Here is a 72,089-nt window from a genome sequence, read left to right as displayed (position 1 = left end):
GAGCGCTCGGTTTTTGCAAGCATGATTACAGGCTTCAGAGGGAGCTACAGATTTCGTTATTTTTCCTAAACAGCCTATTTAATATTCTACTTCCAGAATCCCATGACAGTTCAAGCTAATATGACTAAAAAAAAGTTGCCGACCGCAGCTTTAATAAATGATTATAAGAATATTGGTGCCACAGGAAGGGTTGGCATTTTCAACATTTAGAAAGCCATGTCCAAAACTTAACTGCAAAAAAAGCACCAAAAATTAGGTCAAATGGCACAATATCTTACTATATCTATATAAGTACAATCCCACCTGTTTATTTAAAGGGATACAAGGTAGTTTAGCGGCAGAATAGCGATCTCTACTGGTCAACCTGAAATTCTACACTGTCGTAAAAATGCCCACCTGTACACACCCACTAACTAAACATCGTGGCGAATGCTGCCGTTGTGTTATTTAGTCAGTGCAGTTAGGTCATCTGATTCACAAGTGTAGACTGCCCACGTAAGATACTATAATCAGAGATTTTCTGAAGAGAGAACTCAAGATAATATGCTATAATCCTGTTGCTGGAGGAAGTGGCCGGGGACAGGGACGTCTGGGTTTCTCTGCTCAGGCTGCTGCCCCCGCGACCCGATCCCCGGACAAGCGGAAGATAATGGATGGATGGATGGATGGATGGATGGACTGTTGCTGATCTTGAATGGGATTCTTCCCTCATCATGGTGTATTCGTGGAGTGATTCCTTTGTATTAGCAGACACTTACAAAAGTTACATCTTAGACAGATGCGCGCAGGCACTACCAACATACACGCCGCAATAAACGCAGACTAGCTCTACACTATTCCGATTACAATCATAATCCGAACAAATGAATCCATTTTCATGTGTAGATAACAATTCTTGTTCGGATCAAAACGCTATTCTTATTCTAATCAGGTCAGTCCGTGTATTTCTGAAGCTAGGCTACGTCTCGAACTCAGGAGGAATTAGAGCACCATCATCACCTGTCTCTTTACGATCTAAAACGCAGATCACTATGGTAGATGAACAAGATCACGCTTGGAGAAATTTCACAAAGATGGGAAGTGCCGACATCGAACGTTTGATATTCAGTCTGTGAAAGGCAGAATAGGAAACGCTTGGTGTTGGCTCTTCAACGCAAGCGAACACATAGCTACAGCTACAGCTAGCATACAGTACCTAGCTAAGTGCCGTAAACACAAACGACTCTTCTCACGCATCACGACACTTCAGAAGCGGGTCGCTCCTGCCGAAGTTACATATGGGATTTTCAGCATACAGACCCCTGTTGGGAGCGAGACAGGCTTCATTCGCTTACCATTGACTTGTTTAACCTTTGGTAAACTCCTGAAGGCTATAATTTTAGGTGAAAATGCTACCTAGTGCCCCTTTAATGTCAGGATTTAGAGGAAGTTATTCAAAATGGCATAATGGTTTCGTTGTAATGTTGTGCAGAATAAATGATCATTTCAAAATCACAGATTATTTTAATCAATGTTATCCAAAACCAAGTGTTTCATTCTGCATGCAAATGAGTATACACATGTCTATGTTCTGAATTGGTGCTGCCACTTGGTTACCCCTCAGTTTATCATTCTGCATCCTTCTTCACTCATTACATTGATGATGCAGTATGAAAAGCTCTCAAGAAAGCTTGCAGACAATAGGAAGCACCTGTGATTTAATTTGAGATGCAGACAACACAGAGTCATCCCCATCAGTGTACAGCTTAGCTCCAATATCAGAGCAGAACAGATACTGTAGAAGGCCCAAAACCAGCTTCTTAACGAAATAAGGCAAGTCCATTTCACCACACTACAAAAAGCCAGCTTTCAAAAACAAGAAAAAAAGTATACAAATGAGGTGTATTTTGTTTAAAAATATAGGTCTAATAATATACATAAAAATATATAAACATCTGATACAGTGCCATATTCTTGTGAGACCTCAACAAACTGTAACCCAAAGCAAACGATAATGGAACCGGGGCATCAACTTATTTATGTACTACTCAGTGATGAATCTTTTCCAGTCAGCAATAGCTTTTTTATATGAGGATGTCATATCTCTGTCATGTATGGTGTTCGTTAGGACCTCTGTCTGGAGGACAGAGAGGAGTGTGGCAATGCATTTTGGGTAGGTGAGGTGAAAAGTGTAGTAGCATGCCATTCTGTACATCACGCTGTCAGCGATGTCGTCTTTTGGAAAGATGAGCACAGGCATTGTGCCAATGGCCAGGATTCAGTTGGTCTCTGGCACACAATGACGACAGGGCTGAGCAGTGGTCATGCCTGGAAGATGGTGTTGGGGTCTTCTGCAGACTGAAACACAGTGTCTTGCCGGGTTCTGTGGGCTGTCAGTAGTTTCAGGCCCTCCTGATGAAATGAATTTACTATCAATGGGCCTCATGCAACAACCATTCGTACGAACAGATTTGTTCTTAAAGGGATAGTTCGCCTCTTTTGACATGAAGCTGTATGACATCCCATACTAGCAATATGGTGCATGAACATTTTCTTACCCCCTGCTGCGTCCTATGAGCCGATTTCCAGCCTCGTTTTGGCGTTGACGAAGGTAGGCACAAAAATAAAGTGTTTTGCTTCTCAAAATAATATGCGTTCAAAAGAGTAATACATTTTCTTCACAAAATCGTTCTCCAGGAAAAAGTCAGATTTCACAATCGCTTGGCACTATTTTCTCTCCCTTCGAATCACTGCGTGCTGCCGCCTGCCGCGCCTGTTTCGGTGTTTACTGCTCGGAAGCAGGGGACTGCTCCCTCTGCTCTTTGGTCTGCACGATCTACACCTTGATACCTGTCGGTGTAGTTACTAGTGGTGCAACGGATCATCATTGATCCGTGATCCGTTCGGATCAATTATTTCGGTTCGGCACACACATGATCCGCGGATTGATTTATGAAAAAAAAAAATTGTGCGCATGTTCAGTCCTCACACCGCCGTTACCATTCCTGCTAGTTCCAGGGACAGAGCTACTTTCCACGCTCTGGGTAAAAGTCTGCAACAGTTCCGTCTTCAATAAGCAAACAGTCCTATGGCTCGTTTGTGATTTATTGTCCTCAGCGTACAACATGTAGAACAGTGGGCATGGAAAATAAAAGAATTCGGTGACTACAGTAACGATAACTGCTGCCTCTGTCTGTTTCCATATACTCGCGCTGCCACACAAACCTGTCGCCTAGGTTACCACACAGACATAACACGTAGCTGACATAGCGATAGCTAACATAAAGAAAACCAGGCCACGCATTTCCAGCGACATCACCCCGGTGTTTCACTGACAGGAGTGAAACCGAAAGCGGGTGAACAACCGCGGCATGTAGGCAGCCCCTTCCTTCACAATCCGACCGGGCTAAAGAGATCACAAACGCTATCGGTGTGTTTTTATGTTGCACTTTAAGTTGTTTTTCTTTGATTATGTTGAAAAGAAGATGTTAATTGTGCACTTTAAGTTGATTTTAAATATTTCAATTTAATAATTTAAAAGTGTTAATAAACAAAAAGACAAAACATGTTTATTTGTCTTGTCTATTTATTTTTTTTTTGCTGATCCGAAAAATGATCCGATCCGTGACTGATCCGAGGAACGATCCGAACCGTGAGTTTTTTGATCCGTTGCACCCCTAGTAGTTACTAACTGTTAATTGCCCCCATGTAACAGGTCAGCAAGTAAACCAGTTTGTTAGCATTAGCATGCAAACAATTGTTAGCCAACTTCAAAATTAGTTTAACTCACGAAGACAAGCAAAAGCAAGTTAACATTACCTTTCAATACCGTGACTGTTGTGGGATCCATACACGAAAAATCTCTTCCATCTCCATCCATGGCGTCGTGAGTTTCGGGACTTGCAAAGGCCAGACAGCACGGAGGTCAGTTAAAGCTAGTTTAGGCGGCAACCAAATTGACCGATAACTGACCGCTTGTGGCGTGTTCCGGTGACATACATGTTGTAAATATTATACAAATGGAGAATATGACTAACTGACAGTCAGAATTTTCAAAGATTTATCACTGCAACCGGGCACTCCTATAGAGGCCATTATGAATATTAATAAAAAAGAATCTTTATTTATAAAACTCCCCCTATTTTTGTAGATAATGTGGTGAAGTACATCAGCGATATAGTTTCACTTTTTCATCATTGTTTTCAGAGACGGCAGAAGAAACTCTACTTGTGCATACCTTTTGAATAAAACTTTGTTAATTTGAAATGATTTGGCGGTGCGTTATCTGCATCGTTTTCATCACTTTTTGCTGAAGCTCTATATTGAGCCACATGAATCGAATGAACAGCCGCAGTCCTGATTTCAGGTTGCTGTCTGGTATTGACGGATGTACTGAGGAATATTGAGTGTAGGCTATTACTCATTCTATCATCATGTAAAGAGAAGACACTCCAAACATCTTCTTCAAAGCACCAGTCCAGGAAATGGCAACCATGCAAATGAACGGCCACAAGAAAGAAGCCAAGAACCGCTGCAAGAACCGGTGAGTAACTGGTACCATTATCCCCATTTTTTTTCATCCATGACGTCCTGTTAGCTTTAGCAAAGATACTCTTTGGCTTTAGGACCCTGTTACTGACTTTAATAATAACGTGTTGCTTTTTGGGTGAAACTAACATTGACAAAGGGATGATTTTACGATCAGAAGTTTGTCCGTTGTGTTTTATTTTTAAATTTACCGGATGGCCTGCGCACTTAACTTCCTGTGTTGGGCGATCTAATCCAGAGCCTGATAAAAAGATCTAATCCTTAGAGATAGACATTTAAATGTCTATGATCTAATAGACGTGGAGCCTTACCACTCTCCATTTAGCCCCGTCGTATCGATATATATTAATATTAGAAATTCTCTGGTCGGACGCACAGAGCATTTTCAAAATAAAACAACTGAAAAGCTTCCGATCATATCATGGCTTTGTCGACATTAGTTTCACTTGATCCACAAACTACCATCAGTCAGGGGGTCCTAACAGGACGTCATGAATGGAGAAAAATTAATTATAAGTATGTTTGACTTCTATGAAAGTATGCTGCTTGGTTTGTGTGAAAATATTTCATTATAATATATTATATTTAAATTATTTTATATCAAATATAAAAATTTATTAAATACAGCTGTGAAATTAAGTAAAATGTCTGGTCATTTTTTGGTTTTGTGTGACACAGCACAATTTTCAACCTGAATAACTTTCACAGGATTGCAGCATCCCCACCTGCAACCAAGAAAGAGCTGCCACTGTACAACCAGTGTTCGAATTACACTTTTGGGGGGTACTGAAAAAATTGATCTATTATTAAAATCAGGTGTTGTAAATGTCTTGTTACTTAGTATTTTTCAGTGTGTACAATGAATAACCAAATAAAATGCGTTTTGGAACACCCCTTCAATGGACTGTACCACCAGCGGGCGTTTCGCATGTTCGCAGGCAGCTCGCGCAGAGTCCAAAACATCGGCAGCACTGAGATGCAGGGTTTGGATGCCCGTTAAAATGATGTTTGAGATGCGAGCGCGTGGAATTAAGCTGTCAAGGTGGAGGTTTCCCGTGATTTGTTAAATGAAACTAACAAATCAGACTAATATTATTTCAACTTTAAAGCACTGAACTTACAAACACTCAAGACAGTGTTTCTACACTTTCTCCCATGAGAAAAAAAGATAGCCTACATCAGAATTCCATCGAGTCAACATGCACAAGTAGTCCCAGTTCAAAGACAGAGGCGGACTGCTCTAATCCAGAATACACCAACCAACATACTTGATGTCAGAAAATAAAGTACAAGGCTTATCATGTGTTTAAAGCACAATTGGAATAATATCATTTAACTAAGTTAGAAGAAGGCAAATGGATAGTGTGACTCCACCAAGCAAGAAGCAAGGATAGCTGTGTCTAGCAAGGAGGCAAAAAGGATAGCATGCCCACAAAGAGGTAGGAAAAATGGGATTCCTTACCATATGTCCGCCGTGACAAATATAGGATTAATCATAATTTTGACTCTGTTTGAAGCCATTTCATGTAGCAGCTAGCAGTATACCATGACTACTAGCACCACGGGGCTGTCTGATAGCACTTTTCAATCTCAAGAAAAGCGCACACTGTTTACAGCAGACATTACAAGCTATGTTGAATTTGGCAGTTGTAGTCTGATAATTTACAGCTTGATTCTGTATGCGTCATTGGGTTCACTTTGCTGATTGACATTTCTTGCTTGCGTCTCATGGGCACTACATAATGGCTAGTTGCTAGTTTGCTAGTGGGCTTTTGGTAAGCCATACAGCTGTTTGAAGTTGGGTCGTTGCTAGGTTTAATATTTATGTATTATTCTGCATGTGTTGGTTCTGCTGCTGTGCTTGTTGCTAACTGGAAAGTTAGCAACGTCCTGCTGCAGCAACGTGTGTGAGACAAACTTTGGCTAGGTGGTTGAACTTGACAGTGCTGCGTGCAGATTTGAGCTGAATTCACCTGCGCAGCGCGGATTTTGCAGGGTTGCCAGATGATTTCCAAACATGCTCAAACCCCGCCTGGAGGCACTAAATCTAAACTAAACCAGTCTAAACTGAATTCTATTTATTTCTATGGCCATAGAGCCATATACAGATACAGAAAAACTCGCCCAATACCCATTTTTACCCGCAGACGGTCATCCAAAACAGCCCAATCTGGCAACACGGATTTTACGGAAACGAGTGCTTTGATGTGATCTTCCCGCGAACGTGGTCACTTGATTCATATTAGGCTCTAGCAGGGAATTTGCAAATGATAACATATTGTTGTGTTTGCATATGATATTATCATGATATATATTTTTTTGGGGGGGGGGTCATCAATTGATCCGCAAAAAGTCCGACCCCCCCGAAGCCCGGTGGATAATTCGAACACTGTGTACAACGTAAGTTACTCTCCTGGGGCCTCATGTACAAAGGGTGCGTACGCACAAAATAGTGGCGTACGCACTTTTTCACGTCAACGATCAGATGTATCAAGAGCGAAATGACCGTGGAAATGTGCGGTGCCTCACGCCAACTTCAGGGCTGGTGTACGCACGTTTCTACAGCTGCTGATTCTTTGGCAACACCTAAGGTGATGTTGGGAAACTGTTATTAGAAATAAATGTGAAAACAATCAGTCCTCAGGCAGTGATGTGCACATCTGAGACACATGAACAATTAGTAATGATAAATAATTAACACACCCATGTGTCTGCAGTTACACGAGTGGATATAAAAGCAGCTCAAAGTGGTGCAATGCATACCATTAAAAACAATTGCTGCTTTAAAAGTATTAGAAGACTTTGCAAATGGTGCAATTCGAAGAGAGCGTGTGTTCAGAGACAGAGAGGATTTGCTGGCACATGATGGCGACTGACTCATTAGCCGTTTTGAGGGAAATCCTCCTAGAACTGTGCGCAGAGCTGCGGCCGGTGTTGGAGCGCAACACAGCGAGGAGCCATGCGCTGCCTGTGCTCACAGGTGATGTGCACACTGGGGTTCCTATAGCAACCGGGGAATTCCAGAGGGAGCTGGCCAACCGATTGGGACTGTGCCAGTTTACCCTGAGCCGAGCCATGCCAGCCGTGTGGGACAGAATTATCCGCATCTCAGCCACGTATATCAAATTCCCACAATGCAGTTGAACAGGCCAACATTAAAGCTCAATTTGAAGCGACAGCCGGTTTTGTAATGGGAGCTATCGACTGCACACACATTGCTATAAAAGCGCCATCACATGATGAATTTGTATGTTAACCGGAAACATTTTCATTCGATCGATGTACAGATCATATGTGATGCGTAAATGCAATTAACCAACATTGTGGCGAGGTGCCCTGGTTCAACGCACGATTCATACATTCTGAGTAACAGCATCGCTGGGAACAGACTTACAAGGTGGGACTGTGCGTGATGGCTGGCTTCTTGGTGAGTAACTTTATTGTGTAATTGTCCTAATATTATTCCCCGTGACGCGCATTGAGTATGTGCGCCCCCAGTTTCTATCCCGTCTTCACAGCATCATAGTTGGTGGTTAAAGTTAGTTTCTTGCTTCTTGCTGATGGAATAAAACAGCAAATGTTAATAATGTTAATAACCCCGTGCGTAAAGTGTGAAATGTCTGAATCAGCCTCACCTTTTCCCCGGCGCACTTCTTCACATTACTGTATGAACACGTTGTTGTGAGTTACACAAAAACATCGGTATTTAGCTTGGGGGTAATCAGAGTCACCCACATGAGCTCCCACCACCCCAGAGAGAGCAGTGTCACCCATAGTTGCCCCGACTCTTTGTTCAAACAGTCGGTCACCCCCCCCCACCCGCCTGTTTTGGCCACACTGCAGCGGTGGGCAGCCAGTCTCCGCTTCACCTCCACCTTAATGTTGGACCACTTCTTCTTCACCTCTGCTTGTGAGGCTTCTCAGACCCCACAGCATTAACAGCCTCAGGCTCTCCCACCCACTCCTCTTAGTTTGCTGCTTATGCCGGAGGACAGCGTGCCAAAGAACACATTTTTGCGGGCCTCCACTTCAGAAAGTAGCACCGACATCTCGCTTTCCGTGAAGTTCTTCTTTTTTTCCCGTCTTATTCATTCTTTTTTCTTTATTTTCTGATCGTACAGAGAGGGGAATTGCAGGTGCAGGGCTCATTTAAATATGATTTGCACATTTAAGTAGGGGCGTGTACAGGGAGGAGTCGGGTAGTGATGTTACCTCCAACACCGAAGCTCCAAAGCACGCTTCAAACTGGACAGGGTAGTTATAGTGAAGCAGTGGGCCGGAGCTTGCTTCATGTGACGTCACTGATGACGTTTGAACCACTTCACTGCTTCATTCAGACCGAGTCAGCTGACTGCTTCCAGGTTGATGGGCGGTTCTTTGAACATTTGCCTCAATTCAGTGTATTCAAGATGGCCGAAGCCCCGGTTCATGTCCCGGTTCTACACGTATTATACGTAACGAACAGCTCTCTTTTTTTGATATTCGGAGTTTTGGATTATTCTCTCATGGAGCAACCATCGAGGAAGCGTTCTAAACTGTTTCCTCTAGGATTTTTAAATCAACATTATTAAATTGTGACATAACGTCAGAGTTATTTCTAGGTTTTAGACACAGATTAGTTTTCTTGTTTGTCTGTGTTGCTTGAATGTTTTGTCTAATTGTTTTGATTTTTTGGCTAAAAAAGTTGGCAAATTCGTTGCATTTCTCAGTGGAGAGGAGGTCTGGGTTTGACTGTTTAGAAGGATTTGTGAGTTTTTCAACCATAGCAAACAGAGTTGGAGAATTGTTGACATTCTTATTAATCATTTCAGATAAATGCAGCTGTCTGGCCTTGCACAGCTCATTGTTATAACTACGCAGGCTTTCTTTGTACAGCTCATAGTGAATCTGAAGCTTTGTTTTCTTCCATTTACGTTCAGCTTTCCTGCATTCTCTTTTCAGGTTTTTGACCGTAGTGGTGTTTCTCCATGGGGTTTTCTGTTTGATCAAGGTGCTCTTGATTCTTATCGGTGCAACAGCTTCCATTACATTCAAAATTTTTAAGTTGAAATGATCCAGCAGTCCTTCAACAGACTCTGCGCTCATTGTTGGTAACATAGCTATGGCCTCCCTAAACTGAGCACTTGTTTTCTCATTACTGAGAAGCTGGTTGTTTGAACATTCTGAGTGATCAATAAATCAAATAAAATACAAAAATGGTCAGACAAGGCCAAATCAATAACCACAACAGAAGAAATATCAACACCTTTAGAAATGAGCAGGTCCAGAATGTGACCTCGAAGGTGGGTTGGTTCTGTTACATGTTGCCACAAACCAAACATGTCCAGCACAGAAGAAAATTATTTGGCATTACCATCCGTCATAGGGTGACCAGATGAGGTTGGCTGAAATTTGGGACGGGGCGCGCGTGCGCGCATGGGCTGACTTACATGTACAGTAATAAAATGCTTTGTCGTCGGTGTTCTAGTGTAGATTGGGTATAATTGCAATAAAAGACACACACTCCGGTAATATCATGGCAAGTTCCAGTGTATTGGTATAACGTACACTGTCCAAAATTCCGGGGTTCATAAAATTAACATGAAAGTTAAAATTAACTTTAACTTTTAACATGACGAACTGAACGTACAAAACATCAAAACGCATTATAACATCAGATTCTCCTCGGTGGGAAACGCCAAACTCCTTCCTGCACACTTTACAGAACGCCTTAAATTCATCCGTCAATGCATTTGTAAGCCATGAATATTTGCCCTCCCATTCCTTCCTGTACCTGCATTGTCGCTTTTCTTTTTTTGCTTGGTGGTGTGGCTCTTCGTCTGCCATTTCGCTAGCTATTGTGTGTCAGTGAAAGGGAATTTTCGCGCCGGTCATTGTTCGCGCTTACTGTTGCAATGGAATGGAATTAGAATGTCCTAAAGATAACAAAATAGATACATTGTAGCCGGGGCAGCACGCAGCCACTTAACATTTGGGGCTGCACAAGCAAGCAGCCTCTAGGTGGCACAGACGGCAGTAGCATTAGTTTGAGATGTGTACTTTACCTGGGGTTAAAAAGTAATTATTTGGCATAAATTTAATTTTCGGGACAAGTACAGCCAGATTCGGGATTCGGGACAAAAGCTTAGAATTCGGGACTGTCCCGAATTTTTCGGGACATCTGGTCACCCTAATCCGTCATATTATCTATGTGAATGTTAAAATCCCCGGTCAAGATAAAATAGTTAAAATCAGTCGAAATATCAGACAATAATTCAGAAAATTCATCAATAAAACTTGCAGAGTATCCTGGAGATCTGTAAATTATTAAGAACAGGATTTTAGGAACACCCTTTAAAATAAAACTGAGATATTCAAAAGAAGTGAATTCACCAAATGAGATCTCTTTACACTGGAATGCATCTTTAAATAAGGCAGCTTTCCCCCCACCTTTCCTCCCATTTCGGCATTTATCCATAAAACTAAAGTTTGGGGGGGCTGTTTGATTAAGAACAGTAGCACTTGTGCTCTCTGTTAACCATTTTTTGACAGGTTTTTCAGTCCTTGCCTTGCTACTTTGGGATGGATAGTCATCCAATAGAGATCCAGAGTCCTTCGATAGTGAAGCAAATCTGTTCTGCAGTTTCACACTCGTTTGTTTTGGAAGTTTGTTGTTAACCTTCCCATTCACGGATGTCCAGTCCTGTTTCCTCCCATGCACAGGGGTAGAAGAGCTCCTCTGTCTCGTGGGAAGTGAAGGCCAGTCGGTTTCACATATTTCAGCTCGCTGTGCCCTGTCTGTGATACGTCCTCCCACTTCCAGGAGACACGATTTACTTTTTGGTTTTGCACCGAGACGGTTCCAGGGAGGATTATTATTCGATGATTTATTATAGTGCACAGAGTCTACTTTCTTGGTCGTGTTATCTGTGCTCCTTAGCTGTGTGTTAGCTTGTTCATCTCCACTATTCTGAATCAATGGCAAGATTTCATTTCCACACAGTCCATTTACCTCCACATTTACTTATAAGCAATGGATTTTTGTCTCCAGTACTGCAATCTTCTGCAGGAGGCTGTAGTAGTCATCTGTGGAGAAGGGAGGCATCTTGCTGCTAGTTAGCGTAACGGTTAGCACCTTTCCAAGCTATTTAGCTTTAGCTGAGTGCTAGGTGCCCAGACACTGTAGATCAGGCTTCAGCTGTGTGTAGGCCACGCACACGGAGCGCTGAAGATAATTAACTCTAAAAAAATGTTGTTGTTTCTGTTAAAAAAAACTTTGATCCCAGAGATTTATAAGTGTCCAGAAGCTATCGCAGGTAGGCTCACATGGAAAAAAAGGGGAAAAATCTCGATAAAATAAGAAAAGCAAGCAGAGAGCAGGTAGAGTAAGCGTCCGCAGGACGAAGCAGGAAGCAGGAAGTCTCCCTTGCATGTCGGAATGGTGGGATGTCAGAATGGTGGTTGCCACCCGTGCATATCATCTACAATCAGCAGGATTGGTAAAAAGATTCAATGGAACCATTAAATCCAAACTGAGAAAAACCATGGAAGAGACAGCGAAAAAATTAATTTACTGTCTACCATTAGTACAGATAAATATGCACATAGTACCAACAAGCACAGGTCTCACGCCATTTGAGATGATGTAAGGAAAACCTTACGCCATTCAACAACTGAGACCACTCACCGGGAGTTACGAAGCAGCTGAAGAAACTGTCTGATTACATTACAAAGATGTTAACTGACAAAAGTGTCCAATCTGCTAACTCAATTCCAACACAGGAACTCGAGTCGCCCACATCTACAGTGGATCCTGGAGACTGGGTCTGGGTCTTCAAAGTTATCAAACAGAATACCTGGTCCAGTCCATGGTGGGAAGGTTCATGTCAAGTTCTTTTCACCACCCCAACCACCGTGAAAATCACTGAGAGGACCTCCTGGATCCATCTGTCACACTGCAAGAAGGCGTATCAACTAATTCCAGCATTGGACTTCCCTGTCCTACCTGGGGACAGGTTTTCCTTTCCACTGATCTGAATTATTACACAAACCCACATAATAAAAAAAGACAAAGATGGAGGAACAACTACATGCCTGTCCACTGATAATTGCAATCCAATGTCTATGACAATCCAAAACCCACAAATGCGAAAAGACTCCGGGACATGCACCTGTAGTGTCTGACACTTAGCAGAGGTTCAGAAGGGCATTAGGTTCAGTGTGTCCAGACAGGAGATGAATAATGGTCAAACATAAACATTTGGAGAAAAACACTTTCCTCAGTTAAGCATGTCCAGGACAGGCAAACCAGGGATATATATACATATATCTTACATCCTGACTATTCGGACTGTGGATGCACAGCATCTACAGAATTACCAAATATGGGAAGGTTTTACCCTACATAAGGGGAGAAGTACCCCCAGTGAGACAGAGATTGCACGGACCTTGGGGCTTTGAGGATCTCTCCAGATTTGATGCATCATTCTGTAATTCTGATACGGACCTGGTGGCCAATAAATTACTTCTATGTTCCACCATCCCTTATAGAGATGTACAGGTACGCTTACCCATCTTTGGGACTCTGTCCAAGAAGTACTATTATAAATACATCTGTAGTCAATACTACCAATGTTATGACTGATAACCAATCCATCTTACCTCCACCATCATCTAAGGCCACAGTAACCTACCTGAACAGTTCTGACCTCCAAACTGTAGTAGCCATTGAAACTGGTTTTGCTGATAAGACCAAAATACGATTGTTGAGCTTGTGCCACAGCTCGGCCAAGTTTGGGCATAATTCTATTCCCACTGGATCTATATGCTGATCCCACTGGCTATAAGTGTGTCTTACAATTGTTCACATCTGTCACACCACGGTGAAGTTTTGTTTCGTTCCCACTTTTTGTCTCGTGACTTCCTGTTTTATTTTGAAAAGTAACTCTCCTCCCGTTTCAAGTCACTTGCCCTTCTCTCTTGTGTCACTGGTCTGATTGTCTTTCCCCAATTCCTAATTGTTTCCACCTGTCTATGTCTCCCTTTGTCCTGTGCCAGAGTGTTTGGTCCTGTCGATCACCCCAGCCATATTCCAAGACCTTGACCAAGCTAAAGTTATTGCTGCATTGTTTGTTTATTTGCCTTTTGCCTCCTCGTGAGTAACCCTTTGTTTGCCTCCTCGTGAGTAACGTTTGCCTCCTCGTGAGTGAGGTGATCTCGCCCATCAGTGAGTGAACTTTTGTTTACCTCCTTCAGGAGAGATTTTGATTTTGTTTTTTTGCTTAGAAATTTGTTTTGTTTTACTCTTAGTGAGTTTTTGTTTTCCTTCCTTTGGAGTGATTTTGATATTTCATTAAAGTCGGCATCTGCCATTAATCCATCTCTGCTTCTGCGTCCTGTTTCGAGTCCCGGCATGACAACATCCTCTAGACCTCCTAAAAATTGTAACACTGTTCACTACCTGTTCCCCCCTGACGGCTGTCGTTAATCCACTCTACTTCACTCCTTATGCTGGTAATTGCACATGTGTACAGCACGGTGGCAATGTTCCAAACGTGGGACTGTCGTGGTGTGATGTCACTATCATTCCTGGGGATGACGCACATCTCACTCAGGATGCGTGGGTTACCAATCACACTGTTGGCCGCACTGACATTTAGTTGTTCTGTGGAGGAAAGATACTGAACCCTTTCCTACCTGCTAATTGCAGGGGAATATGTGCTCTAGTTCAGTTAATTATGCCTTTCTATGTGTTACCACTTAAAGGGGAACTCCGGGGCATTTGAAGCGCAATCCCATTGCTAGAGGTTGTCAAATACTGATAGTAGGACACAGACCGGTGCAAATCGGCGCTCCCTGTGCGGCGATTGCGCTGTTTGCGCAGCCTGTCATGTTAGCCAAATACGTGGTGGCCAAGGGGCAAGAGCTAAACCTTCCACGTAAAACAACAACGTGCACACTGCAGAAACGTCACATCACTTTATAAACCACCCGACAATAAAGTCACAAGCCTTACCATCAAAACCATATGCATGGTTCTCACATTATTGGCATGGGGACGTTACAAAACAACTTTATAAACAGCATGTAACTTACCGGTTGTTGGTATGCTCGCGCATGTGAAAGCCCAAAAGAGTCAATGGACGATACTCCCATATACAAAACAATTATCTCCTCTTGAAAAACTGCGTTCAAGTGTTTAAAACATTACAACAATACATGCCCAGTAATATTGTTGTAATGTTTTAAATACTTGAACGCAGTTTTTCTAGAGAAGATAATTGCTTTGTATATGGGAGTATCGTCCATCGACTCTTTTGGGCTTTCACATGCGCGTGCGTACCAACAACCGGTGAGTTACATGCTGTTTATAAAGTTGTTTTGTAACGTCCCCATGCCAGTAATGTGAGAACCATGCATATGGTTTTGATGGTAAGGCTTGTGACTTTATTGTCAGGTGGTTTATAAAGTGGTGTGACGTTTCTGCAGTGTGCAAGTTGTTGTTTTACGTGGAAGGTTTAGCACTTGCCCCTTGGCCACCACGTATTTGGCTAGCATGACGGGCTGCGCAAACAGCGCAATCGCCGCACAGGAAGCGCCGATTTGCACCGGTCTGTGTCCTACTGTCAGTATTTGACAACCTCTAGCAATGGGATTGCGCTTCAAATGCCCCGGAGTTCCCCTTTAATGATTGTTCACAAGCTTCCAGTGCTCTACCCGGTTCAATTGATCATCGCGTGTACATAGACTCCATTGGAGTACCAGGAGGAGTCCCTGATGAATTCAAAGCCCACAATCAAGTAACAGCTGGGTTTGAATCATTTCTGTTCTGGTAGGCAACAATCAATAAAAATTTTGATTGGATAAACTACATCTATTACAACCAATAACGTTTTGTCAATTACACTCGTGATGGCATGCATGAACTGGCTGAACAACTGGACAAAACCAGTTTAATGACCTGGCATTGGTGTTTGTAGAATGATCAGAGATATGTGTTGTACTTTCATTCCAAATAACAGCTCCAGATGGAAGCGTTACACGGGCCATCCAAGGGCTGACTGCTCTCTCCCAGAAACTGGCTGTAAACTCTGGTGTGGACGATCCTTTCACCAGAAACCTGGTCATGAGCTGGTGTTTCTCCCGGGGAAGGGCTGCCTGTTCCGAGACCTGGCCATCACCATGGATGACTCCGTGGTGACATCAACCCGGACCGCGAGGAATCTGGGTGTGACCCTGGACGACCAACTGTCGTTCTCGCCAAACATCGCATCAGTGACCCGTTCCTGCCGATTCCTCCTCTACAACATCCGGAGGATTCGCCCCTTCCTCACCGACAAGGCAGCACAGGTGCTCATCCAGGCTCTTGTCATCTCCCGCCTGGACTACTGCAACTCGCTCCTTGCTGGCGCCCCGGCTTCTGCCATCAGACCTCTGGAGCTGGTTCAGAAAGCTGCTGCTCGTCTGGTGTTCAACCTCCCCAAGTTCTCCCACACCACTCCCCTTCTCCGCTCTGTACACTGGCTCCCTGTAGCTGCTCGCATCCAGTTTAAGACTCTGGTGCTGGCCTACAGGGCAGTGAAAGGAACAGCTCCTTCATACCTCCAGGCTGTGGTCAAGCCCTACACCCCCGCCCGACCACTTCGCTCTGCGGCCTCCAGGCGCCTGGCTGCCCCGTCACTCAGGGGTCCCTGCGCACGATCGACACGGTCACGGCTTTTCTCTGTTCTGGCACCCCGATGGTGGAACGTTCTCCCGACTGATATCAGGACAGCTGAGTCGCTGCCCATCTTTCGCCGTAGGCTGAAAACCCACCTCTTCAGGAAACACTACCCTGATCCGCCCTCTTAGGCCATCGCCTGCTCTGTCCTAGTTCCTTACGCACTTATTGTTTCCTCCACCACTGGCACCCTCTATATTTTCATTACCCCCTACCCGAACCAGGGTTTGAATCCCATTCCTGCTTTTCTTACCTCTTTTATTTCTTCCCCTACCCGAACCAGGGTTTGCATCCCCACCCCGCTGTGACTGGTGTGCAGTTGGTGAGAGGCTGAGGTAGATTATGGTGGTTGTGGTGTGAGGGGTAGTGTTGGCTGACATTAGGGGGGTGACTCTGGGACGCCAGTGGTCATTGTCTAGCCTCCTGGAGGTGTCGTGGGCCCAACTAGATGAAACACTGATGGAAGGAGGTTCCCACCTGATGACCCCAATGATATGTTGGTCAGCACTGCTCACTGATCTATATGAGAGGGAGTGTAGGGAATTATTCACTGAGTCTGGTCCTTTATTTTGTTTTATTTTTTATTTTCTTTAGCACAAGTTTCTTGTGTTTATATTGAATCCTAAATTGTCTTTGTTTTCTAAATTGTCTTCCCATCTGTCTAGGTACCTGACTTATCGCACTTACTCTAGCACTAGTTTTGCTCTTAGCTGTTTGGTTTTGGAAGGAAATGCACTTATGATTTCTTGTGACCTGAAGTTCTTTTGCCTACCGATGTTGAACGCACTTATTCTAAGTCCTTTGGTTAAAAGCGTCTGCAAAATGACCATAATGTAATGTAATGTAATGTAATGTAATGTCATGGTTACCAAAAAATCATTGTTTGGTAGATGGAGCGGACTAATCTCTTCTGTGTTAAGGCGGATTTACAGTTGACACGTCGCTCACGGCGCAGCCGACCCGTGACGTCAAAATGACGTTTCAGGCCTGGCGCTTGCCTTGAAAAGACGGCGGAGCGCGTTGTCATGCACCAGTCGCTTTTTGTAACTTGGCTGCGCCGAGAACGACAAACCGGCTGGACCAATGTGAGACCAGGCTCAGTCAGGAGGTGCGTTTGTACAGCACCTGTACAAAACTGCAGTGAAACAGCACAGGGACCACCTAAACTCCCAAAACTGGTGCACAGAGATTGGCAGAACTTTGGGGAAAGAGGGAGAGTTCTGTAAGAATGTGTGGAAGAAGCTACGGGACAGATACGTGAAGGCAATGAAGAGGGCAGAGACTCCAAGTGGTGATACCGGGGGCTTCAGACCTTCACTTCTACTGACTGAATTGTCTTGGCTCACGAACTTCGTGAAACACAGAGACATACTAAGCATTTCATCTTCCAGATACTGCAGCAGTATCATTGATGACAGTGTTCCTCCTCTTGACAGTGGCATTGTTTTCTTCTCGACTTTCGTGGTTGTAGAATAGCGGTAACCTTAACGTAGCAGCGCCACCTCTGTGACGGAGAAAATTGCAACTACTGGCGCCACTATATATAGCCGGCACGAAATTGTGACGTCATCAACACCGCTTGCGCTAGCAGACGCAGCAACCATGCTAGAGCCTTTAGTCTCTCTTGCAGTGGCCATGGCTTTGATCTCAGTGCGTGGCTGCTGCTGCATCTCTTGCTTCCGAGGCCTGGGTCAGACTGACTGAAACAGCTATGACTAAAACAATGATGTATCAACAGATCCTAACTACTGCAGATGCCTACTATGATAACTATGATGATACAGAAATCTAAAGCATGTGCCCTGTGAACATTAATGAACGTAGTCTGAGAAAATCTAACGAAGTGTAGTGTGTGTAACCCACCAAGAAGGTAAGTGCACACTGGAGCATTTTAATCTAGATTCGCTGGGAGGGGTAATTAATTGAATTGGACAGCACCACGAGTAACCAGGACACAAAAGTTAGCTTATAGCAAAATTATTGTATTAACTTAAGTTTACAACATTCACAACAACAGACCGGTCTTTTACTCAATTGAGTGTTTTTTGAATCTGGTGCACCAAAAATAAAATAAAATATTATCCTTAAAAATAAGAGTTTATTCAGTTCAATCTTCTCCTGAAATCCTTTCCACAGTCCTACCACGCTGATAGCAGGGCAGATGAATAACTCATAGGCTTCCTCAAATCCAGGTGCTCAACACGGGTGGTTCGCCATCCCCCTCGTCAGGGAGAGAATCAAATCCAGTCCAGGATCCAGAATCCAGTATCCAAAAATCTAGCCGAGAAAATAAAAGCATAAACAATGAACAGATGTCATCAATGTCTCTCCAACTCTTGCTTGCTGAACTGTTTTTTCTTCTTTCTACGTAAAGTTTAATTAACGATTCGCTCTGCTCCTCTGCACATGTTATGCTGTGTCTCTCTAACCTGAGCAAAAAGGTGGGACTTGATTCATTTTACACCAATAGGAATGAATCATTCCTCCTGAACCAATAAACGTATTTGTTATGAAGTTTCTGCTTACTGAGTGAAAAATAGACATCTGCTTTAAAAGATGGAGCGGCCGAGGCTCAGTGGTTAGAGTGGGTCGTCAGCGCAGACTGTTCAGCCAGCTGGAGGGGTGTCAGTCCACCTCCTTGCCACGGCTGAGGTGCCCTTGAGCAAAGCACCCTTACCCCCATGCTCCCCGGGCGCTGTTATTGGCTGCCCACCGCTCCAGTGAATGGCATCCGTCTCCATGAGTGTGTGACCGTGTGCATGTGTGTTCAACAGGTGCCAACCTGGATGGGTCAAATGCAGAGGTGTAATTTCGTCTTAACATTTGTGTGTACATGACAATAAAGTAATCAAAATTTAAAAATATGACTTAAATATGAAATAGCGAATATGGAAACTAAAGACAAGAAAACACCTAAAAAAGGAAATCATTTGTGTTTTAGTAACACCTAATTTCCCAATGGGTTACTGGTGTACTCTGATTCACTTGTATGTAATATATTAAACGATCTTATAAGAGAATTCTTTACTTTTTTCATACTTTTAATATTTCTTTTTTTATTTTGAAGTTTCTAGGAAGCATGAAGTATAAACCAAACAGAATAATTCTATTCACAATAGAATCATTTTTATCCTTTATGCTCACGTAATCATAATCATTTCTACTTCTGTGTAACTGCTAATGTTGCCACTATTGTACGTATGCATGCGAATAACAGCTGCACTCGGGGGTCGCCACTGTCTGCTCTCAGAAGGGAACGTCCCACAGCCTTGGTGGTATCAGCGGCACTGTCTGCTCTAAGAAGGGAACGTCCCACAGCCTTGGTGGTATCAGCGGCACTGTCTGCTCTAAGAAGAGGATACTCCACAGCCTTGGCATAATCATGACTCGTATAAACATAATGCAAGCCTATGTCTGTTTACTCTATAAAAGCTTGTTTAGAACCCTATATCTTTGAACATTTGCATCACAGCCTGTGTATGTATATGTATATGTACCCTTGTTGCAACATGATTCAATCCTATGCTTTTGAAATTTTTAGACAGTATTCCTGAGTATTCTTGTCAATTTTCCTAACAGAAATGTAAAAATACACAGGGCACACTGCTTTGTACCGGAGGGTTTCATTTATTGTTGAGAAAGATTCTAACTAGTTGACAGGGTGTTATTTGAATGTTTAGACAATGAAAAAAAAAAGACATTATGGACATAAAAACATATTCTGGACATACAACCATTAAGGTTTTAAGTTTATTCCGATACAATAATACATCTCCACGCCTGTGTGCACATTGTGTTTGAGGGGACCAAAAAGGTGCAGATGTGTTTTTTATGCAGTTACTGGTCAGCAGGGACCACCTCCAGGATGATCTGCAAAGTTCTGTTGAAGGAATCTGTGGGCAAAAAGAAGACCATATTAAGAACCTTTGAGAGATAACAAATCCTAAATATTATGTAGTTGGAAAATATGTATTATATTATATCATATTTACTGCGTTCCAGCTATAACGCTTACACACATATCAACCTACAACACAGAATTGAGATATGAAAATGTTGGTTACAACAAAGAAATGTGTTGAGTGTTCACATTAATCCTCTTAGAAATCTTGCAATGTCCATTCATTCATTCCCACTTAGTTCAACTCAGGGTTGGGGGGAGCTGGAGGTACGAGGCAGGGTACGCAGAGACAAACGAGACAAACCACCAAGTATGTTCAGTCCTTGGGGCAATTTAGTGACACAAATCAATCAAACAAGCGGTGGGGTGGTGGGAGGAAACCGGAGTACCCGGAGAGAACCCATGCAAACCCCACCCTAGGAAGCCTCTTGCTGTCAGGCAACGGCGCCAACCACCACAACACTGTGCAGCCCAATGTTTCAATATGTCATTTCATATTCAAAGTGAAATCCACAAAAAATGGCAGTGCCAAAATTGTCCATCGTAAAAATTAGAATATTTTTTTAAGTAAAAACTAAATCTGACTTATGCGAGCTCCAGTTAATCTAAATTACAATTTGAGTGTCAATTTATTCATTCATTATCATGTACTATGTGAGGGGTCAGCATATTTGAACAGTAAAATTGACATGTATATATTTTGTCTTCAAATAATTAACAAACAAGCCATGTCATTGTGGGGTATTGTAAGTAGAAATTTGTCTGAAATAACTGACTAAAAGGGGTCTGAAAAATGTCCAAATGTGCTGTAAATGTTTTGCGTATTCCATATAACATTTAAAAGTTCAAAAGTTTGGAATAACCTTTTTAGTAAGTAGTCATTTGAAATTTCAGAGATAAATTATTACTGCTAATTATATGTAAACAAAGCCTATGTGACGATGGTGGAATGACCTACCGAGCGCTACCAGAACACAGCGTCCCTGAATATCTTCAAGAAACTCTTGAAGACCCAGCTCTTCAGAGAGCATCTCCTATCCTAGCACTGAGCTTGTGCTTCCCTGCCCCCTCTACTGCACTTTATATTTCTGTACTTCCCTGGACTCTATCTCTACACTGGGTCTGACTGAGTCTGCCTTGTGGTTTCCTTCTACGTAGCTTGTTGTTAGCTTTGATGTTAGCTGTAATGTTATATCCTCATTTGTAAGTCGCTTGGATAAAAGCATCTGCTAAATGCATTAACATAAACATTTTTTTAAATATTGAAACCCTGAATAATCAGATTAAAAGATCTGTTAGCAAAAGCTAAATCAAAAACATACTCCAAGCTGGCTCCATGTCATAAGTCAAGATATAAAATAAACATTTGAAAGGTATTTGTCTATCAGTGGACTTATTTATTAATCCAATAGTTATTTCAAACCAAACACAGCAGTCCATTGTTGTTATTGTAAGGTTACCTATAGCCCTCTGTAGCCACTTTGGTCTATTGTTGAAGTAAATAAAGATGTAATATGCCGGGATGCCTGTGAGGGAAATGGCAAATCCAATTCCTGTGTTGAAAGGGTCCGAGTACAGAGACATGAAGACCATGAAGAAACATGTAAGGCAGAACACCACTGGAATGAAGAGTGGGACCTGTGGATAAGACAAGCAGTGTAAGGCAAATGAAGAATTAGCTCAAAGTTCAGTTCACACAGACTAAAAATCAAGTTCATAGTCCAGATTAATTTCTCACTTTTTTCTCAGTTCCCCTCAGTTATCCTTAGATTATACATAGTTACAGTATTTGAAACATATTGCTGTGCAATGCAGATCACAGAAACATGGATACTGTGGCCATCTGAGGAGATGCATGGACATCTCTGCATTTATTAATTGTGTTACTCACAAAAAGGAAAGTGTTTTAACAGAAAATATATATTTTTAAGTGCATATCCTGCTGTATTTGAGTGCACATTCAATTCAATTCAGTTTTATTTGTATAGCGCCAAATTACAACAAATTTCATCTCAAGGCACTATACAGGCAATAATACAGTCCAATTCAAGCCAATTAGAGTCCAATTTACTCAGTGGGGTTACATGGCTGTAAAAATCAGATTACAGGCTAAATTACAATAAGACTGAGTTATTAAATTCATGTATACTCCTTAATCGGACAAGAAATTGGACCGGATCGGGTTACTCACGATCAGATTCAGACCCCGAGATAACTGGGTTGAAAGTCACTCTAAACCTGCTTGTAGACGCTGAAGCACGTGGTGAATTGGACTTTGCGTTCTGCGCATGCTCAAGATTTTTTCCCGGGGTCATGAACCGGAAGTCAAAGGAGACGATATTACTGTTGTTGTCAAAAATACAAGTTGATGGTTTAGAAGAGAGTATTTCTGTTGTTAGCTGAGAGAGATCAACTGGGCAGAAGCCGTCTAAATACAAATCAGGATCTAAAGATACTTCTAAAGCTGCTGTACATGAACAATTCCAGGTTCCTCTTCAGCACTGTAGCCAGGCTGACAAAGAGCTCTGTTGAGCCAGGTATTCCTTTAACTCTCAGCAGTGATGAGCAGCTTTAGAAGTATCTTTAGAACCTGATTTGTTTTCAGACGGCTTCTGTCCAGTTGATCTCCCTGAACTAACAACAGCAATAGTCTCTTCTAAACCATCAACTCCTCACGATTCAGGACTCATGATTCAGGACTCATGGTTCAGGACTCATGATTCAGGACTCATGATTCAGGACTCATGGTTCAGGACTCGTGATTCAGGACTCATGGTTCAGGACTCATGGTTCAGGACTCATGGTTCAGGACTCATGATTCAGGACTCATGGTTCCGGACTCATGGTTCAGGACTCGTGATTCAGAACTCATGATTCAGGACTCATGATTCAGGACTCATGATTCAGGACTCATGATTCAGGACTCATGGTTCAGGACTCGTGATTCAGAACTCATGATTCAGGACTCATGGTTCAGGACTCGTGATTCAGGACTCATGGTTCAGGACTCATGATTCAGGACTCATGATTCAGGACTCATGGTTCAGGACTCGTGATTCAGAACTCATGATTCAGGACTCGTGATTCAGAACTCATGATTCAGGACTCGTGATTCAGAACTCATGATTCAGGACTCATGATACAGGACTCATGGTTCAGGACTCATGGTTCAGGACTCATGGTTCAGGACTCATGGTTCAGGACTCGTGATTCAGAACTCATGATTCAGGACTCATGATACAGGACTCATGATTCAGGACTCATGGTTCAGGACTCGTGATTCAGAACTCATGATTCAGGACTCATGATACAGGACTCATGATTCAGGACTCGTGATTCAGGACTCATGGTTCAGGACTCATGGTTCAGGACTCATGATTCAGGACTCATGATTCACGACTCATGATTCACGACTCTTGATTTAGGACTCTTGATTCAGGACTCATGATTCAGGACTCATGGTTCAGGACTCGTGGTTCAGGACTCATGGTTCAGGATTCATGGTTCAGGACTCATGGTTCAGGACTCATGGTTCAGGACTCATGGTTCAGGACTCATGATTCAGGACTCATGGTTCAGGACTCATGGTTCAGGACTCATGATTCAGGACTCATAATTCAGGACTCATGGTTCAGGACTCATGGTTCAGGACTCATGGTTCAGCATTCATGGTTCAGGACTCATGGTTCAGGACTCATGGTTCAGGACTCATGATTCACGACTCTTGATTTAGGACTCTTGATTCAGAACTCATGATTCAGGACTCATGGTTCAGGACTCATGATTCAGGACTCATGGTCCAGGACTCATGGTTCAGGACTCATGATTCAGGACTCATGGTTCAGGACTCATGATTCAGGACTCATGATTCAGGACTCATGGTTCAGGACTCATGGTTCAGGACTCATGGTTCAGGATTCATGATTCAGGACTCATGGTTCAGGACTCATGATTCAGGACTCATGATTCAGGACTCATGATTCAGGACTCATGGTTCAGGACTCATGGTTCAGGACTCATGATTCAGGACTCATGGTTCAGGACTCATGGTTCAGGACTCATGGTTCAGGACTCTTGATTCAGGATCATGGTTTAGGACTCATGATTCAGGACTCATGATTCACGACTCTTGATTTAGGACTCTTGATTCAGAACTCATGATTCAGGACTCATGGTTCAGGACTCATGATTCAGGACTCATGATTCATGACTCTTGATTTAGGACTCTTGATTCAGGACTCATGGTTCAGGGCTCATGGTTCAGGACTCATGATTCAGGACTCATGGTTCAGGACTCATGGTTCAGGACTCATGATTCAGGACTCATGATTCAGGACTCATGGTTCAGGACTCATGATTCAGGACTCATGGTTCAGGACTCATGGTTCAGGACTCATGATTCAGGACTCATGGTTCAGGACTCATGGTTCAGGACTCATGATTCAGGATTCATGGTTCAGGACTCATGGTTCAGGACTCATGGTTCAGGACTCATGGTTCAGGACTCATGATTCAGGACTCATGATTCAGGACTCATGGTTCAGGATTCATGGTTCAGGACTCATGATTCAGGACTCTTGATTCAGGACTCATGGTTCAGGACTCATGGTTCAGGACTCTTGATTCAGGATCATGGTTCAGGACTCATGATTCAGGACTCATGATTCACGACTCTTGATTTAGGACTCTTGATTCAGGATCATGGTTCAGGACTCATGATTCAGGACTCATGGTTCAGGACTCATGGTTCAGGATTCATGATTCAGGACTCATGGTTCAGGACTCATGGTTCAGTACTCGTGATTCAGGACTCATGGTTCAGGACTCGTGATTCAGGACTCATGGTTCAGGACTCGTGATTCAGGACTCATGGTTCAGGACTCGTGATTCAGGGCTCATGGTTCAGGACTCATGGTTCAGGACTCATGATTCAGGACTCGTGATTCAGGGCTCATGGTTCAGGACTCATGGTTCAGGACTCATGGTTCAGGACTCATGGTTCAGGACTCGTGATTCAGGACTCGCAGTTCACAGCTCACAGCTCACTCGCTCTCTCTCCCTCCCGGCTTTATCATTCAAGAGTAAAAAGTTCTGTGCAAGCCACTGCTTTATGTCCGAGACGCAGTCCAGAAGCTTGGAGAAAGCAGAGCCTAATCCCCATACAGAGACCTTCAGGGTGGAATTGGGTGACAAATTCACATTATTCCTTGAGCAATTAACACAATTCACAAATAAAAATAAATATGAACAAGCTGGATATATAAAAGGTGAGTGACATTTTTGTAAGGTATACTCCAACTTGGATCCAGGTAAGGTTTGGTATAGCTGGTACAATTGTTGAGGCACTAACCTTAAAGGGGCGGGGAAGATCAGGTTTGGTATATCGGAGGTAGATAAGTCCCAAGACCACCACACCGATGAAAAGCCATCGCATGAAGCTCATGAAGTTCAACAGACTGTGAATGTCCCCCACAAACAGCTGGAGCATGGTCATAGGGTACTGCACGCACGCACACACACACACACACACACACACACACACACACACACACAGGTTGTGTTTCTATCATTTAAGCTGACACCCAAATCCAAACCCAAAACTAACTTTAACCAAGATTCCTCTCAGAAATGTGTGGTTCCCATAATCATAGCATGTAAGCAGATTCATGTTCCTACATGGTATAATGAACAAATATAGTCTCCTCACATTTTTTTCCAAATTGCTCCCTGGTGCGTGGTTACCATGATCTACTATTTCTATATGTGAAAGAAGTTGCTCATAAACCAAAGCAACTACTTTATAGTTTTAGTGGTCAGAATTCAGTGGTCAGCAGTTTATGAGCTACAAAACCAGAGTCTAAAGATTTTAAGTTTAAAGGTGCTGATATTATCTATTATTATATAGTCCAAAGTATCTTCCACTAAGGACAATAGCTAACATGTAGTATTGTAGAAATCCAAAGTTTTCAATCAATATTTATTTATGACTTGTCTCAGTAAGTTACTGTGCAGTGCAGTTAGTGTTGTTCCTATCAGAGGAGACTAACCAGTATGAGGACGGCAGCCAGTGGAGTGTGTCTGCGCACGTGGATCATAGACAGGACTTCAGGAAGCTGTCCTTCACGTGAAGCTACGTAGTACATTCTGGTGAACACACACGTACAGATGCAGAGAAATGAAAACAGCGGGACATTGTGGTAATATTGAATATTCAGATAATTTACTGAACATCTAAATTTACATCTGCTATGAGAACTGATTAGAAGTTCTTCATGTGAATATTTTCAAAGTCTCTTGTAGCTTAGTTTTGGAAAGTTTTTCTTTTTGCTTTTTTTTAATCTGGTGTTTATCTAAGGATCATCTATCCATTTTTCAAAACCTGCTTTTTGTTTGCTTGTTTTTTTTAGCAAATCATGCACAGGCATTTCAAAGGTGGCATATTATGGAAAAATCTCTTTTTGCTGCACTTGGGAGCATATCTTACGGTGTCTGAAGACAATGTTGCCCCTCTCAAAATGGCAATCAGTCAGAAGAGGTTGGCTTTTTGGAATAATTGCTTTAAAGCACATAGATGTCTGGAAATATGAAGCTAGCTGGAAAGCTAGAACTGCTTACTATTCAGCATTGATAGAAGAAAATAGTTATCAGGCCCCTCTCTGTGGAACCAGCTGCCAGTTTGGGAGGCAGAGCCTTCAGTTATCAGGCCCCTCTCTGTGGAACCAGCTGCCAGTTTGGGAGGCAGAGCCTTCAGTTATCAGGCCCCTCTCTGTGGAACCAGCTGCCAGTTTGGGAGGCAGAGCCTTCAGTTATTAGGCCCCTCTCTGTGGGACCAGCTGCCAGTTTGGGAGGCAGAGCCTTCAGTTATCAGGCCCCTCTCTGTGGAACCAGCTGCCAGTTTGGGAGGCAGAGCTTTCAGTTATCGGGCCCCTCTCTGTGGAACCAGCTGCCAGTTTAGGAGGCAGAGCTTTCAGTTATCAGGCCCCACTCTGTGGAACCAGCTGCCAGTTTGGGAGGCAGAGCTTTCAGTTATCAGGCCCCTCTCTGTGGAACCAGCTGCCAGTTTGGGAGGCAGAGCCTTCAGTTATCAGGCCCCTCTCTGTGGAACCAGCTGCCAGTTTGGGAGGCAGAACCTTCAGTTATCAGGCCCCTCTCTGTGGAACCAGCTGCCAGTTTGGGAGGCAGAGCCTTCAGTTATCAGGCTCCTCTCTGTGGAACCAGCTGCCAGTTTGGGAGGCAGAGCCTTCAGTTATCAGGCCCCTCTCTGTGGAACCAGCTGCCAGTTTGGGAGGCAGAGCCTTCAGTTATCAGGCCCCTCTCTGTGGAACCAGCTGCCAGTTTGGGAGGCAGAGCCTTCAGTTATCAGCAGGCCCGCCGCTCCACATACGCAGAGTACGCAGAGCGCGTAGGGCCCCAAGTACCTGGTGGGGGCCCCCAAAATGAAGGTTGTTAAAAAAATTTCATGATAGTTATTATATTATTACATTAAAGAAATTATACAAATTAGAACAGGCCCAGCGTTTTTCTTAATTGTGTGCCCTTTTACTCGATTCGGGCAAATTAGATGTGTTTACCTTATCTAAACCCCCCCTTCCTGAATGGTACAGTCTTCAAAGTTACCGCATCGGAGGTGGTGGAGCATCCTCCTACCTGACGTTTTCCGAGTTATGCCCGTTAACAGTGAAGAAGATTTAGAATGTCAAGTAAAAGGCCACATGATTCTGGCGCTGACAAAAGAAAGAAAAGAAAACGGAGAGACGACGCTCGTGCATCCCTTGCTGGTAAGTTCGTGTTTTTGGTGTAATTGTTTTGCTAACCTATCGTTCAGTGATATGCTACCAGCTAACCTCAGCTAACGTCAGCAACCTAGGATTGGTTAGCGATTGGATTTGACGAAAAGTTTGGAGTTATGAACAAAATCTACTAAATGCTGGCGACCGTGTGTAGAGTTTGTGTAAAGTACAGCACTGTCACACGCTGAGTGGCGTAGCAGGCCGCCAACAGGTGTGACGGGAATGATTGACATCTACCCATCATTCCCCTAAAAATCGAGAAAGGTTAACAAGACAAACGCCGTAATGGCATCATAAAGAAGTTATATTAGTGGCGCGGAAAAACGGAGGAAGAAAAACGGCCTGAGGACAAAGGTAAGGCATGTGTTGGGTGATGTGGGCTGGATAGCTGGAGGTGGGACGTTTTTTGTGTTTATTTGTCCTGCTAGCTAGTCTCGGATAAATGTTATGTAGCTGGCTGGGATTTGTTCGTTATAAACTTGGCTTCAGTGTTTGCCTCATGAAAGTTTACTTATATAAGATAAGTATGTCACACGTGAATGAACAGTCAGTCCTGCCATGGGAATGACTGACTGACTCCGGTTTATTCAGATTCTAGCAGGGAGGGAGGCATGTTGTTGTCCTGCTCTGTCATTGCTCAGTGGAAGTTGTCTCTCAGGTATTTGACACGGTTTTGGCATTACTTAGGATTCATTTACTAAGTTTGGTGTGTTATTTATAGGCCTCTAATTAGAAGTGTTCTACTGTTAGTTTTTTAAGTGATATACAAATATTAGGCATCCTGTTGATTATTTTAGAATATTGTGGCAGTGGATCATTTTTCTTAGTTTTATCACTTTAACTAGTACAATGTGTAGATAAATGCAGAAACTTCTTAAAAGTGACAACTTCCAAAACTATTTTATTCCTCTGGCCATCAGGATGTACAACAGCTTTAAGTGATGGCGCTTCTGTATTTCACTGGTCACTTTAGATTTCACTTTGGTCTTATTTCACTGGTCACTTTAGATTTTTAAACTGTTTTTTTAAATAGTTTTTTAAATTCTTAGATTGTTTTTAAAGTGTTTATAATTGTATAAACATTTTTTATTGCTTTATGTCTTGCTACTGGATGTTTGAATTTCCTTCGGGATCAATAAAGTATCTATCTACTTTGTAATTGGGTACAATCTTTAAAGGGACGCTGTACATTACAGTTTAATATTTTAAAAAAACTCAAAATCTTTTATTTATTGTTTTCTTTGTATTATATATTCTTATTAGTTTAACTTGCCTGAGTGGTTCAACTTAAGATGTTTAATTTAAACTCTAGCCTGTTTTGCTCATAAAGTGTAATAGATCTTAGTGTTCCATCTAAATGGTTAGGAATCTCTTCATTGTAGTTTGACAAACTAGCGGCCCCCAAACGGTATCTTGCTTAGGGCCCCCACAAAACAGCCCTGGTTATCAGGCCCCTCTCTGTGGAACCAGCTGCCAGTTTGGCTTCAGGAAGCAGACACCCTTTCCACTTTTAAGATAAGGCTTAAAACCTTCTTTTCTAATAAAGCTTATAGTTAGGGATGGCTCAGGTGATCCTAAAACATCCCATAGTTAAGCTGCTATAGGCCCAGACTGCTGGGGGGCTTCATCTATCACACCTTTCCTCTGCTCTCTTTACTTTCCATGTACATATGACATTATTGTTGTCTCGTGTTTCTCTTTCTCAACAGGTTTCCCTTGTCTGGTGTTATGGGATTTGTTATTCCCTGTTTTCTTTCCTCTCAAACCCCAGCCTTTGGTGGATGGCCACCTTTCCTGGTTCTGGTTGCTGCCAGAGGTTTCGTTCTTTTAAAAGGCAGTTTTTTCTTTCCACAATTGCCTCGCTCTGGACGGGAGATTGATGCCCGATTGGATCGAAGTGATCTTTTTAAATTGGCTCTGTATGTATGAATTAGGCTATTTGACTTAAATTGGATCGTATCTTTGAAATGCCCTGAGATGACATTTGTTGTGATTTGGCACTATATAAATAAAATTTAATTGAATTCAGTTCAATTAAAAAGGTCGCTCCACCTCCACTGCTAAGCCCCGCCCACTCACATCCCCCTTGCTGGACGGATGATGCCAGCTTCTGGTTTGATGACTGAGGAGCATGCATCTTCCATCCAGCAGCAGCCTCAGAGGATATCAGAGCCCAGTGGATAAACTCTATCTGAGGCTAATGTTCCAGCAGAGTTATGGATGAACTCTATCTGAGGCTAATTAATTTCAATGCAGCGCTCGGCGGCGCTAGACATGTTCCAAGATGGCGGTCTGTTGACGCCACCGTTCCAAAGGCTGTTGCGTTCATTGGCCATTCTACTCTCTATTTCTATGGATGAACTCTATCTGAGGCTAATGTTCCAGCAGAGTTAGCTAAAGACTGTGGATGAACTCTATCTGAGGCTAACGTTCCAGCAGAGTTAGCTAAAGACTGTGGATGAACTCTATCTGAGGCTAATGTTCCAGCAGAGTTAGCTAAAGACTGTGGATAAACTCTATCTGAGGCTAACGTTCCAGCAGAGTTAGCTAAAGACTGTGGATGAACTCTATCTGAGGCTAATGTTCCAGCAGAGTTAGCTAAAGACTGTGGATGTGCAGCTGCCACTTTTCATCCCACTGTTTTAACAACTTGGTCCAGTTCAACGCTGGACTGAAGAACTGAGCCACAGAGAGGGATCAGTTCCAACTCTCAGAGCCTGAACTTCAGAGCAGGAAAATGGAAGCATCTGAGAAATAACTCCTCCTGGTTTATTTATGGAGCTATTTTCTCCTTTAGCAGCAGCTAATGCTAACAGCTTAGCTAATGAAGATGGCGTACACTTACACCAACTTCTAACTTACTTTTTGAAAGATTAACATTATTACAACATTGCTTTTGAGCACTTGCTAAGTCTCCTCCCTTACAAACAGACTCTTAACAGACCGCTGTGAAAACAAGGCTGGGACAAAAGCCCCTGTGCTTAAACCAACGGGTGCTTTGACCAAAGCCTGTCTCATACATCTTAATAAGACCTCATAAATTGCTTGAAATAACATAAAAGGGAATACAAAGGCATAATATGTCATCTTTGAATTAAACGCCAGCAGCTCAAGGGACATAACACTTTTATTCCATCGTCAATATTCAATAGGTCATCACCTGAATAGTACTTTCTTCAGACCTTCATAGTTGAAAGATGTTGAAATGTTTACTACACTTCAAAATGAAATGTATCCAGTGTGTATTGTAGATGTGAGACATGCAACCAAGGCAGAAGACTGTGTACCTTGACAAAGCAAACAGGCAGCCGTTCATGGAGCCGTAGCAGGACAAGGCGACAAACACTGGAACTGCCACTGAAAAGTTCCCAAGAAGCCTCTCTGCAAATGTCTGAGAACATGAAAGAACAAAGTAGATTATTCGCTGCTTCATTGACTAAATGAGTCAACACATATGGGGGGTGAAAAGTTATTCAATTCAATTTAATTCATTTCAATAATACTTTATTAATACCTGATAAAAAAAATATATAGGGTATTAATAATATAATATCAAGGGTCCAAGCCTGTCCATTTTCTCATCCACTGATCACACACTTCCCATGATGATCCAGGGAAAAAATGGTTTCTCTCTTTAACATTTTTCCCCATTTTGTTCCTGCTCTGCATCAAGATATTTCCTCTTTTAACTCCTTTTTATGTGAGATGCCAGTTACCAGCAGAAGTCCTGAGCAGAAACTCAGAAATCTGAGTTTTCATAGAAGAAATTTTGGAACCATCATATTGTTTCCCTGGAGTTTGAGGATTTTAATAAAACTAAGCACTGACATGTAAAATAAGTTAAATTAAATCTTATTTTTCAAAATTGAAGCAAATTAGTAACAGCAACCATGATATCATCATGAGTCGTCCTTGAGTCATATCCTTCAGTTGTAGCAGAGTTCAGATGATAGGTACACATGGATAAAACTGTTAATACAATTCAATTCAAATTCAAATTCAATTCAAAAATACTTTATTTGTCCCAGAGGGAAATTAAATGTTGATGTAGCTCAATTAAATCAAGGAGTTCTTATAGATGCTGATGGCTGTGGGCAGGAAAGATTTCCTGTAGCGGTCCATTTTGCATCCAAACTGAAGAAGCCTTTGACTGAAGAGACTCTGTTTTCCGATAACAGTCTCATGGAGAGGATGTTCAGGGTTGTCCATAATTCTCTTGATTTTATGCAAAATCCTTCTTTGCATTATTGTCTCCAGAGGTTCCACAGTCGTCCCCAGAACAGAACCAGCCTTCTTTATCAGGTTGTTGAGTCTTTTTAGGTCCCTGGTTCTGATGCTGCTGCCCCAACAGATGACGCAAGAGGAAATGACGCTCTCAACAACAGACTTGTAGAAGATCTGCAACATCTTGTTGCAAACCTTGAAGGACCTTAGCTTCCTCAAGAAGTACAGTCTGCTCTGTCCTTTCTTGTAGATTGCTTCACTGTTGTGTCTCCAGTCCAGTCTGTTGTCCACATGAACACCAAGGTATTTATATTCCTCAACCACCTCCACTTCTTCTCCCATGATGGAAACGGGGTTCGATCTGACCCTGTTTCTCCTGAAATCTACAATCATCTCCTTTGTTTTGTTAACATTCAAGATGAGATGATTGTTCCCACACCATGCCACAAAGCGGTCCACCAGCTCTCTGTACTCAGCTTCTTGTCCATCTCTGATACACCCGACAACTGCAGAGTCATCTGAATATTTCTGTAGATGACAGGAGTCTGACTTGTACTGGAAGTCTGAAGTGTACAGAGTGAAAAGGAATGGTGAGAGTACAGTCCCCTGTGGTGCTCCTGTGCTGCTGATCACCTGGTTAGACACACAATTCTTCAGTCTGACAAACTGTGGTCTGTTTGTCAGGTAGTCATTAATCCAGGTGATTGTTGAGGCCTCCACCTGAGTCTTCTGGAGTTTCAGACGAAGCAGATCAGGCTGGATTGTGTTAAATGCACTGGAGAAATCAAAGAACATGATCCTCACAGTGCTGCCTGCTTTGTCCAGATGACAGTGGGTTTGTTGAAGCAGGTGTATGATAGCGTCTTCAACTCCAACTCCATGGCGATAAGCAAACTGCAGGGGGTCCTGATATGTGCTGGTTTGCTTACACAGGTGGGTCAACAGGAGTCTCTCCAGGACCTTCATGATGTGGGATGTCAGGGCAACAGGTCTGTAGTCATTGATGTCTGAAGGGTGAGTTTTCTTTGGTACCGGAGCCAGACAGGATGTCTTCCACAACAGTGGTACCTTCTCTTGGGTCAAGCTAAGGTTGAAAAGGTGTTGCAGAATCCCACAGAGCTGCTCTGCACAGGCCTTCAGGACTCGGGGCTGACACCATCTGGACCTGTAGCCTTGTTCCGGTTCAGTCTCTCCAACTGCCTCTTCACCTGACTTCTAGAAACAGAAAAGTGGGAGGGGGAGGCAAAGGGGACAGCAGCATCTCCTGATTGGGTTGAAGACAAACTAGTGGAAGCAGAAGAATCCATGACTGAGGTGGAGGTGGAGATGTTACAGGAAAGCTGTGGGTCAGAGGAGGGTGGGATGTCTCTTTGGCTGGGAACAGGAGGGGAGGATGGTGAGCTTGTTCCTGAACTGAACCTGTCGAAGAATGTGTTCAGCTCATTTGCTCTGTCCAGACTTCCATCCATCCGATCCTCCCTCTGCTTGAGGCCTGTGATCTTCTTCATTCCTGACCACACATCTCTGATATTGTTCCTCTGCAGTTTACTCTCAAGCTTCTTTCTATACACCTCCTTGCTCTCTCTCTCTAATAGGCTCCATCCATCCATTTTCTACACCTATTTAATCTTGGTCAGGGTCATGTGGGCCCTATCCCAACTGCCATTGGACAAGAAACTCTTGAAGACCCAAGTCTTCAGAGAGGATCTCCTATCCTGCACTGACCCTGTACTTCCCTACCCCTACCCTACCCTCTACTGCACTCTATCTTTCTGTACTTCCCTACCCCTACCCTACCCTCTACTGCACTATCTTTCTGTACTTCCCTACCCCTACCCTACCCTCTACTGCACTCTATCTTTCTGTACTTCCCTACCCCTACCCTACCCTCTACTGCACTATCTTTCTGTACTTCCCTACCCCTACCCTACCCTCTACTGCACTATCTTTCTGTACTTCCCTACCCCTACCCTACCCTCTACTGCACTCTATCTTTCTGTACTTCCCTACCCCTACCCTACCCTCTACTGCACTTATCTTTCTGTACTTCCCTACCCCTACCCTACCCTCTACTGCACTCTATCTTTTGGAATGGAATGGAATGGAATGATGGTATTTATGTTTATGAAGTTTGATCTGGTAATTATGGATTATTTATTTTGTTGTTGGACTGTCTTGCTTGGGCCGCTCTGTTTGGCCTACTGTGTGACGTGTCTAATTGGATTTGGAATGACGTTTCATAAAAGCGCCTCGCTCAAGTGGCCAGCTGGGAGCGGAAGAGGCAAACAGTCTTTCAACCGTGTTTGTAGAAACCTCCGAAATAGAGCCCTTTTTGTTTGTATACTTTGAGTTAATGAAACCTTTTAATTTGGTTTGAATGTGAACAAATAAAATAAGACTTTATTTTTCTACAACGCGCGTTGGACGAAGTTTTATCCGCTCAGAAGAGGCAGCTGCGAAGCTGCCCCTACATAAGTTGAAAGACTGCTTCAAACTTCGGATGTTGACGGACAAAGATTCGCTTCTTATTTGGATTACTGGAAGACTTTCTGTGGATTATCCTGCATCGTCTCAGTGTCGTGAGTAACCTGGAACATTATTTGATCGACAGACCAGGTGAGCTCAGTCACTTTTTACGAGAGACTTTGTTTGGAGCTGTTTGGAAGGACAATAGGCGAGGCCTACATTGGTGCCACGGATTGCACTTCTGATGAAGATTTGAAACGTGGATTACTGTGATTTGTTTTCTTCGCCTTGAACACTTTTTTTCGTTTGGTAAAATTATGGACAGTGCAATGAACTGCTTTTTGTGACAGTCTGACGCTTTGTGGAAGTATTAAAATCGAAATAGCCCTGCTCGGGTTACTGTTTTGACGCGTGCTGAGGAACTTTGAATGCGCGTGTAATACTTGAACCTTTAAATTTCGACGTGCTTGGACTGTGTAAGAATACGCACTTGATTTGATAGAGGCCTACGCTGTTGATATGTCTGACATGGAGGCCCACACGGAGCCCACTAACTTCGACATGACCATTTCTGATGAAGGCCAGGTGCCGGTTACTGAATCGGAGACACAACCGGAGACTGAGCCTTCGTTTAAAGGGCTGAGTGCAATGCGGCGAGGCAAACTTGGCCATTGCACTCGCAAAATGAATGACATGAAAAAAATTATGAATGAACATGCTGATGTTGCTGTTGTGAAAACTGAGTTGCTTGGTTTTAAGATCATACTTAATGATTTTAATGTGTGTCATGAGTCTGTGCAAGCACTGTTGTCTGATGACATGAGAGAGAATGAGAACCTTGATTGGTACGAACCCAGGGTAGCCAAATTCTATACATTCATTACTGACACAGACGCTTGGGTAGCACAACATGAAGTAGCCCCACAGTTAACACAACATGAAGTACACCCACAGTTACCACAGCATGACGTAGATTTACGATTAACACAACACGACGTAGATCCACAAACACTAGTTGGCCCGAATGACAGTGCCTCAAGGGTGTCAAGACGTAGTTCACGTTCATCACGTACATCCAAGACCTCCAAGTCCTATGTGTCTGCTACCAAAGCTGAATTAGCAGCAGACAGAGCAGAATTGCTAGAAAGGGCAAAGACTCTAAAGGAGAAACACACCTTGCAAAAAGAGAAACAAGACTTGCAAGCTAAGATGGAAGCCCTGCAATTAAAAGAAGACCTGGCTGTTAAAGATGCAAAATTAAAGGTCCTAAATGCATTTGAACTTGGCGAGGAAATATAACCTACATTTAAACAGGAAGATGGTATGAATTCTTACCTGGATGAATACCTGGAAACGCAACAACCCCAACCTACTGAAACCATGGCAACTGAAGACAGCAGAGTAGACTCAGTGCTTTTACCACCTCACTTTGCTGAATTAGGAGCTGTATCAAAAACACCTCTACAGACAGCCATACGAGCACTTCAGATTTCAGCAGCACCAACACCCAGACCACCACCAACAATAACAACTAAAAATGACAACTACAACAATACCAATGACAACAGCAAACCCACTAAGCAAACATGTTACCTCCAGACCTATTGCCAGTAAGAAAGTCAGCCAACAGATGGGAGGACAGATCACTCCTGCAGGGGGTGCATCCAGCCCCATGAACATATCAGCACAATCAGACATGACAAACCTGCTTGTGTCTGTAGTGTCGCAGACTTCTCTTCCTAAAAAAGAGGTTCCTGTCTTCAGTGGTGACCCGTTAGAATACCAGTTGTTCACGCAAGCTTTCAGACACAATATTGAAGACAAGACTGACAGTTATGAAGACAGACTGTACTTCCTGGATCAGTTTACGGCAGGGCAGCCTAAGCAACTCGTGAGAAGCTGTCTACATATGGATGCTGCAGCTGGTTATAGGGAAGCAAAGCGCCTGCTCAAACATCACTTCGGTGACGAATTTAAAATTACAACGGCATACATGCAGAAAGCCTTGGATTGGGCCGCAATTCGTCCAGATGACGCAGAGGAGCTGAACAGCTATGCACTCTATCTGAGAAGCTGTAACAACACCGCACAAACATTCCAGTACATGTCAGAGCTTGATTTACCATCCAACATGAAACTGATTGTAACAAAACTTCCATACAAACTCCGAGAGAGATGGCGATCTGCTGTGTGCAACCACATGGAGCAGACTAAGCAGAGACCCAAGTTCCACGACCTAGTCAAATTCTTTGAAAGGGAAGTCCGGATCATGCAAGACCCAGTGTTTGGCAATATTCAAGATGTGACTAAAAATCCAAAACCCAGACATGTGGCAACAGACACATGCCATACGAAGTCTGGAAGCAAGAAAACTTTTGCTACCACAGTGTCCCCAGTCACAACTTCTACAGATGCCAACACACAGAATTCTGACACCAACACAAACAAGAAAGACGCATTTGCAAAACCTTGCATGTACTGCCAGGGAAACCACACCATGGAATCTTGCAGACGGATAGCTAAAATTCCCCACGACCAGAAGGTGGAGTTTCTGAAGAGAAATGGGCTTTGTTTTGGGTGCTTGATTAAAGGGCATCTCAGCAAGACATGCAAAAACCGCCTGACATGTCACTCATGCGCAAAGAAACACCCCACGATCTTGCACTTTACAAACAACCCACCAGATGGTGCTACGCAGAATGCAACAGTCACTTCTGTGACCAAGAAAGATGGCAGCAATGGTACCGGGTCAGTCCCAGTGAGCCTGACATCTACAGGCCAAATAGACCACAAACTGCCGATCGTACCTGTGAAAGTAAAAACATCTAAGGGCAGTCACATCATACAAACCTACGCCTTCCTCGATTCCGGAAGTTCTGCAACATTCTGCACCGAGGCACTCATGGAACAGCTGTCGGTGAGGGGAAGAAAAACAGAATTTTTATTACGAACCATGAACCAGGAAAAGCCTGTGCAAACATACAGTGTGACAGGACTGGAAGTCTGCAGTCTCGATGGTGACCAGGTCCTAGCGCTTCCCGAGGTCTTCACACAATGCACCATTCCTGTAAAAAGAGAGAACATCCCATGTGAGGATGATGTGAAGCAGTGGACCTATCTACACGACATCCACTTCAAGTCCCTCATAGCAGACGTCAGTCTGTTGATTGGGGTGAATGTTCCCAAGGCCCTGGAACCCCTGAGGGTGATCAGCAGTCAAGTCGAGGGGCCGTATGCTGTCTTAACACGCCTAGGATGGATCATAAATGGACCACTGGGCATTAGCTCACCTGTAGACCACCATGGCCGACCACTGGTCACATCCAACCGAATATCAGTGGCTCACCTGGAAGAACTCTGGGTTCAGCAGTACAATCAGGATTACCCAGAATTGGCCTACGAAGAGAAATCAGAACACTCCTTCGAGGACAAAAGATTTCTTGAAATCATGAATGAGTCCGTGACGAAACGAGATGGTCACTACGAGTTGCGACTGCCATTCCGCAGAGATGATGTCTGTCTACCAAACAATAAGAAGATGGCCGAACAAAGAGCTCTGGGTCTTAAGAAGAAATTGGAAAGAGATTCAATGTTTAAGAAGGACTATGTCAGCTTCATGAATGATGTTCTCAAGAATGGACATGCTGAGATGGTACCTGAAGAACAGCTCCACCGGAACGATGGAAGACTCTGGTACATCCCTCATCACGAGGTCTATCACAAGCAGAAAAGGTCTATCCGTGTGGTTTTCGACTGTACTTCCTCCTTCCAAGGCACATCCTTGAACTCTGAGCTATTGCAAGGCCCCGATCTTACGAACACCATGCTGGGTGTACTACTTCGATTCAGACAGGAATCAGTGGCCATGATGGGGGACATTGAAGGAATGTTCCACCAAGTAAAGATTCCGGAAGATGATGTGGACTTTCTGAGATTCTTATGGTGGCCAGATGGCGACACTGAACAACCACTTAGAGAATACCGAATGATAGTGCATATGTTCGGTGCAGTTTCATCCCCAAGCTGTGCAAACTTTGCCCTTCGACAGACAGCTGAGGATAACAAAGACAAGGCTGACACTCCAGTCCTCAACACCATCCTGCATAACTTTTATGTAGATGATTGTTTGAAATCAGTGGCCAATGAAAAGCAAGCCATCACTCTGGTCCAGAACCTGAAGGCAGTTTGCGCAACTGGTGGATTCAAGCTCACCAAATGGGCCAGCAACAGCCGTTCAGTCCTCGCATCACTACCTCACGAGGAACGGGCCAAAGAGCTCAAGAACATCGACTTGGAAAAGGACAAACTTCCAGCTGAACGTGCTCTCGGCATGAGATGGGACATCGAGTCAGATATGTTCTTCTTTAACATCACTTTGAAAGAAAAACCGCATAGCAGAAGGGGAATCCTGTCAGTGCTGAACTCCATCTATGATCCCCTGGGATTCTTATCGCCCGTCATGCTGTCTGGAAAGATGATTCTCCAAGAGCTCTGCAAGTTGAACTATGGATGGGACGAGGATATCCCAACAGCACTTGCATCAAAGTGGAAGGAATGGCTGAAGGACCTTGAGGTACTCTCAAGCTTCAAAATTGAACGATGCTACAAGCCAGCAGGATTTGAAGTCACAGATGCCCAATTACACCACTTCTGCGACGCCAGTGAGAGCGGCTACGGGACAGTGAGTTACCTGCGACTGACCAGTAGAGGTAGACCTCCGGAGATTGCCTTTCTGATGGGGAAAGCAAGAGTGGCTCCATTGAAGGTGATCACAATACCCCGATTGGAACTTGCATCAGCAGTGTTGGCTGCTCGGATGGACAGAATGCTGAGGAATGAGCTAGAGCTCAGGATGTCAGACTCTGTATTCTGGACTGATAGCACTTCTGTTCTGAAATACATCATGAGTGACACACAGAGATTCAAAACATGCGTGGCAAACAGAGTGACACTCATTCGCAATCAGACAGAGAAATCTCAATGGCGTCACATACGAACTGCCTTGAACCCAGCAGACAAGGCATCCAGAGGGATGCGAGCTGAGACCTTACTGGCAGCTACAAATTGGATCAAAGGCCCTGACTTCCTGACCCAATCTGAAAGTGCTTGGCCAAAACTCTCGACTGAACCTCTGGAACTCTCTGAGAATGACCCTGAGGTAAAGAAAACTGCCGTGACTCTTGCCACAACAGTCCAGCAGCAGAGCCCCCTTACCTGCTTCATAGAGCACTTTTCATCATGACCAAAACTGATCAGAGCTACAGCTTGGCTTCTAAAGTTCAAGAAACATCTGAGGCTGAAGAGCCAGACCAGCGTCTCATTGAAAATGTCAATAAAACCAGATCCTGCAGACCAACAGCTCTCAGTGCAAGAGCTCAAAGATGCTGAAATGTCACTTTTAGCCCATGTTCAACATCAATCCTTCAGAGATGAAGTGTGTGCGCTATAGAAGGGCCAAACTGTGAAGAGAGACAGTAAGCTCTATAAGCTAGACCCTGTTCTCCAAGAAGGAATTTTAAGAGTGGGTGGCAGACTGAGTAGGCTGGCCATGCCGGAAGAAGTCAAACATCCAGCCATTCTGCCTCATGACCACCACTTATCAAGAATACTTCTGAGTTATGTCCACAACTCAGCCAGACACTGTGGAAAAAATCAAATACTCTCAGAACTACGAACCAAATACTGGATCCCTAAAGCAAATGCTGCTGCAAGGAGAATAACGGACGACTGCATACTCTGCAGAAGGTGGCATAGCAGAGCCATCAACCAGAAAATAGCAGACCTGCCCTCTGTAAGAATAACCCCAGACTTACCCCCATTCACTCACACAGGCCTGGACTACTTCGGACCTATTGAAGTCAAGTATGGTCGTAGCACAGTGAAGAGATACGGAGCATTATTTACCTGTCTTGTCAGCAGAGCCATACACTTGGAGATGTCCTACACCCTAGACACAGATTCCTGCATTTCAGTCATCCGCAGATTCATCTGTAGACGTGGCCAGGTCAAGGAGATCCTCAGTGATAACGGAACCAACTTTGTGGGAGCCGAAAGGGAGCTCAGGGAAGCCCTTACTCACATGAACCTCAGTAAGATACAGAACGCAATGCACGAGAAGGGAATCAAATGGACCTTCAACCCACCATACGGCTCACATCATGGAGGTGCGTGGGAGCGTCTCATATGCATCATCAAGAAAACCCTGTACTCTGTCACGAAAGAACAAACCATGACTGACGAATGTCTTCACACTGCTCTCTGCGAAGTGGAAGCCATTCTCAATGCACGTCCAATCACTGCATCATCTGGAGATCCGAAAGATCCTGAACCTCTTACACCCAACCACATACTGCTCCTTAAAGGAAATCCTATCCTTCCACCAGGACTCTTTAACAAGCAGGACTGTTACTCCAGGAGAAGATGGAAGCAGGTCCAGTACCTATCAGATCTCTTCTGGAAAAGATGGACGCGAGAATACCTTTCCCTTATGCAAGAGAGACAGTAGTGGAATGAAGTGAAGAGAAACATTAAACCTGGTGACCTGGTACTGATCATTGATGAAACTGCGCCACGCAACTCCTGGCCTATGGGCTTGATCACAGAGACATTCCCTGACACCAACGGACATGTACGTCGTGTCAAGGTCAAGACCCAAACTGGCACCCTTGAAAGGCCTATCACGAGACTTTGCCTCCTCAAAGATATGGCCTGACTGACTTGACCTGACAGAACACATACAGTGCACAGTGAAAATGAGTACACCCCTGTTGAAAAGTAACATTTTGAACAATATTTTAATACACACACAAGTTATTCCCAAAACGTGCATAGAGTAAGTTTAATACAACATCTGTTCAGCTTACAACAGAAAAGAAAGGTCAATAATATAACTTAAATGACATATTTGTCCATTTTTGTGAAATTATGCTGGTGCAAAAGTGAGTACACCCCTATGTTAAACTCCCTGAGAATGGGCCGTGTTGGCCCGAAATGTCATGAAATGAAAAGGCATTAAAAGGGAGGTCATCGTTGTGCGTTTCATCCTTGCCTTACATTGAAATTTTACATTTTGAGTCTGCACCAGGCTAAAAGAGACGTGTGTGAGATTTGACTGAAATCCTATGGAGAGTATCATGATCTGCTTCAGTAGTCACAGTACATGTTGACAAGCATGTTTCTTTTGGTGAAATTCAGCTTCCTACTGTTGATGGCATCCATACAGCCCCAAACCATGTCACTCCCACTACTATGCTTGACTTTAAGCATGGGGCACTTTTCTTTGTACAAATCACTTTTTACCACCACACAGGCTTGACACCATCGAAAGCAAATTTGTTTATCATTGTCTCATCAGAGACAAACAAACTAAGAATATGGATTGCTAGAACCATGTCCTGTGATCTGATGACACCAAGATGAACAAATTTGCTTTAGATGGTGTCAAGCCTGTGTGGTGGTAAAAAGTGATTTGTACAAAGAAAAGTGCCCCATGCTTAAAGTCAAGCATAGTAGTGGGAGTGACATGGTTTGGGGCTGTATGGATGCCATCAACAGTAGGAAGCTGAATTTCACCAAAAGAAACATGCTTGTCAACATGTACTGTGACTACTGAAGCAGATCATGATACTCTCCATAGGATTTCAGTCAAATCTCACACACGTCTCTTTTAGCCTGGTGCAGACTCAAAATGTAAAATTTCAATGTAAGGCAAGGATGAAACGCACAACGATGACCTCCCTTTTAATGCCTTTTCATTTCATGACATTTCGGGCCAACACGGCCCATTCTCAGGGAGTTTAACATAGGGGTGTACTCACTTTTGCACCAGCATAATTTCACAAAAATGGACAAATATGTCATTTAAGTTATATTATTGACCTTTCTTTTCTGTTGTAAGCTCAACAGATGTTGTATTAAACTTACTCTATGCACGTTTTGGGAATAACTTGTGTGTGTATTAAAATATTGTTCAAAATGTTACTTTTCAACAGGGGTGTACTCATTTTCACTGTGCACTGTAGAACACGCATCACAGTACATATAGGACACATGACACTTTACTAACCACACAATAGTGCACTGAATGAAAGTGTGTGTGTGTGTGTGCGTGTGCGTATGCGTATGGTTGCGTGTGCGTGTTTTTGTGTGTGTTGATATGAATGTGGAAAGCATTGCTGAATTCTTTGAAATTTTGGGAAATATGAAGGAAAATTGAATTTTGAATGTGGAATTAATATGAAAATTGACTTTTGAGTTTGACATTTGACATTTGATGCTTGAATAATGGACTATGAAATAAGCATACAAGGACTATTTGTTTGAATTACTCTTTTGAATCTCAAGGATTTTTTTTTTTTGGACCATTTTTCTCCAAAGGATACATTTTTGGATACTATGGAAGGACTTTTCTGTTGAATCATGAGAGACTTTTGCGCTATGTGCTCATGCAGAACTTGAATGCTTCTGGACTTCTGAATTTGAAATGAATGGCTCCTTATGAATATGTATTGAATTGCCACGTTGTGCTCAATTAGGGGCCGGAATGTTGGAGCCATTTTGCCTATTTTGTGTTTGATAAACTTTTTGACTTATTATTTGTATATTTTGGTTATGGAATGATGGTATTTATGTTTATGAAGTTTGATCTGGTAATTATTATTATTTTATTATTTACCTTTATTTAACCAGGCAAGCAATTAAGAACAAAAATTCTTATTTTCAATAGCAGCCTGAACGAGCAGAGGCTCGATAAAGGGAAGGGGGAGGAGGAGCTAACAGTTAAAAGAATAGGGTTATATAAAATACACAACAAAAGAAATCAATAAAAATAATAAAATAATAATAATAATTATGGATTATTTATTTTGTTGTTGGACTGTCTTGCTTGGGCCGCTCTGTTTGGCCTACTGTGTGACGTGTCTAATTGGATTTGGAATGACGTTTCATAAAAGCGCCTCGCTCAGGTGGCCAGCTGGGAGCGGAAGAGGCAAACAGTCTTTCAACCGTGTTTGTAGAAACCTCCGAAATAGAGCCCTTTTTGTTTGTATACTTTGAGTTAATGAAACCTTTTAATTTGGTTTGAATGTGAACAAATAAAATAAGACTTTATTTTGGACGTTGGACAAAGTTTTATCCGCTCAGAAGAGGCAGCTGCGAAGCTGCCCCTACACCATGCCTTCTTCCATCCACACATTTTCTGGGATAATGCATCACAATGGTAGATGTGGGTCTACCCTTACGTATCTGTAATGATGATTTGTGATGATGATCAAAAAGGGAAATAGCTATGAAACTAAAAACTTTCAAATAATGTATTGACTGAGATCTCTGGTTCATGAGCTTTTGCAAAGGAACAGAGATTTGTGCCCTGGTATGTTAACATTTCAATGTGGCATGATACTATAGTACATGTTTTAAAGTAAGGTAAAATGATTTCCTAACTTCACCCATATAGTTTATAATGTGTTACCTTTCCAAAACATTTGTCTTGTACAAGTTCATACTGCACAAGGATTACTTAAGCATTCAGTTGATAAAGATTGAAATATTCGGATCTCAGCATTAAGAGTAAAATGGAGTTTTCTTTAATGATATTCACTTTGAAAGTAAAGAATTTGATGTTTTTTTGTTTTTGTTGTTTTGAACATGAGAACAAATATAACTGAATCTACATCCACATTAAAGCAGTAAAGTTTAAAGATGTTTTCATTGATTTTTTTTTTTAATCAAAACATGTAAGTCCATTGTTATGAATGTTTTCTTATTCTATTTAAAGTTGCTGTGATTATTATCACAGGCTTCAATAGAATGATATCATCTTTAGTTCTCAAATGATAAAAACTTTCTTAGGTTATGTGATGATGACTTAACACACACAATTTAGCTCTCTCACTGACCTTCACACTTTTGATTTAATAATGATCTAAAATGACTAACTATGCTTTGTGGCAAGTTCCTCTGATATAAGTTGAAGACATGAGTTGAATTCTTGAATGAAGTTTTAGATGTAAACTTCTGTCCACTATCTGTGAGAGGAAGTGCAGAGTACAATCCTGTTATCACATTGCTGCCTTTCCAGAACACAGACATGCTCTTAACACCTTTCTTAAGACGCTCCTAACACTCATCGTGCACGGGGCAATAAAACTAAGTGCATTACAAAAGCACATGGATCGCTCAGTGATTGAGTCTTCCCCAGCTATGGGCTTACAGTTACACCGATAGCAGTCGTATAACGAATGTTGGCTGTTATTTGGGAATGTCTGTGATGTGATTAGCCTTAACGGGCTGGGCTGGAACAATTGCATTAACAGCTGCTGGGAAGCTGAGCCATCAGAGACTTTACTAATAGTGACAGCTGAAGTGCAGGAAGGCAGCCTCGGTGTTCATGTCAGGAGTAAACGTCACCGCGGTGCCAATGCAACTAAAAGCTCTCAAGTAGCACACACTACCTCAGCTTCAAAAACTGCACGGCTAAACTCTGTTTTAGATTTTACTATCAGATTGATGAGTCTTATTTCCTAACTAGAGTTTCCAAAGAACAGCAAAGTGCTCATTTGACACATACAATTTCATATTGCATTCTGTCATGTTGAATTTATACTGTGTAAAAGAACACAAACTAAAAGATTCAAGCTTCTCCTCTAAAAAATGGATTTGCTTCCCATTGTCTACATTTAGTCCTTAGGCACATCCTCATCAGCAAATAATCACTAAAGGAAATGTTTGGGCTACTTTGAATCAGATCAAAAGAATTGTTTTATCATGTCACCTTTGATAAACAAACTCCTCCATGAGTGTCATTAGACCTTATTATTCAGGTTAACTACATTTAAATTTCATTAACTTAAACATTTGCTGACTCACTGGAGGGCCATAAGCTGCATCTTATCTCTGCCTGAAAGATGTCCTTGTTAACCCACTGCTGATCCTCTTTGGTGATTGACACATGACAAAGACCATTCAGCAAGGCATCATTGTGTGTGCTTGCACTCACAAAGCCAGCAACAGCTCAGTAACAACAGTGTTGCTGCTCAGAGCAGTGTTCCGCCAAGCTGGGCCTGTTCTGCCTCTGAGACTACTGAGACTCAGCGGTGGATCAACTTCAACCCTGATTCAGCCTCTGTATTTTAGCACATTACATCAATGCACAATGAAGACACATCAGTCCTGTACAAGACGCTTGATCCTTGATCTGCAGAACCACAACTTTTCCTTTTTTCTTAGTGTCATATTAACATAGATCAGATACTTTTTTTCATTTAATCTGAGATTGTTCTCGTATTGTCTGGGTGGTTAATGACTTTTCTGTTATATGACACCCTCAGATCAACACTTATTTCTGCTTTACTCAGACTTTAAATGTCCAACATAGAGCAAAAAGGAGCATGTCATCTGTGCACCCTGAACATAGTGTTTCCTGGAGGTGTCATCTGTCATCTTATAATGTGTGTTAACAAAGTCATGTGTGCAGCTGTACATGTACAAGGTTTAGAGAGATGTTTGTTTTCAAGACAGTGGCGTTACATTCCACCACTGTGGGGGAGGCCAAAGGATACTGTAATGATGCTTCAACACATTGATGACACAACTAATGTTATAGATCTGAAGTCTGAAAAGGCCACACCTTTCTCACTAAAGCTAAAATGATGATAACACCATGACTGAAACTAAAGTAGTATTGTAAAGCTGAGCTGCAGTATTTTAAGAACAAGTCTTCTGTGATGAGGACACACAGAAAGTGTCTCCATTGATCCCAAATGTTCATTTTGGACCTAGAGACTTTTATGGTTCTTCCTGGTTATTTCCAGTGACGATAATAAATAGATATTACAAACATATATACATTATATGATCACTTTCGGTTGCTATGCGCCGGCCTTATCGGCAGGAAGTCTGTGGAACTCTATTTTGTTCGTAGTTTATATGATTACATGTCATTTTTTGTTTTTATCTAAATATTTTTAGTTATTTTTAGTGATCTGCTTTTTATCTACATTTTATTTTATTTTTATTTTTTGACATTGTGCACTACTAGAGCAGTGTACACAAGAGAAGAACTGTTGGCACTGTCAAGGATTGGACGCGGAATTAAACATCCAATTCTGACCGAGCTTAAAAAGCTGTACCGTGGATGCAGAGCTGGAGCGAAACTAAAGGCAAAGAGGCACAACAGGAGGTGGAGATACAAACCTTTTCTGCCCTCGGTGATTATGGGAAACGCTAACTCACTGCCTAACAAGTGTGATGAGCTAGAGGCGGAACCAACGGCTGTATAAGGAGAGCAGTTTGATCTGTCTGTCTGAGTGTGGACATACCCGGCTTCACAGCCGTACGAGCGGATCGAGACCAGAGTACGAGCGGCGGTAAGCGGAAAGGCGGGGGTGTTATACTGTTCTTTAATCAGAGATGGGTAAACCCCCGCAATGTGACCGTTAAGGAGAGGGTTTGTTGTCCAGACATTGAACTGCTGTCAGTTGGTTTCCGTGCATTTTATGCGCCCAGAGAGTTCCCATACACAGTCATCGTTGTTTACATTCCACCGAGGGCGGCACCTGCAACGGCGTGTGACGTCATCCATGATGCCTTTGCTAGGATACAGACCCAGCATCCTGAGGCATTCATTGCAATCACAGGAGATTTCAACCACGTCTCTCTATCCTCCTGCCTGACTGGCTTTGTACAGTATGTGGACTGTCCAACACGTGGAGAAAAGACATTAGATCTGTTCTATGCTAACGTGAAGGAGGCTTACAGGGCAGTGTCTCTTCCACCACTGGGTAGATCGGATCACAGCATGGTCTATCTACAACCCACATACAGACCGTGTGTACAAAGACTTCCTGTTACTACCAGATCTTTCAGGAAGTGGTCACCAGAGGCGAGTGATGCATTGAGAGACTGCTTTGATGTCACAGACTGGGCTGTACTGCTGGAGGAAGATGAAATGGACATTGACATGGACAGGAGGGTCAGCACCATCACAGACTACATTAACTTCTGTAGGGACACTGTGATTCCAGTCAGGACTGTAAGGTGCTATCCAAATAACAAACCATGGATCACCAGTGACATCAAAGACCTCCTGAAGCAGAAAAAGAGGGCGTTCCAGAATGGGGATAGAGAAAGGCGGAGGAGTGTACAACAGGAGCTTAAAAAGACATTACGTCGAGCTAAGGTGGAGTACAAGAAAAAGGTGGAGAGACAGCTGGAGAACAATAACACCAAAGGAGGTGTGGAGGGGCATGAGGACCATCACTGGATACAGACTGAAGAACTCTCAGTCTGTAGAAGGTGATGTGGACAGAGCCAATACTTTCAACCATTATTACAACAGGTTTGACAGTGTGGCTTTTCCCACCTCTGCTGCTGCTCCCTCCACCCCCACCACTACAGCTGCTTCCTCTATACTGCTTCCACTGCCCTGCTGTACTTCCACCTCAATGGCAACCTGCATTGCCAAGCCCCCTCCTCCGCCTGACTGCACCTCTACCTCTGCTGTCACCAACAAACTTCTTCTGTCCAGCTGTACCTCCACTACAGCAGCTTCCGCCGCCTGGTCTCTTGAGCCCAGCTCCACCTCCACCTGTGTGGCAGCTTCCACCACCAGGCATCCTAAGCACAGCTGCATCTCCACATCTGTGGCTGCTCCCACCACTAGCCCTCCTCTGTCCAGCTGCACCCCCCTCTCTATGATGGATAGCAACCTCACTCCTGTTGCCATCCCTCCGCTACAACCTCTGTGTCTAACTATAGAGGAGGTTGGAGCTGAGCTCAGGAGACTTAAGTCAGGGAGGGCTTCAGGCCCAGATGGAGTCTGTCCAAGGCTTCTGAGGGACTGTGCTGGTCAACTAGCAGTCCCTCTTCAGAGGCTCTTCAATATGAGCATTCAGATGGAAAAAGTCCCAGTACTGTGGAAAACTTCTTGTCTCATACCGGTGCCCAAATTAGGGCAACCGGTGGAGCTGAATGACTACAGACCGGTGGCTCTGACATCTCATATCATGAAGACCTTGGAGAGACTTCTTGTTCGTTGCATCAGATTGCAGGTTGCTAAGGCTCTTGACCCCCTCCAGTTTGCCTACCAGAAACACATAGGAGTGGAAGACGCGATTCTGTACATGTTGCATCGGGCATATGCTTATCTGGATGTGCCTGGTTCATATGTGAGAATCATGTTCTTTAACTTCTCCAGTGCCTTCAACACCATACGGCCTCCCATACTGAAAGACAAGCTGCTCGGTATGGGTGTGCCCCCCTCCCTGACATCATGGATTATAGACTATTTGTCTGCCAGACCACAGTATGTCAGGATGGGGAAATGTGTTTCTGGAACACTGGAATGCAGCACTGGGGCTCCGCAGGGTACTGTTTGGGCTCCTTTTCTTTTCACCCTGTACACATCAGACTTCAGGTACAACTCAGAGTCCTGCCACATTCAGAAGTGTTCTGATGATACGGCTGTTGTGGCATGTGTGCATGGTGGACAGGAGAAGGAGTACAGGGACCTTGTGGAGGCCTTTACTGACTGGAGCAAAAAGAACTGTTTGCTCCTGAACACCACCAAAACCAAAGAGCTGGTGGTGGACTTCAGGAGATCTAAAACTCCATACCAGTCAGTCTGCATTGATGGAGGGGAGATAGAGACTGTTCAGACCTGCAGATACCTGGGGGTGGTGCTGGATAATAAACTGGAGTGGTCTCCCAACATAGACGCAGTGTACAGGAGGGGCCAGAGCCGTCTCTTTTTCCTGAGACGCTCAGGTCCTTCAGTGTCTGCAGTGATATGATGTGCATGTTTTATCACACTATCATTGAGAGTGCACTGTTCTATGCTGCTGTCTGCTGGGGGAGTTGCACTACAGACAAAAACTGTAGGCTCCTGGACAAACTGGTGAAAAAGGCTGGTTCTGTTGTAGGCAGAAGGCTGGACCCTCTGTGCTGTGGTGGAGAAACGGAGGAGGAGGAAGTTAGATTCTGTTTTGGAGAATAATAAACATCCTCTCCACAGCACCCTGCAGGACAGAGGAGCAGCTGCAGTGAGAGGCTGCAGGACTGAGAGCTTCAGGAGGGCCTTTGTTCCCACAGCCAGAAGGCTTTTTAACAGGGACTGCTGAGTTCTTCTCAAATTTTTTATTTATTTATTTAGTCATTTATAATTATTATTATTATTATTATTATTATTATTATTATTATTATTATCCGTAGTATTTTATTAGTATTATTGTTGTTGTTGTTGTTAATATAAAATCATTGTAAATATTTATAATTTTTTTGAGCTACTTGACTAATTTGAATTTCCCCTATTGGGGGATGAATCAAGTATTTTTCTTACTTAGACTTAGATCGTCCCACGCTCGAGAGCGCATTGGGCGGCAAGCTGTTTCCATTGATCTCTGTCCTTGGCGATCACCTCCACCGTGTTCGGGTCGATGCCTTGTACTTTCAGGTCTTTCTCAAAGGATCGTCTCCACGTCAGTTTGGGTCTGCCTTTCTTTCTGTTTCCTTGTGGTTTCCAGCTGAAGGCAATCTTTGGTAGCCTCTGTGTTTCCATTCTCAGTACATGTCCCGCAAACTTGAGCTTCCTTAGCTTGATTGTTTGGCTCATGGGTATGGTATGTGTCCTGCGATAGACTTCTGCGTTTGTAATCCGATCCAGGTATGTAATCTTCAGTATCTTTCACAGGCATCTTTGTTGGAATGCATCCAATTTCTTGGATTACCAAGTATTTTTCTATTCTTTCTATTCTATTCTATTAATCAAATGAGGCATTTATTATTTTACTACAGCTCCGTGATGGACATGTGACTGGTCTATAACATCCTAGGAAAGGCTCTATTCTGCAGTTGGTCCAGAAAATGGATGGATGGATGGATGGATGGATGGATGGATGGATGGATGGATGGATGGATGATTGAATGGACACTTTTACCATCAATACTATTGATATAGTCAGGTACAGGCTAATTAAATGGTTGCCTTTGCAGTCACAATATTTTCATTGTTGGCCCCTCTACTTACCACTGCGACAGCCTCTGAGGCCAGAAGCTCCTCTGCTGACATGACAGTGAAGTACGCAACATTGGTCAGCACATAGCAGGCGGTCACAATAGCCATGGAGATACAGATTGCTAATGGCAATGTCCTGCAGTCAAGAAGATTTATTAGAGAAGCAACAAACTGTCACATACTTTTCTTGCTTATACATCTTCCTCAGGTCTATTATCTTCCCAATCTCAGCCTTTTACATTTTGTTTAATTAGTCAGTGGGGGGAAGTTGTAATATAACTAAGAAATTTGACCTAAAACAATAAGGAGTCAAGAAGGAGACTACATCCATCTATTCATCTTCATCTATAAAAATGAAGATACTAAAGATCCTTTCAGCTCCTTGTTTTGTAGAGATTTGAAACTTTACAGTATGCCTGTGGGAATATACACTGCAGTTCTCTTTAGGCTCATAACATTATCATATAAATCATCCCTGTCTTCAGAATCTCTCTCTGTGATATGTTACTCTCCTACTGTGTGTTCCCAGAAAATATTTTCCTTCAGGCTTTCAGCCTGTCACATCCACATAACTGACATCACCACAACAGGCAGGGCATTCAACTTACTTCTCTGCGTTGTCTACTTCCTCTGTCACAAAATTCAGGTAGAACCTGTAAAAGCAAACAGTTATATTAAGTTTCAAAGTTAATCAACAGCAGCACTATATTTTGGGGCTTAAGTATCTACCCTTCTAATGACATGTGAAAGAATATCAGACATGTCTATTTTATTGTAATATGTAATATAGGATTAACCGCATCTTTAATCAATTCTATCCATCATATTACCAGATACAACCATTTGTTTATTGTTTTATTGTTTCCATTACCATTATTCTAATTTTCTGTTGATTTTTTTATCCAGTATTTAACCAACAGCTTAAACTATGTTATGTTATGTTAAACTATTTGAGATTAATATAAGCCAGAGATTCAAACAGTTAATCAATCATGTTCAAGCTTTTAAGCAGTGGGCTGGAGAAGACTGGACCCAGAAGCGAACAGGAGACTGGAAAATAGATAGAATAAATAGGTGGAGCTGGGAAAGGATTCAGGGTCAGGAGGTTCTGTCCTCTGGTCCGGTTGGTGTGTGTCGTTTCCAGGGGATTCCATGTAAACCTTGTCCAGGAGATTCCGTGCAGGTGCTCGTGAAGAGGGGCTCGGAGGTGGGCTGCTGGCTGGTTTCGGTGGAAGGCTGAGCGGAAAACTAAAGTCTGGCTGGGCGCTAGAGCAAGCATAGGTAACACAGAGGTAATCATCTGTGACAGGAGCACAGGAGAGCAGGCTTTAACTGGCACTCCATTGATGATGAGCCACGGCCCCGCCCAGCCTGAAACAAACAGACAGAAAACCAGCCAGCACCCAGGGACCAATAGAGATATATAAATAAATAAATGAGAAACCATAATCACCACATAAAGTACAATAGCTCCATTCAAATCATCTATTTACTAGTTCTGTCCAATTTTATAAAAAATATTTCCTTTTCACTAGAACTCACCACTGTTTGGTTATTTTCAGCTCGCACTTTTCATTTCTAGTCATTTTTCACGACTATTTGCTTCTTGAGTCTGACCTGTGGTGAACTGTGAAAGATTGTCTACACGTGGAAAACTTTCAGGACTGCAGAATAATAACCCGAAGAGCGTGAATAAAATGCAACTAGACTTCTCTTCTTGGTTCCTGAAGACATTTCAAACATTTCATGTTCTGTGTGTCTGTGTGTTTGTGTGTTTGTGTGTGCTTGAATTGGTGTTTGTGTATTTTTTGTGGGGACCACACCTACCACCCAGCGTAGGCATACATCCCGGAGTAGAAAGCCAGTGGCATACCAGACAGCTTCACATTGCTCAGTTCGAAGGCATTCTCAAAGTTTCTGGTCTCTCCTGCAAACACACAGACACACACACATAAATACATATATTCCTCCTTGGGGACAATCTGAAGCACTACAATTACTCCAAAGTTAAGAGGGATTGTTGAAGCTATGAACTGATCTGTCAGTGGGTCTACATGGTGAGATTAATTCCATTATAGCTATAGTTGGATTATGCTCTTTATTTGAGCAAGGGCAATTATCCAAATATATATGGCGGCGAATAAATGGAATCACTGGCCCAAAGAATGTCATACCCCGGTACGATAGGTGGCGCTGTACCCATTCCAACTAGTGGTAATGGCGAACAAAGAGCCAGATGAAGCTACGTCCCTCTACATTTGGTCTGTGATGAGCTGCTTGTTGCACAAACGATGCCCAACGGAGCATTCTCCATCGCGTTGTTTGTTTCTTTCTGACGGCGACAACAACAGTAATATCGTCTCCTTTGACTTCCGGGTCACGACCCCGGGAAAACATCTGGAGCATGCGCAGAACGTCTAATTCACCTCGTGCTTCAGCATCTACAAGCAGGTTTACGCTAGGCGTCCATTGTTCAGTCAACGCAAGCCGTATCCAACGCATTCAGTTCATTTTCAATGAAATCCGGCCGATCGTTGTCGCCGTGCTCGCAAAGCATGCTGGGATTCCGGCACGGCGAGCGGGGGACCTGCGGCACGTCAAAATGTTGGGCTCGCCCGAAGTTTATGCAAATTTGCCACGGCAGCCGTAGTGCGTTACCCAATGACAGTAGACCATGTAGTTTTTTTCCCTTTGTTTATTCACCCCTGAACGTTTCGGGTATTGCTCATGTCATTGCTATTGCGGGCAAAATGAACAGCAGCAGTGGCCAGAATGGCTGTGCTAAAACGATTGTAGGCGAATAAACACACCTAAAACATCAGGCAATTGTGTGAGCATCTCCACTTTTGCAGTAAAGTAATGACCATCAAGGAATAGAGGTTCAATCCAGTGCATCAAATTCTTTCATGGGCAGAGGTGGAGTAGTGGATTAAACGTTATCAATAATTGTGATAGGCATTCATTTCAACAAAAGAACCAAATCACACCCATGGCCATGTTTTCACAAGATGTCTTGTTCATGTTTCATTATTAAATCAGAGAAAAGGTGCAGGGACAGGTGCTGCAGCGAGAAGGAGAATTAGGTGATCTCCTGTGTCGCATTAGCAGCAGCAGCACAATAGCAGCTCTCCTCGCTCGCAGATCCAGATCCATGGTGCAATATGAAATAATGTTCCATTGCTGACGATTTATACACATTAATTTCCCTCCAAAACTCTAATTTTTAGAGGGAGAAACTTCGGTTGGTTAAAATCACAAGTTATTTACTTTCCCCCGGAGCCATTCTACCGTATGTTCTATCTACAACTTCGTATACACGCCCACTGTAGTAGCAACACGGCGACACTAGGGATCCAATCCGGCAAGTTAAGTTGACGTGACGGAACAATGGACGCCTAGCGTTAGAGTAGAGCCCTGCACTCCCGCGGGAGTCCCGCGGAACTCACGGGACCCAACGCAAAGCAGTGCGGCGCGGGACACATTTTGAAAGCTCATTGCGGGCGCGGGCGCGGGCGGGAGGGGGAGGGAGCGGTAATAAGCTGCAGTCCCGCTAACTAAAAACGTGTTTAATATAAAAGCTATAATGATCTCCTGCTGCTGAAAACAACTGAGAAGAAATAAAGCCTAACTAAAAGAAGTTCAAAAGAGCGATCCATCTCTCCTTTTATTCAAGAGATGCGCATCGCACAACGACGAGGGACAGGGCATGGTTAACCTACTTAAATAATAATTGGATTACATGTTACATTTTCAACATTCTGGGTTTAGAAAAGGTAGGGTAATTAATAACACATATTGTTTTCATTTCACTTGTTTGCATTTAAATCAATGTAACGTGAGCTGTAGGCTTAGATATTTATGCTCAAATCCACTCAAAGTAGGGGGCGGGGCTCCATCACGCTGTGTTTAAAATCATATTAACTAAAAATATATACTTTTACTTCCAAGAATGGAAATGTAAGGAGTGGCATATAACATATGTACAATGTATTATTCTTAATATTCACAGTAGATTTTGGTAGGTATGTTGGGTAGGCTTATTGCTGTAAAGCCTCAGCTGCTTTGTGCCATCTAATGCGCTCCTGCACTATGTCTGTTTGTTTCTTTCCTCAAGCCAATGACAAGAACTTCCATGAGAAGTAACGCGAACGTCTGAATCATGCAGGAATTGCAGGCGGGAGCGGGACTGTAAATTCTGTCCTGCGCAGGCTTCTAGTTTAGAGTGACTTTCAACCCAGTTATCTCGGGGTCTGAATCCGATCAAATTCTTAGTCAGACTAAAGTGTCTACATGAATTTAATAACTCAGTCTGATTGTAATTTAGCCAATAATCCGATTATTTACTGTGCCATGTGACCCCACTGAGTGTAGCTACAGTAATTCCAAACAACACTGGGAGCCACTGGACCACAATTAACAATAATAATAAAAGTACAATTTCATCTCCAGCAGACTCCATTACTGTAACGCTCTTTTGACTGGACTTCCCAAAAAGAGCATTAAACATCTGCAGCTCATCCAGAATGCTGCTCAGAGAATATAAAGCCAGCAGAGCTCTTAGATCCAAGGACTCAGGTCAGCTGGTCCAGTCCAGAGTCCAGACTAAACATGGAGAAGCAGCATTTAGCTGTTATGCTGCTAACAAGTGGAACAAACTGCCAGTGGAGATTAAACTTTCACCCAATGGAGACATTTTTAAATCCACGATATCTTTGAACTTATCTTGACTGTTGCCTTTTTTAAAATTCATTTAAATGATTTTATTTGTTTCTCTTTATATTCTTTTATGTATTTTTAGTGCTTCTTCCACTCCCTGCTGCAATGCTTTTATTTTATGTGAGGCACTTTGAATTTTTTTGGACATGAAATGTGCTATATAAATAAATTTGATTTGATTTTGATTTTATAATGAGATTAAAACTGATGTATTCCCCACTGAGCTTACAAAATAAGATTTGTCTTGAGTAGTACAGATGAAATCCCTCTCAGTTGTAATAGGCTTGCATCTGTAAATGTATTACAAACAGTCCAAACAAACAGATAAAATAATCTGATAATGTTGAACTGCTTCTTGGACCATACAAACTGTGGGATAATCACTGTGAGACTATAAAAAGTAGTGGGGAACACAGGTAATGTGGGAATATTAACTGCATTTCACCCAGGCAGGTCGTCATGTCTGGCCCATTTTAGGCAGGTAGTTTTTCAATGATGTTCCAACCTTGGTTCATATTAAATAAAACCCATCATGCATGCTCACAGAAATATTTCCTAATCGGCGTTGTACCAGAAAAAATACAGTCTTGTGTGTGAATGCATGACGAATCTCTTGTTGTTCACAGTGGGATGGCAGACAGTGATCTAAACTCAAAGTATATTTAATTGTAAGGCCAACGCATACTGATGTATGAGCAAAAGAATCAAACATTTATGGTTTCAGATTCGATAAAGTGTTGCATCACTATCTGACAGGTATGTCGTGGTAACTAGAAGGAGCTTTGTGGAGTTGCTTTTCACTTCATGGACTATTGCTGGCTGGACTGATCACCTTGCATCCATACATGTTCATGCTGGTTTGTTATTGAGAGACTGACCATCAGAAATTTGGTTTGTATATGGTTTGTATAATTCTCACATAGTTTAACATCAGTTTCTGTTGGGTTGGGTTGGACCCATTTAAGCCAGTCATTGGGTGGGTGGCATCTCACCTAAGACACAACAATCACCACCCACCCCCTTAGATTTAAAAAGGAGCTCAGTAACTGAGGGAAGACGGTCATTTTACCCCTGAACATGTGCTGAGAGGATGTTGTGAAACGCTTTAACCAAAAAACTCGCTGTGAAAAGCTGTGTGAGATATACATGGTTAGATATACATTGCATTGCAACAAAGAGAGGCATAATTGTTGCAGCTGAGGGCTCTGTGTGACGCTTTGAGATGTTCCTGTGCATCACTTACATTGATGGAGCACTGAATTATTTCTGGACTGACGGTGGTTGGGCAGTGGCACATTGTTAAAGGGATAAGAAATGATAATGATAATGTCTTGCCTTTAAAGAGCAGGTACATCCCAGGCACAACGATGATGGCGATGGCTACCAGCTTGCAGAGGGTGAGGAGGATTTGAATCCTGGCTGTCCATGTAACACTCATACTGTTCAGGTACATCACAGAAGCTGTGCAGAGAAAGAGGGATGCTCATCATTCACAGCATCACTCTGTGAAGCCGCACGTTCACCTAGGATCATGGTCATAAAATACTAAAAGCATACCACACTACAAAGTCAATATTTTTACTTTTTCGTTTGAATTTATTTCATTTGAATATTTTTCTTAAAATATTGCGTGGTACAACATGAGCACACAAAGGTAAATGACTGCTGTTTATTTATCCCAATTGACCAAATAAAGAATTAGATGAAAGGGATGTAAAAAGCACAATGCCATGAGACTGCATTCAAAAAGATCGATGAGGGCACATCTTTTACTGACTAAATACAAATAGCTTACATAAATATGAATGCATTGAGTTTAGCTTTGTTAAACCATTCATTCTTGTTGGTTGTACATAAATCAAACACTTGAAATAATAACTTGTTCAATGAAAAAACATCCAAACAAGTTTCCATACACTTGTATTTCTTTCTTCAGTGGTAAGTAGTTCTGTTTTATCTAATTGATTTGTTTGATTTGGCTCTACTAGAGTTTGACATTTATCTACTTTCAGTTTAAATTGGTTGAACTCATTTTAGATAAGATTGTGAAAGGCTCAGTATAGATTTTAAAGTGTTTACTCATAACAGTCTTCTTTCAGGTAGGCCTGTTTCTATTCATTCAATTCAATTCAGTTTAGATTTGGTTTTAGTGAAGTTTATGTTGGCCCAACCCATGTAAATTAAGTGCACACCAGATAATTACTCAATGTGACTGGTCAGCAAAAAAAGTGTTACATTAATATCTATGTAAAGATGCAGATTTATGCAGCAGAACCTTGCTCTGTAACAACATTTCTACTCATGTGGTCAGTGATTTTAATGTTGTGGCACATCAGTGTATGTGTACTTATCTATCATGCCTAAAACAGTGCAGAAGTATTGATAAACATAAGAAAAATCAAAGGTTTTATCGAACAATTTCAAATTTTCCAGATGCTCTAGCTTTAGATAACTTTTTTAACAGCACTTAATCCAAATGAATTCCATCCATCCATTTTCTGTTCCAGATGAATCCAACTCAGGCCCGCTGGAGCCTATCCCAGCTGTCATTGGGTGAGGCGGGTTAGGGTTAGGGTTAGGGTTAACCCTAACCCTAACCCATCACAGGGCTGAATGAATTCATCCATTACAAAACAACCCTGAATGTAGTTTTAGATTCTATTTCAGAAACCTTTCAAAATGTTGATTACATTTGCTTGAGTTACAAGCTGTAATACATCTCTACACAACTGATGTGCTGCTTTTCCTTGTTATTCACTGTGTTTTTATTCAAATGAAAGATTTAGAAAGATAAAGATAGTTCTCGGTCTTTTTGCCATGTCACGCTCTGCCTCTAACTGCACATTTGGATGCTTTCAACCTGTGTCATTTACAGAGCAAACCACCACAGGTCAAAACTGTAACATAGCAGTAGTCCTCATATGTACTTATGCCGATGGCTGTGGCCAGTTTGACAGCCATTGGGGGGATATCACATGGCATGAACAGCGGCTCCAGGATGTACTGTCCGAATGCCAGAGAAATGACTGCCATGGCTGCAGGCCTGCAGGACACAACGGGGAAGTATCAGTTCACGCAAAAAGATTCAATTCAGCAACCTGCAGGAGATTCAAACGTAATAAACCATAAAGGATCATCTCAGGGAGCATTTTGGACACACAGATCATACAGTCACCAGCAAAATGATTCAACCCCCAATGTACATAACTATAACTATATGACTGTATAAAAATGGTGATAAACCATTTGTGGTCCACTGCTCAGCCACTGCTCAGCAGACAGACATGGGTAGAGAGCAGCTGGTTAATATGGCGGGGCAGGAGCCAGTGAAAGAGGATGAATATTAAAGTTAATGCTGTATGACTGTCACAGATAATAAATAGTTATTCATCTGCTGACACATTGGCCGTAACAGCTTACCAGCTTCTGTATATTCCAGAAACGTATTAACAAATCTTTGTTGTACTGTTCACAGTATAAATATTATAAAAAGTGTATAACAGCAATATGAACAGTTTTAGTTCAGTTTTACATGATATATGCGTACAGACAATGACTTTCTTACAGTGTTTTATGTTAATCTACAGAAGAATGAAAAAATAACTAATTAGACTATTGCTTGTATTTACTTCAAATATACCAAAAATATTGCTAACTAAAATGATTTGGTAAATAGAATAATTTAATAACACGATCATTATTATCATTTTTCTGTGACAGCAGATGTTAATAACATTTTTCCATTCCACTTAGTTAGTTTGTTAATGTTGTTTGCATGGAAGATGGGGAGTGGATTCATCTATGTCATGAGCAATAACATAACTACAGATCCATAGTTTACATGATGATGACCACTAAGCTGTTTCCATGACAATCCCCTTTTTCCAATCCCCTGGGTGTATCATTGCAGTTCTAGTGCTACTGGAGTGTTCACCGTACAAACTGCTTGAAGATGCATGCCTTAGTTCCAGGGAGCACAAACTCAGTGTGATCTCATGGCAGCTCAGAAACTTTTTGCATGTCATTTATATGCACTCCGAGTTTTTAGCATGTCATTTTATGTCTTCAAAATAACACATGTTAGGATTAGGGTTTGGGTGAAAATACTGAGCAGGATGCCATCCTCTCTTAGTTCATAGTGAGAAATGACACATAAAACTACAAAAAGGTCATGCAGTAACTGCAGAAAAAGAGCTTTGGGGAAACTTCTAGGGAGTTTGAGAAAGCAGGGAAACCGCTTTGAGAGTTCATATGGTGGATACAACTCATGGAAACGTGATAATCCAAATATTATGTCACTAACAAAAGGGTCAGAAGTGGAACTTTTGCTGTGTATGTCAAACAATCAATGTAATTTACTTCATTTGTGATTTGAAAGTTGTGGCTGATCACACTACAGTTTTGAAAATGAATTTATGAATGTTGAAGGAACACAGTTTTAAGCCTGCATACTCACCACCCAACCCTGCAGCCTGCCATAATCTCTTTAAAAGTTCAGTTTTAGTAGGCATTATGAAGTCGATGTGTGTGTAATCCTAGTCATTCTTGTTTAAACTCTCTGCCTCTATCTTTGTTCATTTCCCATGCTTTGGTATGCAGTCCCAGTAGCCAGGGGCCAGCATAGATTGGGCAGCTCAGGATAGTCACCAGACTGTTTTTACTGCTTTGGTTTGGCAGTGTACACACACAGCAGCACAGGGAACGTTTCTCATCTCTCTGGTCTAATCTCAGTATCCCATATGAGGTTTCAGCCGAACACAGCCCTTCATTTTCCTGGTGCAGAGGATTCTGTCTCCAAGCACAGCCAAAATAACAACATGTCTACATGCTATGTTAGGTTAGGTTTGATGAAATGTCACTGTGTCATATTAAGTAAGTAAAGATGCACTTGATGGCATATCTACCAAGGCTTTGTGCCTGTTCCAAATATGTTTTTGTTGTAAATTGATTAGCATCTTATCATCCCGATCCAGTGGCAACCAGCCACAATGATCTTTGCATTTGGTCCTGTCCATTTAGTTACAGGATTTTACCTCCAAGATCTCAAACTTTGGGGGGTATTTAAGTAAATCTGTTAGTTACTGAAACTTTGTGCCTCATATTTAATTGGAATATGTGCCCTTATTTCCAGAAAAAAGAGCATTTCTACATTTTTGCACCTGCCATAGCTGAACGTGTCATGGAACACCCCGAGCACCCGCTAACTGAAAAACAGTTAGGACAGATAAGTTGAACACTTAAGTATAAGAATTACTTTGGGTCATTCAGTATCTTTTTAACCCTTAAACTATGTTTATTGTCTCTTTTTAAGAGTAAGAGACGAATCTTATTTTAATAGAAGCTGTGTTGAATTAAAATGTTTCCACTAAATTATTGAGCACTTAATATGCTTACAGGACTCTGCAAAGTTTGATACATTTCATCTGGATTCTTTGTAGCATTTTTCAGGAAGTATAAATGAAATCGAGTTACTATTTGTTCTCTGTCCTTATAAAAAAACCTTTAAGGAGATCTTTAATTGAGCAGAAACTGGTCTGTAAAGATGGCTGCAGTACAATAATTTTACAATCAAATCACAGATGAAGAAACAGATGTATGAATTTTGGGTATGATAAATCCATTTAATGAAATGAATTGGAAATGCTCCAGCTCCAGCCCCCCCTCAGCCCTGAATTGGATGAAGCGGGTATAAAAATGAATCGATGGATATTGAATACGTTCCAATAGTCATCTTTTATCTGAATAGGAGGCTTTTTTTATCTTGGGTTTGAGTTTTTAGAGTTGGTAGATAGTTGCCGTGTTTACACTATCTGGTCAACATTGGACAAGCATACCAGTACCTATGGCCTCTGTTACTTCCGGGGCTTAAGTGGGGCTTATCCGTAGCCCCCCCCAGGGTTAGGCCTAGGTTTTTTTGCCTGGTAAATACCTCCAGGCCAGACGGGCTACTATGGTATGAAGCAGTGTCAAAGGCATGTCTGCTTTAGGGCTGATACGAGTTGCTGAGGAACACAAGAGTTTGCCCGCTCAAGTACTAATTTATTTCAGCTAAAAATGTATTTTTTCAAAGTTACAGCAGTAGACATAGTTTACTGATTATCTGAGGAGGCCAGTGCCCCACTCAATATCTGGGCAGAAGATTGGCACAATGTGGAGGTGATGAATCCCAGTCCCAGAGCTGGGTACCCAGCGCACATCTGTGCTGTTGAAAGCCAGTAAAAGGCCTGCAAACTTCACAGTGGTGGAAGTAGAAGAGATTCCAGTGGTATGACGTATGGAATGACAGGTGCAACACTTCTGAGACACTGCCTGGAACAGCATAAACCTGCTGTTTTTATCTATTTAATTCAATTATTTTTCAGGTTTGGTGACATTCACAACGATTCTGTTTATTATGGGTGGTGTTATGACAATACTGAAGGGCCTGAGGCCCCACTACTGAAATGCAAAGATGTTTTTGGTTTATAGCCTCAAACCCTAGGCCACAAGCAAACTCTTCCCCTTTTCATATGTGAATTTCTTCTTATCTTTTAATAATCTTATCTTTATCTTTAAACAAAGACATCCTTGTTTACAGATGCCAGACAGAGGCAGCTTAGCCTCTCATCGATGTGAGCTTCCATACATCAAGCCAGCATCATGGAATCAGCTGAGGGGCAACAGCTCTATCAGTGGAGAGTTCTGACATAACGGTATGTATGCAAACATGCCATCTCGAGGGTAATATATTTATATTGTAGCAAAAATGTTCCTGTTTTCCTGGTAAATGCTACATACATTCAGCGGTTTGCACATCTTTACTTGTATCTCCTCAATGTATTGTGAGCTCATCAGAGCTTATTTCACAGATCAAAAGCAAACTGCCTGCTGGGGTAGATTTTAAAGGTTGGGTTGAATAGACAAGAGTTAAGAAGGTAGGCATTACCTTATTGCAATGAGATCAGCCCACAGTCTAATAAAAGCCATCTGAGGTCCGAATGCTTCCATGATATATGTGTAATGTCCTCCAGACTTCTTAATACAGGTCCCCAGCTCCGCATAGGACAGGGCCCCTGCAGAGACAAGGATGTGTGAAAACAAGGTTCCCAACAGTGTCAGGCACATGGACAGAAACACACAGTCCTGCGCTGGCCCTGCTCTCACCATCACTCCAATATGTGGGAACATCTGAGAAACAGAACTTTACAGAGGGAGAATCAGATAGCTGAATCTTTATTAGGATGTTAGGCAGCAGGAATTAGGGAGCGTGGGGAAAGGGCCAAGGGAGGATATTCAAGGATAAAGTGTTCGGTGCATTCGTTATAGCATGAAAACTAAAGGATTTAAGGATACTGCTGCAATATACTGCCATGTTACAGTCTGCTCAAGTGTACCGCACAGCTTCAGAACGGCCTCCTGCAAACTTTGGTCAAATATTCTCACATTTCCTCTGTTAGTAGCAAACATAATTACTGCCCATATCATTAAGGTTTTGTTAAGTGAGTATGATTCTAAGTGGATGAACTTAGCCAGTGTTACAGGGAGGCCGTCATGGTGCAGAAGAACACACTAAGAGAGCCCATTAGTTCAGTTTCAGGAAGTGGAAATGTGATCAATCTTTCATAACATTCCTCTCTGATGATATCTTAATACTTACACTAAATATAGTTATGTGTTATGTCTTCATGTTTTGATTTAAATTATAACAATAAGTATCAATATTGATACCTGCCTTGAAAAGATCGTAATGATAACAATCCCTAGCCATGATGTAGCTGTTCTGTCTATGTATAGCTTTATGCAAACCTCACCAAATACATATATCCTTAATAAGGACTTTTCAGCAGAAGCTCGGAAAGTAAGATCAGTTGGAGTAAGTCAGCAGAACAACCAATAACAAACCCTGATTTAACAAAATCATATGTTTAAATGCACCATTAAAGACTCATGGATAGGGGTATTTACTGTTCCCAACATACGGAGGCATACAGCTGGGAGATCTCCAGCCCTTTGCCACTCATGTGGATCCACATTCTTATGGGGGCAGTTTCTCAGATAGCCTGTATCAGTTGGATTAAACAGATCCAGCCCTGACCCTGTACCCCCCCTCTTTATCTTTCTGTTCTTCCCTCTATCTCTGCTCTGTCACCTCTCACAGAGCCTGACGAGCGGCTTTCCTTCTGCGTAGCTCATTGTTAGCTTTAGTGTTATGTCCTCATAGGTAAGAGGCTTTGGATAAAAGCGTCTGCTGAATGCAGAAACAGAAACATATTGTTTGTTCTTAGAGCACATTCAAATAAAGATAAGCTAAAGTCATCAAAATATTAGAATATATATATAGTCAAGGCAACAAGATCCCATACACATGAGGATCCAGCTGCATTAAGAGGGGCCATCAGATCCCAGACTCAGTGAAACTGGGGCCCGGCATGCAGGGCACCGGGTTTCTGATTCAAGCTCAGCTGACATATACTGTTTCTGTTCCACTTCAACAAACCCTGAGGAGTGAACAGTAGATTCTATTAAGAACGAGTGAACAATTTTTAAAGGTGAAATTTACGGTTACAGTTTGATAAATATGAAAAAAATCCGGTAACATGGTTCAGTTCTGTTTCATTTTTCCGCAGTCCTCTTGCTCTAAAAGTCCTGACACCTTCTACAGTCGCACTTGTCAGACACAATAAGTATCGCTCACAGGCCTTGACATACAAACGCACTGATCCAGGCCTAAGAATAAGCAACTAGTTGTTTATCAAGGCAGTAATATTTTATCAAGGCTGTTGCCTTTGGACTTTTACATAATATTCTATTTAATATCCTTAAAGATGCACTTTCCCCTGTAGAATATCAAGCCTCCACAAATGCAGGCCAGCCTGTGAGATGGATAAGCAGGGAGCTGAGTGGCTTAGCACAAGCCCACCAGTGGGACTAGTACTGTATGTCTTAAGACCCGTAGTGTTCTTTAAATGACAGCGATAATGACATTTCTGTGAAACCACAGTAACATGGAGCCATTTTACAGGGTTGGCTGTAGCTCCGGATGTTGAGAGACTTTCAATCAGAAAATCACTGGTTCAATCCCAACTTTCCAGGATGCATGTTCTGGGCATGATACTGAAGCCCATGCTGCCTTCCAATAGGAATAAAAAAGAATATGAGCTGAACGGATGTAGTGTAAAAGCAGGTTCTGTTTCAATCCTACTAAATAAGAAAGGAAAGAGCTTAATGGTTTCTAATGACTCTTTTTCATATAGTGGGCTTCTGTGTATATTTTTTGTTCTCCTAAGTTTGAAAAACTGTGCACACATTTCTTCAGAAACAGCCTGCCCACACACCCACAAACAACTCACCAAACAGTGACAGCACACCACAGGCGATCCAAACCATCAGAGACATTCCTACACTGCCCGAGTGCTTCAGGATTCCCTTTGGTGAGATGAATATTCCAGCTCCAATGATGGTCCCAATGATGATGGAGATTCCTCTCAGCAGGGTCACCTTCTTCCCCAGCTCCACCTTCCTGCTGTCCGCGTCCTGTAGCTTACTGTTGGGGTCACTTCCATTTTGGGAAATGTTGTGTGCATTGGCAGTGAGGTTTCCATCTTTGGAAGTAGAGGTAGACATGCTGTTCATCTTTGTCTATCAAACAGAGCCTTTGCTTAACTTCTGGAATAAGTGGGTGTGATCTGGGATCTGCCTCCCTGCTGGAGCCTGAGTACACTCAGTCTGTGTGGGACTCGGAGTAAAACTAATGTCCAGGGAGGAACATTTTCCTGACTGGGAACCTCTCTCTTTTATTGTCATTCATGCCCTGCTCACAAAGCTGTCACTGTGGAGCCTCAGGGGCCGGCTTTTTTTCACCAAGTGTTTTCCCTGTGTTCTTCTTCCTCTGTTACTCTGCCTTCTCCCTCGCTGTCATCCCATGCTTGTATTTATGTAGTCCTTCCCCCAACCCCCTATTGAGTCCAGCCTCTTTTCCAAAACCAGCTGTGGCTCATAGGGTGAGGTGTTATGCTGCTTTGGTGCGAGGTAATCATGACACAGCAACTTATTTTGCAGGTCGATGTAATCATGACACAGCAACTTGTTTTGCACGTCATCTCATCAACAGTACATCCTGATCTTCTCAAACTCTCCCATTTCTCATTGGGCCTCAAATCATCGTTAGAATTCTGTTCTTAGTTCAATATCTAGTCCTGTCTTGTATTTGTAGAACTTGTTTTGGGATTGTTTTCTCTCTTGCAACAAGACAGAACAAGCTGGAGTGAGACACTTTTACAGAGGGGTGTGGTTCAAAAAAGGACCTGAAACTCAAAGAATGTTAGCACACACAGCTCTTTCTTCTGCTCACACTGGCTACTGTAATGTCATGTAAAGTCATGTATCCATGTCTTCACAGGACAAAAGGAGGAAAAGAAAGGTTCAAATCCAAAGGTGGGGGTGGGGTGGGTGTTTCTTAACAGCAGCATAAACCTGCAGTCCACAACACATGCACTGTTTCCTCCTAATTAATAATGTTTACGTTCAGTTATTACAGAATGAATACCCAATTATTCAATATACTATAGGATATTGTATGATCAAATAAAAGTCTTATACAGTACTTCATTTTACAGATTTCTGTCTTCAGTGTATTTCAAGATGGGGGTCCCAGAAAGAGAAGTGAGGTGAGGAAGCTCTCATCCCTTCTTGGGTTCGCTCTGTTACTGGGATCCCTGATCAGAAAGACATTGTTGTGTTTGATGTAGCATCACCTGGTGAGGACAGAAGGGAAATAAATGTTGTTATTGTAGTAAGGCATTTGATTATCTCTGCAGTTATTTATTTTATGGAAGTCAAATATGCCACATCGCATCTTGATAACATGTGTGTAGGTTTGAGCTGTTTAACACATTTCTGCCACATCCTTGAGCACCAACCTTGGTTGAGAGGCACACAGAAGACTTTGTTATTACTTTTGGAAATGAACCTCGGAGCTGCTTTTCTACTGAATCAAATCAGTTCAGTTCGTTTTTGGTCATTTCCTGTTTTGTGCTGTGTTTTTGGTGTATTTTTTAGATGATTAGATAACATTTCCAAGATGAATGTAAAAGTTTTCCAAATCTCAATTTATCTGAAAATCTCCCCTAACCACAGAGAACACACTGGGCCCCATGCAAGAACATTTTCGTATTTTTATTCTAAATTTCTCTCACTTTTTTCGTACGAAGGTCTCGTAGGAACACGCCTCGTCAGATTCAACAAGCGCTCTTAACTTTGGGAAAAAGTGTGTAAACGATCTGTGTAAATGATGAATCACACTCGTGCGTATCTAAGTGCACGTGCACGAGGATAGTAGATTTGCATACTCCACGCCCAAAATAATACCATATAAGGCTGCGCTTCCTCTCTGCTGTGCCAGGAAGTGTTGAGTCATGAGAACGGCATCAAGGCGCAAAAAGAACAACTTTAGGGGCTCTGAGACTGAAGTTCTGCTTTCAGAGATCCAGAAAGGGAAATCTGTTATTTTCAGCAGAGTCAGCAGTGGAATTACGGGACCTGCTAAAGCCAAGAAATGGGAAGTTATTATGAGTGCTGTTAATTCTGTGTCACCTGTAGTTCGTAACGTCACCGAAATAAAGAAGAAATGGTTTGATATGAAAATGGCTTTAAAAAAAAAAAAAACGTTTCGCCATGGCCAGGCGCTCGATGACTGCAACTAAAGCCGTGCCATCACCTGTTGCCTCATCATGATGGCACTTTGATGGGGGGTCCATGAGGGGGGTCTTCTGGCACCACACCTTCTGGTCTGCCTGGGCTGGTTCAGGTTGTAAGAGACCCTCGTTCATGGCGGTATCGAGACACACCCACCTGGCCTTCAGCTCAGTGCGCTCCACAACACAACGGGTGCTTTGATGCGTATATGTGTGCAGTCTATTGCTCCGATTATGTTTGGCAGTCCAGCCACGGCATGAAAGTCCCTCTTAATTTGTACTTGTTGGACAGCGGTGTATGGGAATCTGATGTACCATGGGTGATAACCTGATGAGAGCTTTGATGACCAAGGGGAGCGCACGGCTCACAGAGGACTGGGACACCCCCGATCTGTCTCCAGTCTCCCTCTGAAAGCTTCCAGTGGCCAAAACTCCAAGGGTGGTGAGGACCTGGACGCGTGGTGGAATTGGGTTTGATCGGCGTGTTTCTCTCTGGAGTTGTGGCTCTAGGAAGCTGCATATTTGCAGCAGCACAGTCCTTGGGAATCTTAATCGCGATGTCAGCCATTCGTCTGTCTCCACACGCTCTCTTCCAAGAGCCTGACGCACTAAATCTAAAAGTAACAAGTCAGCCGCTGGTTACACTTCCCATTGACCTTGTTATATACAGAGTCAGATTAACCTTCAATAAGTGCATAATTTAAAGGAGAACTCCGGGGCATTTGAAGCGCATTTCCATTGCTAGAGGTTGTCAAATACTGACAGTAGGACACAGACCGGTGCAAATCTGCGCTCCCTGTGTGGAGATAGCGCTGTTCGCTCAGCCTGTCATGCTAACCAAATACGTGGTGGCTAGGGGCAACTGCTAACCCTTCCACGTAAAACAACAACTTGCACACTGCAGAAACGTCACACCACTTTATAAACCATCCGACAATAAAGTCACAAGCCTTACCATCAAAACCATATGCATGGTTCTCACATTACTGGCATGGGGACGTTACAAAACAACTTTATAAACAGCATGTAACTCACCGGCTGGTTGTAGGCTCGCGCATGTGAAAGCCCAAAAGAGTCGATGGACGATAATCCCATATACAAAGCAATTATCTTCTCTAGAAAAACTGCGTTCAAGTATTTAAAACATTACAACAATATTACTGGGCATGTATTGTTGTAATGTTTTAAATACTTGAACATGCTAACCCCACACAGAATCGCTCTGAGGCAACGATGCTAACCACCACACCACCCTGCAGCCCTCGTAGAAAGAGATCGTACTGAAAAAGAATTGCTCAGCAGCTCAAAATAAACTTTAGCTAACTCAATATTGGGACTGTGTACTCAGCTTGATACTGTAAATTATGAACATGGACATTCAATCAGGAAAGAATTCAAGCAAGATATTCTTATGTTGACCAAATTGAACTCTGCTGGTGAAATATAACTATTTTACAAATGAAATGTTTATGTGTGTGTGGTGGGTGTGTGTGTGAACATTAAGGATGCTTTTCAGAATACAGTGTTTCCGTTTAGACCCATTTGGATTTCATGCTTGTCATTAACCGCATGCTTCATGTGTTTTCGACTTTAACTTTTTCCAGAAAAATAAAAAAGGAAGCAATAGTTAATTCTAGTCGAGCTGACCGATCAACCTATTTTCACACTACATGCTACATGCTGCACAGTGCTTTTGTTGTAGGCGTTCACACACCAACGCACGCATCAGCTCAGTGTTCTGTCTGTTTGACATGTGGCCCAGTATGAACCACTGACCTTCTAATTGACGGACAACTGCTCTTACTGCTGAGCTACAGCTGCCTCATGAAGTGCAGAGTGAAAGAACAGTGATGTCAATGCGAGACTTGAACACAAGTAACATAAGTGTTAGTTGAATGACAATCCCCTTGTTTCCCTCTGAGCTCCCTACATGATTATGTTTTTAACATAGCGTCCCAAATTACATTCTTCTTATGTGGACTGTGTGTGTGAGTATTATACACAATCCCAAAAGAGGCTAATATACTTATAAGTAATCCATTCCATTAATTAATCTATTAATTACTGATGACTCTTATTCTACCTGGATAAATGATTTTGTCCAGATTTTGTAACAAATTCATGGACTAGAAAAACTGCTCCATGCATCTGTTACTTCAAGATTGGACTACTGTAATTCTTTATTATTGGGCTGTCCCACATATTCTCTGAAAAGCCTTCAGTTGATCCAAAATGCTGCAGCCAGAGTTCTGATGAGAACTAACAGGAGAGATCATATTTCTCCAGTTTTAGCTTCTCTTCATTGGCTCCCTGTTAAATTCAGAATAGAATTTAAGATTCTTCTCCTTACATATAAAGCTCTTAATGACAAAGCTCCATCATATCTTAAAGATCTCATTGTAAGATATTTTCCTAACAGAGCACTTCGTTCCCAAACTGCAGGTTTACTTGAGGTTCCCAGAGTTTCTAAAAGTAGAATGGGAGGCAGAGCCTTCAGTTATCAGGCCCCTCTATTGTGGAATAAGCTGCCAGTAAATGTCCAGGAAGCAGACACCCTTTCCACTTTTAAGACCAGGCTTAAAACTTTCCTTTCTGATAAAGCTTATAGTTAGGGATGGCTCAGGTGATCCTGAAACATCCCATAGTTAAGCTGCTATAGGCCCAGACTGCTGGGGGGCCTCATCTGTCACACCTTTCCTCACTTTACTCTCTTTATGTATATGTGATATTATTGTGGTCATTAACTCGTGTTTCCCTGTTCCAACAGATATCCTTTGAATGGTGTTACAGTGCCGCCGCGGCCCCCCCCCCCCCCCCTTTCTGTCTTCTCAAACCCCAGCTGGTGGAGGCGGATGGCCACCCTTCCTGAGTCTGGTTCTGCCAGAGGTTTCTTCCTGTTCAAAGGGAGTCGTTTCTCTCCACAGTCGCCTCAGGCACGCCGCTCAGGCCGGGAGATTGGACCGAAAAACAAAAAGTTTTCAGTGCAATCTGTTGGTTTTCTTAGCTAGGAAATTGTTTTTGAATTGGCTCTATATGAATGAATTGGATTATTTTATGAATAATTATGATTACAATTAATTGAATTGAATTGAATTTGGCTCGGTGGTGTGGTGGTTACCACTGTCGCCTCACAGCAGGAAGGTTCCAGGTTCAGCTCCCGGCTGGTTCTGTCCGTGTGGAGTCTGCATGTTCTCCCCGTGTATGCATGGGTTCTCTCCGGCTTTCTCCCACAAAAACATGCATGTCCTCAGGAGTGAGTGTGAGTGTGGACGGTTGTTTGTCCAGTTTGTCTCTGTGTGGCCCTGTGATGGACTGGCGGGGGGTGTCCAGGGGGTCCCCTATTTTGGAAAACAGATGTTGATCATAGTGCATACGTGTTGATTCATGCACCGTGTGTATATGAGTGTATCACTGAAAGAGCTTCTCACAGAAACCATCAAAGGACAACTGCCTGTGCTTACAAACAGCATAAAAGGGAGGATAGAGTAGGAAAAAGTATGTGGGATTAGGAAGAGCAACAAGAAAGGAAAGTAAAAGCACAGGGACAACTAGAGGAATAATAATTTAAGTCCAACAGCCTCCCCTCTCACCCAGGCTGAATGACGGAAACAGAAAAAGGACACAAAGTCTCAGTCTCTCACTGAGTCATGCTTTATAAGCAGAACCAATTCTCCACAAATGGCCCAACACAAACAAGTATTTCACTTCTCAACCCTTTGAGATCATGAATCCATGAGGATGTTTGGGCAGAGAGGCCCAGGCATTCATGCAGAGTGGGAACACACAGCTGGATATCCGACTTCCCTGGAGGTTTTTGCATAGAAATAATGTTGGGGACACTAATGAAGACATTAATTGTATATCTACAACAGGATTTAGGCTCGTTAATGTCAAGTTTTAAAGCTGGACACAAGGGAAACAAGGTAAATTAGGTTTTCCATTCCAGAAATCGAGGTAACTTCAGTGAGTAACTATGCTAACTTTCCAAGGGAATGGTTAGGTCGAGTTACAAAAGATAAAGTCAGACTGTTGCAACAGATTTAGAAGCTACATGTTTTATTATTCGTAGGTTGCATTGGAAGCTGCCCCACAGAATACAACAGCTAAGAGATACTTTGTCCTCTTATTATTTACACCCATGGATCGTATCACCACAATAATTTGGAGGTGTGGACAAATATTCATGTTCCACATTTTCTTATAACATTGGGCAATACATGTAAAGAAATATGTGGCCCTAGATTAATATTTGTTATTGGTCACCTGATGTCAGTTCCATATTAACCTTCTACATGAACCTATTCACAAACTAAGTAGGAATATAGATCGACTTACTGGATCGGTAAACAACAGAGTGACACCACTCTGCTGGGGTGTGTTAAGCAGACTGTCAGAAGATGGTCTGTGTACACTAAAGCTGCATGGTTTTATAGCTCCATGATGTCCTTATCCTCTCCAACTTGTCTACTTCGTTCTGAGGGATATATTACCAGGAATATATCATTCCTCCAGTGTAATATGTCTGACCCACAGTCTCCAGACCCTCCCTATAATGTAGGTATTCTGCCTTTGCTTGCTCCATTCTTCTCCAAATGTGTTTATAAGTGATATTCTCAGTCATTTACTATTATGAGAAATTCTGAAAATAAAGAACTCGTTTCACTCTTTTATCCATTTTGATCCTTTAGGCTCCGATGGTGAAAAAACCCGGTGGTCTTTTTTTCCCCTTGGTGATTTAGGGGGGGACAAGTCAGCTGCATGTCACTGGATAGACTATGGAGAAAAACCCTATGCTGCTGTCACGTGAAAACTTGGGAAGGGTCAAAGGGACAACCTGCTAAGAACACAACCATTCAACCTTTATGTGTGCACTCATAGCACTGTAACAGCAGCTATTTATATGGAATGTGGAGTAAAGCAGCAGCAATGAAAACAATGTCATCCCAATTACCTTGAGATACAATACATGGAAGCGTACGCATTTTTTTTTCCTTACCCCCCCCCCCCATTTCAAAGTTTTGGTCAAAGCAAAGATATAGTATGTTTACATGAAACTAGGATAATGCAGTTGTGCAGTTGCCCATAT

General features: G+C 42.6%; 1 protein-coding gene across 1 annotated transcript; it reads right to left on the bottom strand.

Annotated features, from left to right (window-relative positions):
* Positions 1 to 19,525: 19,525 nt before the first annotated feature.
* Positions 19,526 to 65,261, bottom strand: slc7a11 (solute carrier family 7 member 11). Its single transcript, XM_075480795.1, has 12 exons — positions 64,661 to 65,261; positions 62,257 to 62,383; positions 58,259 to 58,374; positions 56,667 to 56,792; positions 52,443 to 52,542; positions 51,224 to 51,268; positions 50,628 to 50,751; positions 31,204 to 31,307; positions 26,174 to 26,270; positions 25,477 to 25,626; positions 21,587 to 21,764; positions 19,526 to 20,118 (listed from the first exon to the last, which is right to left on the bottom strand). The coding sequence occupies exons 1-12, from the start codon at positions 64,941 to 64,943 to the stop codon at positions 20,063 to 20,065; spliced, it is 1,506 nt and encodes a 501-aa protein (XP_075336910.1). The 5' UTR covers positions 64,944 to 65,261; the 3' UTR covers positions 19,526 to 20,062.
* Between the last annotated feature and the right edge of the window lie 6,828 nt (positions 65,262 to 72,089).

Source organism: Odontesthes bonariensis, chromosome 13, assembly GCF_027942865.1.
Source record: "Odontesthes bonariensis isolate fOdoBon6 chromosome 13, fOdoBon6.hap1, whole genome shotgun sequence".
NCBI classification, from domain to species: domain Eukaryota; kingdom Metazoa; phylum Chordata; class Actinopteri; order Atheriniformes; family Atherinopsidae; genus Odontesthes; species Odontesthes bonariensis.
This window is presented reverse-complemented; position numbering and strand designations above follow the sequence as displayed.

What these genes read in the sequence shown, in the direction of transcription:
- slc7a11 (XM_075480795.1), bottom strand. Translation starts at nt 64,943, where the DNA reads ATGAACAGCATGTCTACCTCTACTTCCAAAGATGGAAACCTCACTGCC. An exon ending in CCTCAGAGGCTGTCGCAGTG is followed by an intron (nt 31,308 to 50,627) that starts GTAAGTAGAGGG and finishes TCATGTTCTCAG; the next exon opens with ACATTTGCAGAGAGGCTTCT. An exon ending in TGGCTGCCGTCCTCATACTG is followed by an intron (nt 25,627 to 26,173) that starts GTTAGTCTCCTC and finishes GCGTGCGTGCAG; the next exon opens with TACCCTATGACCATGCTCCA.